We start from the raw sequence: 72,089 nt of genomic DNA on the forward strand, positions 1-72,089 counted from the left end.
CGAGTTTCCGACACTGAAATAAACTTTGAGAGCATCTCTTCAAGGTTTGGATTCTTTTCCTATTGGTAGGGTGGTTGTTGGTAGCTCGGAGGATGTTGTGGTCTTTGATTTCCTTGACCGCCCCACGAGAAATTTGGGTGGTTCCTCCAACCTACATTATAAGTGTTACTATATGGATTGTTTTGAGGTCAAGGATTATTACCTATGTAATTTAATTGCTCGTTATCCATGTTGTGGCCATAAGGTTGGTATTCCGAATGGTTTGTTCCACCGCTACTTGCTTCGCACTGCATTACTGGGTGAACCTATGAAGAATTAAGAAAACCATCAATCTTTTTATTTAAGAGTTCTACCTGATTAGCGAGCATGGTGACCAAATCGACATTATAAACACCGGCTATTTTCGTTGGCTTTGTCCTCATGACTTGCCACTGATAATTATTCAGTGACATCTCCTCTATAAACTCATAGGCATCTTCCGGTGTTTTATTGTTGATGGTTCTACCCGCCGCTGCCTCAACCATTTGCCGAGTCGAAGGGTTCAGACCATTGTGAAATGTTTGTACTTGGAGCCAAAGCGGTAACCCATGGTGAGGGCACCTTCTCAAAAGGTCCTTACATCTCTCCCATGCATCGTAGAGTGTTTCTAAATCCATCTGTACAAAAGAAGAGATATCTTTATGTAATTTAGCCATTTTAGCCGGCGGAAAATATTTTAGTAAAACTTTTTTGGTCATTTGTTCCCAAGTAGTAATTGATCCTCATGGTAACAAGTTCAACCACTGTTTAGCTTTGCTCCTCAATGAAAAGGGAAACAATCGAAGATGAATGGCATCATCAGAAACGCCATTGATTTTAAATGTATCGTAGAATTCCAGAAAGTTTGCTAAGTGAGTGTTGGGATCTTCATCCTTCAAACTATCAAACTGAACAAATTGCTGTATCATCTAAATAGTGTTAGGTTTAAATTCAAAAGTATTTGTAGCTACAGCAGGTCTAACTATACTAGATTCAGTTCCTGTTAAAGAAGGTTTAGCATAATCATACATAGTGCGTGGAGCAGGATTTTGATTAGCCGCAGTTGCAGGAGGTAGCTGATTGCCTTGGTTTTCAGCTATCTCTTCAGTTGGGGGTTGAGTATCGTCTTCTTGCTTGTTCTCCGTGTATCTTAAGCTGTGCCTTATTTCTCTTTGGTTTCTACGGGCTGTACGATTGATTTCTTCATCAAAAAGTAATGGTCCCGAAGGGTTTCTTCTAGTCATAAACTATAAAAACCTGCCAAGAGAAAGAAAGAGTACGTTAATAAATAATAATAATAAAATTAAATTAAATTGCAAGAATAAATAAATGGCTAAAGTAATAAAAATTGAGCATTCCTAATACCTTAGTTCCCCAGCAACGACGCCAAAAACTTGATCGCCTTATTTCATGATAGGTTTTAAATATTTATAATTACTCGTTCTTGAACTAACTATTATCGCGATGTAGGCAAGTGTACCTATCGAACAGTAGTATACTTTTAGCAAGACCAGATTGTCGAGCCCAAAGGAACTAAAAGTACTAGTAATAACTGTCTTTTTATTATCTAGCCTAAGAATAAAGAGGTTTTTGTTTTAACTAACTAATTATCTAAACTAAGAACTCACAGAGAATAGAATTGGAGAATTGCTTTTGGGGAAAATCGATTGACTTAAGACAATACCTAAGGAAAAATCCACATAGACTTTACTTTTTATTCTGGCTCCGAATCCGACGATTTATTCATTCAACTTGTTCCGTACAGATCCCTAAGTTATGTTATTATCCCTATTCAAGACTAATAACGTCTAATCCCTAGATTGAATAGTTGAGACTTTTCTCTAATTAACACTATAGGGTTGCATTAACTCAATCTATGGATCCCCTTATTAGGTTTCACCCTAATCCGGAAAAATCTTGTCACCCTATGTCTAGGCGCGCAATCAACTCCACTTAATTATGACAAATGTACTCTTAAACAGGGTCTATTCCTCCTCTGAATAAGAGCATGTCTTGAATCAGTATCCTGGGATATCAAAACAAGAATTAAGAACAAGTTAAATATTTATTATACGATTCAGAAAATAAAAACAAGATGCGTCTTAGATTTCATTCCCTTTAGGTATTTAGGGGCTTTAGTTAATAACTAAATAAGAAAACATCTCAGAATGATAAAGAATACAAAACATAAAGAAAACCCAAAACTCCTGAAGGGAAATTGAGGAGAGATCTTCAATCTTGATGATGAATCCGGCTTCCGAGATGGATCAATCGACTTCCTTGGAGTAATTCCTTACTCCCCCTTCTCCATCTCCCATTTCCTCCTCCTTTAGGGTGTATTTATAAGCTTTGGAATGCCTAAAAGCCCTCAAAATTGGCCTTTTCCGAATTGGACTCAACTTGGGCTCGGTAGGGACACGCCCGTGGCACACGCCCGTTTTCAATTACTTCAGGCCGTGTTTGAGCCTGCCAAATTGACACGACCGTATGGTCTGCCCGTGTGAGGAGGTCCAGGCCGTGTTGATTTCGTACTTTGGCCTATTTTCTCCATTTTTGGCCCGTTTCTCATTCCTTTCGCTCTCTTATGCTCTCCTAAGTATAAAATATGAAATTAAAGAATTAGGAGCATCAAATTCACCAATTCTAATGAGAAATCATCCATAAAATGCATTAAACATGGGGTAAAAATATGTATAATTTACAGTTTAAAAATATGTATAATTTACGTTTTATCAACCACGTTGGCCTTTCTAGGGTGATACTCTATACTGCAGTCGTAATACTTAAGCAGTTCAACCCATCGTCGCTGCCTAAGATTCAACTCCTTCTGAGTAAGGAGATACTTAAGGCTCTTGTGATCAGTGTAGATGGTACACTTCTCACCGTATAGATAATGCCTTCAGATCTTTAATGCAAAGACAACTGCAGCCAACTCCAAATCATGCATTGTATAATTAGGTTGTGAGTCTTGAGCTGACGAGATGCATAAGAAACTACGTTACCGTCTTGCATCAGAACGTATCCCAAACCCACATGTGACGCGTCGTTGTACACTACGAAGTCCTTACCAGGCTCAGGCTGTACCAGAACTGGAGCCTGGGTTAACACGGTTTTGAGCTTCTCAAAGCTCTCTTGCTGTACATCAGTCCAAACAAAGGCAACTCCCTTACACATTAACTTAGTCAATGGTGCTGCGATCAAAGAGAACCTTTCTACGAAGCATCGATAATATCCTACCAGCCCCAGAAAACTACGAATCCCAAACACATTCTTCGGCTGTTTCCAATCCAACACAGGCTCAATCTTATGAGGATCAACACAAACCGCCACAGCAAACACCACATGTCTCAAAAAAGTTACTTCTTGAAGCCAAAACTCACACTTAGAGAACTTCGCATAGAGTTGTTTCTTATGAAGGATTTGCAAAACAACCTTGAGATGCTCTTCATGCTCGTCTTCAGACTTAGAGTATATCAAGATGTCATCGATGAACACCACCACGAACCGGTCTAAGTATGGCTGAAACACACGGTTCATCAAGTCTATAAACTTCGCTAGTGCATTTGTCAACCCAAAAGGCATAACTAATAACTCGTAATACCCATAATGAGGCCTAAATGCCATCTTATACACATCGGCCTCCTTGACCCTTAACTGATGATAACCTGATTGTAGATCGATCTTTGAGAACACTGATGCCCCTCTAAACTGGTCAAACAAGTCGTCAATTCTCGGAAGTGGGTATTTATTCTTGATCGTCAACCTATTCAACTGACGGTAGTCGATACATATCCTCATCGTACCGTCCTTCTCCTTTACGAATAAAACTCGTGCTCCCCATGGAGACACACTAGGACAAATAAACCTACGATCCAACAGTTCCTGAATTTGAGCCTTAAGTTCTGTCAGCTCCTTTGGCACCATTTGATATGGGGCGATAGACACCCGAGCTGTACCAGGAATCAACTTGATTCCAAATTCTACCTCGTGGCTCGGAGGAAATCCTGGTAACTCCTCTAGAAAAACATCTGGAAAGTCCCTTACAGTACAGATGTCCCTAACTGAAGAGTCCACAGAATCAAAAACACTGATGTAGGCTAAAAACACCTCACATCCTTTCCTCACCAGCTTCTCTACCACTAACGCAGATATCATATTAGACAAATAATTCCATCATTCCCCAATCAAAACTATCTCGCTATCCTCATTGGTCCTCAAAACAACCCTCTTTTCAGCACAATCCAGACTTACATGATGCTTCATCAACCAGTCCATGCCCAGAATTAGGTCAAACTCCCCAAACAGAAGTTCCACCAGATCAGCCAAAAATATCGTCCCTTGGACTTCCAACGGAACATCTCTAAATAATTTATTAACCCTAATAGACTGCCCCAACGGACTCACCACCGAAATCTCATTAGAAGTGCTCTCATGCGGAATTCCCAAAGTCTCAGACATAGAACATGCGACATAGGAATGTGCAGAGCCTATGTCTATCAATGCAACATAAGGTACATCAAGAATTAAAAACATACCTGTGATGACGTCCGGAGTATCTCCACCCTTACGACGACGTATCTCATAGACAAGTACAGGCTGCCTCACCTCAGTCGGCCCAGCAGCTCTGCCTGGTGCTCTCTGGCCTCGACCCATACCGTTACCACCCCTAGCCTGTCCTCGACCCCTAGGTGGCTGTTATACCCCTCTTGGTGGCTGTGCAGTCTCAGCAACCGGAGCTTGCATCTGATTACCCCTCAGTGGACAATCCTTAACTCGATGCTCAGTCGACCCACACCTTAAACAAGCCTTAGTAGCTTTCCAACACTGCCCAGATGGCGTCTATTACAAAGCAAACAGATCGCCACCCCAGTAAGTGCAGTAGTAGGCCCAACTCTTGTGGGCCTATCAGATCTAGCTTTTTTCCTAGGCCTCACCCCAGCATTCGAAGGCTCTGCATCCCTCTTAGCCTTCCCTCGATCACGATTCTAGTGCTCAGCGCGATTAACCTCTTCGACTATCTTAGCCTTCTCGACCAAGGCAGAGAAATCCCGCTCCCTCTGTAGAGCTATCAGAACCCACAGATTATCATGGAGACTATCCTCAAATCGGACACAGCGCTCATACTCGGTCGCCACCATGCCTCTCGTATAACGGCTCAATCTAATGAACTCAGCCTCGTACTCAGCCACTGAACGGTCACCCTGATTGAGATTTAGGAACTCACGTTGCCTAGCATCAGTGTAGCTAGCTCCTATGTACTTACTCTGATAAGTGGTCTTAAAAAGATCCCAAGTCAGTCGGTGGGCTGAGTGCCCTCTTTAACGGTCAGCCACCACTGATCGCCTCATCTCACAGCAATGACACAGCCCTCTTGAGCTTCTGCTCATTAGAAAAGTCCAAATCGTCTATGATACGCTTTGTGGCCTCCATCTAGTACTGGGCCACACTCGAAAAAACTCCAGTGATGCCCTTAAATATCTTAGCCCTATTCGACCGGAGTCATTCCCTAACTGACCCACAGCCTCCAAAGCTAGTATTAGTCCCAACAGCCCTCTCCAAAATTTGCAGCATGGCCTGGGACAGTGCGTCATCCCCGACTGCATGGTCTTGAAACTCAGCAACAGTCTCAATAACAGGTGGCACCGGCGTCTCGCTAGTGTCTGGATTAGGGATCGTATCAAATGCGAAGGACTCAGCTTCAATCTCTCTACGGCCTCTACTTCGGCCTCTAGTACCCCGTCCACGAGTACCACGTACGCTCATCGTAACTATCGACTTAATCTGTATTTGGTATTTTTATGCACATCAGTTTACAGTTCAATAATTATTAGCAAATATTTTATGCAATATAGTTATAGAGTTTCAGAGTCAGTTATCGCGAGAAGCAGTCTCACTACAGTTTCAGTCCATACTACCTATAGTGTTTCAGTAAAGTACCACCTACAGTAGTCCTATAACACACACAGTATTTCAGGCAGATTCAAACAACATTTCAGGATGAACATGCTGTCAGACAGTACATATCAGAATTTCAAAGAACTTACAGGATCAGTGCTGAAGGCTCGGTGTACTACATACTTGTTATCAAAATTATTTCAAATCATTTTAACACCATTTTTTTTGTTTTTTTAAACCCAAATCTACAGCCGAGTTTTGCAACCTGACTCTAATACCACTAAATGTAACATCCCAAACCCGGCCTAGACATTATGGCCGAATCTAGCGAAGTCACATGAGAATGTATTTAAAATCATGTTTACCCAAAAACCATTCCAGTTACCACCTTTTACTTAACTCAAAAACATATATTGATTAATTATTTTGACAACATTTCTTGGTTCGCGAAAGCTTAAGAACAAATAAAGTTGCAGTTCCAAAATCCATAAACAGTATTTCAAAATTCTGAACTTAAACTAAATAGTCTGAAACCAGAAATTACATAATTACTCCCAACTATAGCAATTAAAATAATAAAAACATTAAAAACCTTTAAAACCAAAGTGTAGGTAACAGTGTTCACCGTCGAGTCCTTCTGCTGCATCGATCCAACTACTACTGGGGATTACCTGACAGACAAACAAAATAAGGGGTGAGTTTTCGCAAACTCAGTGTGTACATCCCCTCAGTAAATCATGCATGTAAACGGATAGCAGTCCAACAGTCATAATCGAGCCTGAGCTCTTAACAGGAACAGTGTAAGCCTTAGCCCACTCAAAACAGTATTAGATACATTCGGGCCTTAGCCCATACAGACATACATGCATATCAATCAGAGCAGTAATGCCCACTAACCCTACACATTATCTCCGTCCAACCCAACACACCATGTACGGATAAAATCGACCCACCCAGCCCTACACACTAAGTATGGGGATAAAATCAACCCATCCAACCCTACATGCCAAAAGGTACCATATACAGCACGTATCAGATATATGCAGTATAGCTGCCAGATGACAGGCTAATAGCCTTTCAGTGTTCTTTCTCTTCAACAACATACCCAACCCAATGCAATGCAACATAAATAATAAGGCATGCTCATGTGCAGATATCAAATCATAACATCATCATCAAATCAGAACAGATACACATGTTTTAATTATCATGCTTTTACATACATATTAGTATCAGATCAGAGTATAGGGGACTTGGACGACTTGGACGACCTGTGCAACCTTGCAGAACATTTCAAACAAATCAGGCTCACACACTCGTGTGCCCTGCCCGTATGGGCCCATACACCCGTGTGGCTCACACAGCCCAAATTGGCCTTGCCCGTATGGATCACATGGCCTGGCCCAAGATCCCACACGTCCGTGTGGCCCACACAGCCCAATTGGTCAAGCTCGTGCCTATCACACGACATCGTCAGCCTCACACGGTCGTGGGTCGTGCTCGTGTGGCGCGCGCACGACCTACTTCGTCGACCACATGGCAAAAATAGGGATCAAATTAGAGGATTTCAACAATAATAGGTTATGGGTTAATATTGAGGGTAAATCAATTAATGGCTTGTTAGGCTCAAAAGGGGTTCACTAAGGGTTAATTATGGAGGTAGGCTTTTGCGGGGTGAGTGGGTTAAACCTAAGTGCCTTTATTATCTTGACATATCAAATCAAATGGTGTGGTCTTGACATGCATAATCCAGCAAGTTCTAGAATAACAAATCAAAACTGAAGCACTCATAATGAAAGTGAACATGGAAGGAATAAAATATGCTCTAAAGGCTCAAGGTCTCACAAAAATTATGGCTTTTTGATGTTCAAACTTGTGAATTTCAACTCAAGATAATACCTAAACTTAGGGAAACAACCTAAAAGTTTTTAATTCTTCAAAAATCAACTTATCATGCTTGATTCCATAATATCTTAAAGTTTAAACAATCAATGCATAAATATCTATGTTTTAATTCAAGACATATCAATAAAAATTATAAATTAATCAAAATTCATTCTAATAGTGATATGAGTGATTCACGTGAGAATAAGACAAAATTTAGGGATTTCTAATGATGATATAAAAGACCCCCCACACTTAAGATGTACATTGCCCTCAATGTACAAAGATAGATATATTGAAAAAGATAGATTTATAATCATAAGATAGGGAGAGAAGTGAAACTTCCTAAATGATGAATGAACTCCTTGAATTGGAGTTATAAAGAATAATCGGCCAAAGCAACGATGAGGGTAGAGGAGGATACTCTGGTGGTAGTAGAGGTTCATTAGTCCATAAGTCCTCTACCATTGGAGTTTTTAGTTCCTATTTGATGATGAGCTTTGGAGCTCTTTATGACTGTGATAAAAATCGGGAACTCTTTAGGAAATATAATGGAGCATAATTACTAGTAATGAAATAACCGAAAATAAAAATTTTAAAAACTCAAGATAAAATAGTATTTAAAAGGAAATAAAAAGTAATTTGAAAATATAAAGATAAAAATAAAATAAATAATAGGTGTTTATAGAGAAATTGGGGCACACGGCCGTGCCTTCATTTCAGCCCATGCATTTCGTGGTTTTTAAAATTGGGCGCATTGGTGTACACGGCCATGTTGCACAGCCGTGTCAATCTTTGTTCGCTTCTCCCACATCCGTGTATGCAGGCACACGCTCGTGTTATTTTGACAGGATCGACCACGGTCGGTGGGCACGGTCGTGTCGCTTGCCCGTGTTAATTTGGCAAGATTGTCCACGGCCATGTTGCATGGCCATGGCAGCTTTATCGAATCCCGTGTTGGGGAAATGTTTTTGCTGTGTTTTCACACGATCGTATCGCATGGCTGTGTTGAATCCCGTGGTCTATGCACAGCCTACGGCACGCTCGTGTGCCTGGCCGTGTGGTTCTAAAAATCCTGTATTTAGTGACTCAATTAGTGAATTAAATGTTAAAGACTAAAATTTAAAGAAGTTAACACCGTTAGTGCTCGGGGTGCCTTTCGAGAAGCGTTTGTTTATAGTTTAAGCTCGACTCTACCTTGTGGGTATCTTTAGGTAACTTCGTGGAGCCGTAGCTCCTCTTTATCGTCTTTGAAATTCTTACCGTTATACATTTTGAGACGATGTCCATTTACGTTAAAAGTGCCTTGTGATGGATGACTTACCTCTACTGTGCCATATGGAAACACAGTTTGAACTACGAAAGGACCTGACCATCGTGATTTAAGCTTTCCAGGAAATAATTTGAGCCTCGAGTTATATAATAGGACAAGATCTCCAACTTCAAATTGCCTTCGTTGCTTCAAACAGGCATCGTGGCGGCGCTTCGTCGCTTCCTTGTATAGGCATGAATTTTCATATACATTGGCTCGCCACTCATCTAACTCGTTCAAGTGCATCAACCTATTTTCACCTGCAAGTTTGGGGTCAAGGTTTAGAAATTTTATAGCCTAGAATGCCTTGTGTTCCAACTCAAATGGTAGGTGACAACTTTTCCCATAAACAAGTCTGTAAAGTGATAGTCCTATGGGAGTTCTAAAAGTAGTTGTATAAGCCCATAAAGCATCATCTACTTTCATCGCCCAATCCTTCCTGTTTAATTCTACTGTCTTTTCTAGGATACGTTTAAGCTCTCGGTTCGCTACTTTGACTTGGCCACTAGTTTGAGGGTGATAAGGGGTAGCTGTTCTTTGATGAACTCCATATTTCTTGAGGGTCTTGTCAAATTGAGAGTTACAAAAATGAGTACCCCAATCACTAATAATTGCTCTGGGTGTACCAAATCGAGAGAAAAGTTTCTTAAGGAATCGTACTACTACTCTAGCATCATTAGTAGGTAAAGCTTGGGCTTCAACCCATTTGGACATATAATCAACAGCTACTAAGATGTATTTATTCCCGAATGAACTAGGGAATGGGCCCATGAAGTCGATACCCTAAATGTCAAATATCTCACATGAGAGCATAGATGTCTGAGGCATTTCATCACGTTTAGATATATTACTTGTCCTTTGACATTTGTCACAAGAAGTAACATACCTGTTGGCGTCTTTGAATAGAATGGGCCAATAAAAACCTGATTCGAGGACTTTATGTGCGGTCTTATTTCCACCATAATGTCCTCCAGTCTGTCCTGAGTGACAATGTTCCAAGATTTTCAATGCTTCTGTCCTTGTAACGCAACTCCTAATGATTTGATCTGCACATTTACGAAAAAGAAAAGGGTCTTCCCAGAAGTAGTTTTTCACATCAGTGAAGAATCGCTTCTTTTGCTGATGTTTCAACCCTTTTGGGATAATGTTAGCGGCTAAAATATTTGCAATACTTGCAAACCAAGATACCTCAAAATCAGATATAGCAAAAATTATTCTTCAGGGAATGAACCAGTTATTTCAATGTCAACTAGTTCTTTGGTACTTGCGTTTTCAAGCCTGGAGAGATGGTCAGCCGCAAGATTTTCAGCTCCTTTCTTATCCTTAATCTCCAAGTCAAATTCCTGCAATAATAAGATCCATTGAATGAGTCGAGGTTTTGCATCTGTTTTAGTCAAAAGGTGGCGAAGAGCGGAATGGTCAGTATAAACGAAAACTTTAGACAATATTAAATATGGCCTAAATTTATCGAATGCAAAAACCAAAGCTAGGAACTCTTTCTCCATGGTGGTGTAGTTTTCTTGCGCGACTGTCAAAGTCCTATTTGCATAATAGATAGGTTGAAAATGTTTATCTCTTCACTATCCCAAAACTGTACCTACTGCAAAATCACTCGCATCGCACATTAGTTCAAAAGGTGAATTCCAATCAGGTACAATTATAATTGGAGCTTTAGTCAGTTTATCCTTTAAAGTATTAAATGCTTGTAAACACTCCTGATTGAAATTAAAAGGCACACATTTTTCTAGTAATCTAGTCAAAGGCATAGCTATTTTAGAAAAGTCTTTAATAAATCTTCTATAAAACTCAGCATGTCCTAGGAAGCTTCTAATAGCCTTAACCGAATTAGGGGGAGGTAGTTTTTCAATGGTTTCAATTTTAGATTTATCAACCTCAATCCCTCTACTAGAAATTTTATGTCCTAACACAATACCTTCTTTAATCATAAAGTGAAAATTTTCCCAGTTAAGCACAAGGTTTGTTTCCTCACATCTTATTAACACCCGTTTTAAATTTTTTAGGAAAAGATCGAAAGAGTTACCGAAAACCAAAAAATCATCCATAAATACCTCCATGACATCTTCTACGAGTTCGTCAAAAATGGCCATCATGAGGCGCTGAAAAGTAGCAGGAGCATTACATAATCCAAAAGGCATTCTACGATAAGCAAACGTACCGTATGGACATGTAAATGTCGTATTTTCTTGATCTTCAGGAGCTATTGGGATTTAGAAATAGCCAAAGAGTCAGTCTAAAAAGTAGTAGTACATGTGTCCTGACAATCTTTCCAACATTTGGTCAATGAATGGAAGGGGAAAGTGGTCCTTTCTCGTGGCATCATTTAGCTTCCTATAATCAATGGACACTCTCCAACCTGTAACTGTCCTTGTTGGTATTAATTCATTCTTTTCATTCACTACAACTGTAACACCCCAAACTCAGCCTAGACGCTATGACCGGATCTGATGCGCCACATCGAAGCGTTCAAAACATGGCGTATTACTTAGTTTGGAAAAACTTAGTTGGTGTTGTAAAAGACACTTTTAAAAGTAGGTTAAAGTGAATGGAAGCTGTGCACCAGGTAGGAAACCAGGAAAGAGAGGAGGTGAGTCCGTCGGACTGCTTAAGTACCAAGCTCCCTTCGGATCCAATCCTAGACATGCACACCGCCATTGCCACACTCTAACATCTCGTATAATTTTGAGAAAACCATTTGGTTATGACCATCTTAAGAAAAGGTTGAAAACGTTTGCTTAGCGGAAGGCTTACTTGTATTCGTGTTATTTTGAAATCACTTAGTGTTTTTGAAAACGCGTCCTAGAGCTAATCTATTTTGTTAGTTATCATAGATCAGTTTTATCATAATAGAATTAAATAATAAAGAAACAACCCAAACCATAAAAATAATTAACGGCCTTATTACAAAAAAAAACCCATGACCATAAACGAAAAATATGGAAAATCTAGTTCACCAGAAGAAAATGAATTTGCAGAAAACGTGTGGCCACTCCGAATCCCGCCCAGCTCCAAGTCCGCCACTAGGGCTCACCTGCAAGGATGGAAGAAAAAGGGGTGAGTTTGGGAAAACTCAGTGTATACAGAAACCCATCCAAAGCCCAAATCAGCTCGAGCCCATTGGGCCTAAGCCCTATTCAGATAACAGTACACAGTCGACCGAAGCCCTTTTCAGAATACAGTAGCAAGGCCTTAGCCCCTTTTTACATAACAGTGTGGCCCATAGGCCCAGTTCAGTAACATAGGTAACAATAGTAGTAATCCATGCAAACCCATCTGGGGAGACTACTCAACCCACCAACCGCTACACTGCACCCGTACCAGCCCTACACTCCATGTAGGGAATATCTCAACCCACCCAGCCCTACACTCCACAGTTGCAGCAACGCTGCTCAAATATCAGTAAGTTGAGGTAAAGCCTCTAGTACGTGGATGAACCACCTTCAATACTTCCTCCATCAATACCCCAATCCCATGCAACAGATATTAATAAAAGTATATCATGTAAAATACAGTATTAATCAATCATGCAGTTTAGCCAATTTAAACCCTAGGGGTATATTGGTAATTTTGCTCTTTAGGGGTAATTTTCGTAACTTAGCAACTACACAAGCTACTTCAGTAATTTTCAATAGTTTTATGCAGTTTGGTTCCACCATCTAACTAACAGGCTAATTTGCCCATCTCTTACCCATATTGGTCCGTAAGCCCATTGGGCCCAGTTTTGGCCCATCGAGACCCTTTTTTCGAAGTACGTTAAAATGTCACACAAACTTACTTACCACCTTGCGGTGCTAGATCAAACAATTACTCTATGTCTCGAGAGCATTCGCATACTCACAAGCCCATGAAATGCCGAAATTTCAGTATTTCGGCTTTTGCCGAATTGAACTAAGAAAGGGTGTTCGGTACACACCTGTTTCGCGACGACTGCTACTGAGATCCCTTTCGATGTCCTACAATAGATTAGCATAGTTCTTATTTACAACCATAATCACTAAACCCCAAAACTTACTCATCCATGCTCAAACCATGTCCCTAAAAGCCTTTGAAACCTTACCTTTTTGCGAAAATCGATAGCTAGCTCCGAATCCGATTGCTCCAACAACCCACACCTTCAATCCAACACTTAAGAAGACACTAATCATTGACAGAAAACGTCAGTTAAAAACCCTCAGAGCCACATGCCCAAATCGACAGCCTCCCTAGATTTTAGGGACTTCGGCTTTTCCTAACTTTGTAAAATAGGACCAGATCTGAGATGATGAACACTTACCCTTACTCCTTTTTGATCTCCACGCAATCTGGTGCAGATTTATCTTTCAAACGACAGTAGAACTCGACTCCCGGAGTTTTGAAGTTTCGGCTATAAGCCCCCAAATCTATGGTTTTTCGGCTTTTGGGTGATAAAGGAGATGACAATATGAAACTATAACCTGGATGTAGAATTGCCGACAAGTCTCTAGAGTTTAGAAAGAATAATCGTTGATTAATGGAAACACAATGTTAAAGGGTTTGGCTTTGAAGAAATCGGTAGCAGTAATGTGTGTTCAAATTTCGGCTTTTATGGATTCGGCAAAAGTATTGATGAACAGCAGAATTGATGAATGGTTTTGAAGAAGAAAAATAGAAAAAGAAGAATAGGGGAAGTGGTAGTTTCGGCTAGAGAGGAAAAAGAGAGAAAAGAAAAACCTTGTGATGTCAGAGCAGAAGAGAACGACACCACCCAATACCCTAGGTGCCGAAATACTAACCTCAAACCCCCTACCGATTTTTCCCTCTTCAATTCCCAAAATTTGGCCAACTCCTAGCCTCTCTCCCAATCCCTTAAATCTCTCCCCTTATCCCTCCTTAATCCAAGCGTTTGAACTGATTCAAACTCTCCTCTAGCAGAATCCACCTGGACTCCAACACTTACCCCTCCAGCACTTAAAAATAAATGCATCTATTTGTCAACACAGGGAATCGATCCCATGCCTTCCCTAATGCTCCACACGCCACCTTTTTAGGAGCCTAGTGGCGTCACCCTTGCCACTTTACTAAGGCTCTTTTTGTGATGCAATTTACCCATAACTCTATACAAGGACCACCTAGCCAGAACCCCTAACTCCTAAGTCCAAAATTCAAAAATTCAACCGGGTTTTGGCCAACACATGGGCCTTCTACAAGCCCATTTACCTACTCAAAATATTAATTTCACATCCAAATACAAAATTTTTAAAATCTTTACAAAATATTGAAAACCGCGAATAAATCCGAAAATCAGGATGTTACAACAACAGTCATGCCTCTTTTCTTAGGAACAACCTACACTGGACTCACCCAAGAACTGTCAAAAATAGGATAAATAATTCCAGCATCTAGGAGTTTAATTACCTCAGCTTTAACAACTTCCTTCATGTTGGGGTTCAGTCGTCTTTGGGTTTGAACGTATGGTTTATATTCATCTTCCATTAAAATTTTGTAGGTGCAAAAAGAAGGGTTGATCCCTTTAATGTCAGAAATTTTCCAAGCTATGGCCCTTTTATGCTCTCTTAATACTTGGAGTAATCCCTCTTTCTCCTTGGGTTGCAAGTTGGATGCAATAATTACCGGTAATGTGGAATTATTTCCAATGAATGCATATTCCAAGTGAGTCAGCAATTGTTTAAGTTCCAATTTGAGAGGCTCGTCAATAGAGGGTTTTTACTTAAGTTCATCTTTTACCTTAATTCCCTCATATTCTGCTAGTTTTGGGGAGGTTTCATTGGAGTTTAGTTCGGTTCCTATTTCAGAATCATCATCCATCCCCTCTCCTTGGGCGAGACATAGTCCCATCGTGCCCTTGTGTATAATTTCCTGAAAATAATCTTGAGTAGCATGATCAATAGAGTCGATAAAATAACGTGAGTCATCCTTTTGTCTAAAAAATCTCATGGCATCATAAATTTTAAAAATAATCTCTTCATCACCTACTCTAAGTAACAATTTACCATCACCCACATCAATTACAGCCCTAGCAGTGGCTAAAAATGGCCGACCTAAGATTAAAGGCACCTCAACATCTTCATCCATGTCAAGCACAACGAAATCAACAGGGAATATAAATTTATCTACTTTTACAAGTACGTCCTCTATAATTCCCATAGGATATTTAACAGATCTATCAGCTAATTGAATACTCATCTTAGTGGGTTTAGGTTCCCCTAGACCAAGTTGTTTAAACATTTTATATGGCATCAAATTAATGTTGGTGCCTAAATCAGCTAGTGCTTTATCAATATTAAAACTACCAATTAAGAAGGGAATAGTAAAAATTCCTGGATCTTTCAGTTTGGTTGGCAGTTTATTTTGCAGTATGGCTAAGCACTCCTCATTAAGTTCCACTGTAGATAAGTCTTCAAACTTCTTTTTGTTTTTTAGAAGCTTCTTTAAAAATTTTGCATATGTAGGCATCTGCGATATAGCTTCAACAAAAGGTAAGTTAATATGAAGTTGTTTAAAAAGTTCAAGAAATTTACCGAATTGTGCATCCATGCAGTCTTTCTTTAACTTTGCTGGGTATGGGATTGGTGGTTTATATTCTTTTGGCATTAGATTGTCATTGTTTTCGGGTTCAACCTCCTTTCTATCAGCTTCTTGTGGTGGTTTCTTTTCAGATTCAACTAACACTTTCCCACTCCTTAGTGTAACTGCTTTCACGTGCTCTTTTGGGTTGGGTTCAGTGTTACTCGGTGATAAATCATAATTTATACATATTTTTACCACATGCTTAATGCATTTTATGAATGATTTTTCCTTAGAATTGGTGAATTAGATGCTCCTAATGCCTTAATTTCAAGTTTTATACTTAGGTAAGCATAGGAGAGGGAAAGTAACGAGAAATGAGCCAAAAATGGAGAAACTAGGCCAAAGTACGAAATCAACACGGCCTGGACTTCCTCACACGGGCATACCACACGGCTGTGTCAATCTGTCAAAATCGAAGCACGACTTACATGGGTGTGTCCCTGCTGAGCCCAAGTTGAGTCCAATTTGGAAAAGGCTAATTTTGAAGGTTCCTAGGCATTCCAAAGCATATAAATACACCCTAGAGGAAGAGGAAATGAGGCACAGAGAGAAAGAGGTAGGGAACGCTCAAAGGGAGATGATTGATCCATCTCAGAAGCCGGATTCACTATCAAGACTGAAGATCTCCCCTCAATTTCCCTTCAGGAGTTTTGGGTTTTCTTTATGTTTTGTATTTGTTATTCTTCTAAGATGTTTTCCTTTTTAGTTATGAACTAAATCCCCTAAATACTAAGGGGAATGAAACGTAAGATGAATCTTGTTATTATTTTCTGAATTGTATGATAAATATTTAACTTGTTCTTAATTATGTGTTCTTAATTCTTGTTTTGATATCCCAGGATACTGATTCAAGATAAGCTCTTATTGAGAGGAGGAATACACCCTGTCTAAGAGTACATTTGTCATAATTAAGCGGAGTTGATTCCGCGCCTAGACATAAGGAGACAAGATTTTGCCGGATTAGGGTGAAACCTAATAAGGGGATCCATAGATCGAGTTAATGCAACCCTAGGGTGCTAATTAGAGAAAAGTCTCAATTATTCAATCTAGAGATTAGACGTTATTAGTCCTGACTAGGGATAATAACATAACTTAGGGATCTCTACGGGACAAGTTAAATGAATAAATCGTCCGATTCGGAGCTAGAATAACAAGTAAAGTCTAGGTGGATTTTTTCCTTAGGTATTGTCATAATTCAATCGTTTTCCAAAAGTAATCCCCTAATTCTACTTTCTGTGAATTCTTAGTTTAGATAATTAGTTAGTTAAAATAAAACCCCCTACTTTTAGGCTAGATACTAAAAAGACAGTCATTGCTAGTACTTTTAGTTCCTTTGGGTTCGACAATCCGGTCTTGCTAAAACTATACTACTGTTCGATAGGTACACTTGCCTACATAGTGATAATAGTTAGTTTCAAGAATGATTAATTATAAGTATTTAAAACCTGTCACATGAAAATTGTGATCAAGTTTTTGGCGCCGTTGCCGGGGAACTAAGATATTAGGAACGCTCAATTTTTATTACTTTAGCCATTTATTTTTCTTACAATTTAATTTAATTTAATTTAATTATTAATTTACTTTTTCTTTCTCCTGGCAGGTTTTTATAGTTTATGACTAGAAGAAACCCATCAGGACCACTACTCTTTGACGAAGAAATTGATCACACAGTTCGCAGAAACCAAAGAGAAATAAGGCGAAGCTTAAGATACACAGAGAAAGAGCAAGAGGACGATACTCAATCCCCAACTGAAGAGATGGCTGAAAACCAAGGCAATCAGCTAGCTCCTGCAATTACGGTTAATCAAAATCCTGCTCCACGCACTATGTATGATTATGCTAAAACTTTTTAACAGGAACTGAATCGAGCATAGTTAAACCTGCTATAGCTGCGAATACTTTTGAACTAAAACCTAACACTATTCAAATGATACAGCAATTTGTTCAGTTTGATGGTTTGCAGGATGAGGATCCCAACGCTCACTTAGCAAACTTTTTGGAACTATACGATACATTTAAAATTAATGGTGTTTCTGATGATGCCATTCGACTTCAGTTATTCCCTTTTTCATTGAGGAACAAAGCTAAACAGTGGTTGAACTCGTTACCACGAGGGTCAATTACTACTTGGGAATGAAATTTTTTTACTAAAATATTTTCTATCGGCTAAAACGGCTAAATTACGTAATGATATCTCTTCGTTTGTGTAGATGGACTTAGAAACTCTTTACGATGCATGGGAGAGATACAAGGACTTACTGAAAATGTGCCGTCACCATGGGTTACCGCTTTGGCTTTAGGTTCAAACATTTCATAATGACCTGAATCCTTCGACTCGACAAATGGTTGACGCAGCTGCTAGCGAAACCATCAATAATAAAACACCTGTAGATGCTTACGAGTTTATAGAGGAGATGTCACTGAATAACTATCAAAGGCAAGTCATGAGGACAAAGCCAACAAAAACAGTCGGTGTTTATAACGTCGATTCGGTCACCATGCTCTCTAATCAGGTAGAACTCTTGAATAAGAAAATTGATGGTTTTCTTAGTTCTTCACAGGTTCACCCAATAATGCAGTGCGAAGCAAGTGGAGGTGGATCAAGCAATTCAGAATACCAACCTTATGGCTACAACATGGATAACGAGCAGTTAAATTACATAGGTAATAATTCTCGATCTCAAAACAATCCATATAGTAACACTTACAATGTAAGTTGGAGGAACCACCCAAATTTCTCATGGGGAGGCCAAGGAAATCAGAGACCACCTCCAAGCTACCAACAATCACCCTACCAACAGGAAAATAAGCCAAACCTTGAAGAGATGCTTTCAAAGTTTATATCGGTGTCAAAAACTCATTTCCAAAATGTCGAGACAGCACTTAAGAATCAACAAGCATCGATCCAAGGGCTCGAAACGCAGATAGGCCAGCTGTCCAAACTATTGTCCGAACAACCACAAGGTAGCTTGCCAAGTAATACTGAACCCAACCCAAGGGAATAGCTTAATGGGATTAATGTTCAAGATGAAGAAGAATTCGTTGAGCCTTAGCCAGAACCGAAGCAAGAAACTGTGGTGAGCAGAGACCAAGATGAGGTAGGTCATAATAAAAACAAATCAATGAATGTTGAATATAAACCTAGTGTGCCATACCCCAACGTGACAAGGAAAGACCACTCAGATGAACAATTCAGTAAATTCCTTAAACTCTTAAAAAAGTTACACATTAACTTACCATTTATTGAAGCTCTATCGCAGATGCCAAACGTAATGAAATTTTTAAAGGAGCTTTTAGCAAATAAGTAGAAGTTGGACGAGGCATCGCATGTAGAGCTAAACACAGTTTGCTCAGCTATTCTACAGAATAAACTACCCAACAAACTAAAAGATGCAGGGAGTTTTACAATTCCTTGCTTAATTGGTAGTTTAGATGTTAATAACACATTAGCTGATTTAGGGGCTAGTATTAACGTCATGCCCTACAAAATTTTCAAACAATTAGGTCTTGGGAAACCCCAACAGACTAGGATGAGCATTCAATTAGTAGATAAAACTATAAGATTTCCTAGGGGTATTATTGAAGATGTGCTAGTTAAAATCGATAAATTTATATTTCCCGTTGACTTCATTGTTTTAGACATAGAGGAGGATAACAACACTCCTTAGATTTTAGGAAGGCCCTTTTTGACAAATGCTAAAATGATTATTTATGGTGGCATAGGTGAGCTCACACTCCATGTGGGAGACGAAACAATCACCTTTCAAGCTTGCAATTCTGGCGCCACATCAGAAATTGAAGGTGATCGTCTAAACCATTCTACTAAAACTGACAATATGGTACAACCTACTTTGCAGGAAATGAGTCTGAAGGAAGCACATGAGTCATTCTCAAGTAGTAGCAGAGGACCTATTCATGAAGATCGAAGGCTACAAGTTGAGGAGCTAGATGAATGGCGGACGTATAAACTGAAAACACACGATAAACCAAAACTACGCCAAAATGAGCTCAATACCTTTCCAAATCAACTTAAGGTTGGAGATAGAGTTTTATTAGATGCCGCGGATCCTCACATTGTCACTACCAAACCAAATGAAGACATCCCTCTTATGATGCTTAGTATTTTCCCATTCGATACAATCGAGGTAAGTCATCCCAAGTTCGACACTTTTAAGGTAAACAATACCCGTCTAAAATCTTATTTTGATAAGATGGATAGCAGGAATGAGGAGTATAAACTCCTCGAACCCCTATGTCCATTCAATGGAGAGGTAAGTCGAGCTTAGACTCTAAATAAACGCTTCTCGGGAGGCAACTCGAGCACGAACAAAATTAATTTCTTTAAATTTTAGTATTTAACACCTAACTTACTAACAGAGATCTTGAATACAGGTTTTTCCACACAGACACAGCCAAGCACACGGGTGTACTTAGGGCCGTGTGAAAACAGGGGAAAGATTTCCCTAACACGGGCTACGATAAATCACCACGGCCGTGTAACATGGCCGTGGGCGAACCTGCCAAAACAACACGGGCGTGCGACACGCCCGTGTCTAGAACCCGTGGTCGAACCTGTTAAATGAACACAGGCGTGGGCCTACATACACGGGCGTCGGAGAGTGAACAAAGCTAGGCACAGTCGTGCGAACCGGCCGTGCCACTTGAAAAATTAGATTATCTATCTTATTTTATTTTTCTTTTATTAATTTTTAAAGATTCTTTTGTTTTTAAACACGGCTTATCTTTATGATTACTATCAAATTATTCCCCCAATTCTCCTTTTGTCCTTTAGAATCATGTTTGTCTTCTAGCTTTATTTCCAACAACTCGCTCTCGCTAATCCAGGAATTTCATCCATTTTTAACTCAAGAAGTTTCACTTTTCTCCCTATCTTATGAACTTACACTTACATTTGTCAAAATATCTATCTGTGTACATTGAGGACAATGTACATCTTAAGTGTGGGGGGATATTCATTTCATTATCAGAAAAATCCCTGAATGACTGCCTTGTTCTCTTGAAAAGCACTCATATCATATTTAGGATAAATTTTGATTAATTTATGATTTTGATTGATATATCTTGAATTAAAACACAGGCATTTATGCATTGATTGTTTAAACTTGAAGACGTTAGAAAATTAAGCATGATAAGTTGATTTTTAAGAATTTAAAAATTTAGATTGTTTCCCCAAATTTTAGGTATTACTTTGAGTTGGAATTCACAAGTTTTAAACATCAAAAAGCCATAATTCTTGTGAGATTTTTGAGCCTTTTGAGCATCTTTTAATTCTTTCATACTCACTTTTATTATTGCTTTGAGTGCGTCAGTATTGAACTGTTATTCTAGAAGAACTTGCTTGATTATGCATGTCAGGACCACACTATTTGATTTGATATGTCAAAATGAGAAAGGCACTTAGGATTAACCCACTCATGTCATGAAAAGCCTACCTCCACGATTAACCCTTAGTAGACCCTGTTGAGCTAACAAGCCATTTCTTGTATCACCCTTAATATTAACCCTTGACCTATTATTGTTGAAATCCCCTAAATTAATTTTATCCCTATTTTTGTCGAGATTTGAATTGAAATAGTTGCTTAACTATGTTTTATTTTATTTTGTAATTTAATTTGTTCTTAAAAAAATGTATACATATTAGTAGTAGTAATCCTCTGAGCTAAATAAGTTAAATTCCATATTCTGAGAAAAGCTCTGTTGTATGCAAGTGATGATTTAATCTTTTCTAATTTAGTGATTTTTCAATTCAATCTCGATTCTAACCATTTCTTTCAGCTTGTGACCATACCCCCTAACCAAAGCCACGTTACAACCCTCTAATGACCTTTTGATTGATGGATCATCTTAATTTATAGTGGTGGAGATGTGATTTTCATGCAAGCCTATGGTAATAACTTTTCATATTGACTGATGAGTGCTACTTACATTTTCCTTAAACACTTTGAGTGATTTGAGTGAATCTTTAGTGAGGATGTTAAACTCTATGAGATTTCAAATCGAGGTAACCACTCAGATAAAGGGAGATGCCTAAAGTTTTGCATTATTAAATACTCAACTTGGAATGTTTGAAACTTTGATGTTCTTTCAGTTGAATTTTCAATGTATGATTACCTATGGATTATTTTGAGATATTATCGATAGAAATTATAGGATGAGAAGAATTTATTTTGAATATGAGTTGAGAATTTTGCTTGAGGACAAGCAAATGCTTAAGTGTGGGGGTATTTGATAAATCGTAATTTATACATATTTTTACCCCATGCTTAACGCATTTTATGGATGATTTTTCCTTAGAATTGGTGAATTCGATGATCTTAATGCCTTAATTTCATGTTTTATACTTACGTGAGCATAGGAGAGCGAAAGGAACGAGAAACGAGCCAAAAATGGAGAAAATGGGCCAAAGTACGAAATCAACACGGCCTAGACTTCCTCACACGGGCATACCATACGGCCGTGTCAATCTGGCAGAATCGAAGCACGACTCACACGAGCATGTCCTTGTCGAGCCTAAGTTGAGTCCAATTCGAAAAAGGCTAATTTTGAAGGTTCCTAGGCATTCGAAAGCCTATAAATAGACCCTAAAGGAAGAGGAAATGAGGCACGGAGAGAAGGAGGCAAGGAACTGCTCAAGGGGAGCCGATTGATCCATCTCAGAAGCTGGATTCACTATTAAGACTGAAGATCTCCCCTCAATTTCCCTTCAGGTGTTTTGGGTTTTCTTTATGTTTTGTATTCGTTATTCTGCTGAGATGTTTTCCTTTTTAGTTATGAACTAAATCCCCTAAATACCTAAGGGGAATGAAACCTAAGACGAATCTTGTTATTATTTTCTGAATTGTATGATAAATATTTAACTTGTTCTTAATTATGTGTTCTTAATTCTTGTTTTGATATCCCAGGATACTAATTCAAGATAAGCTCTTATTCAGAGGAGGAATAGACCCTGTCTAAGAGTACATTTGTCATAATTAAGCGGAGTTGATTGCGCGCCTAGACATAGGGTGACAAGATTTTGCCGGATTAGGGTGAAACCTAATAAAGGGATCCATAGATCAAGTTAATGTAACCCTAGGGTGTTAATTAGAGAAAAGTCTCAATTATTCAATCTAGAGATTAGACATTATTAGTCCTGAATAGGGATAATAACATAACTTAGGGATCTCTATGGGACAAGTTAAATGAATAAATCGTCCGATTCGGAGCCAGAATAACAAGTAAAGTCTAGGAGGATTTTTTCCTTAGGTATTGTCTTAATTCAATCATTTTCCAAAAGTAATCCCCCAATTCTACTTTCTGTGAATTCTTAGTTTAGAAAATTAGTTAGTTAAAACAAAACCCCCTACTTTTAGGCTAGATAATAAAAAGACAGTTATTACTAGTACTTTTAATTCCTTTGGGTTCGACAATCCAGTCTTGCTAAAACTATACTACTATTCGATAGGTACACTTCCCTACATCGTGATAATAGTTAGTTTCAAGAACGATTAATTATAAGTATTTAAAACCTATCACACGAAAATCGCGATCACTCGGCAGGCTACCTTGTGGTCGTTCAGATATCAATTTAGCAAGCTGACCTATCTGAGTTTGGAGCCTTTGGATCGATGCTTGTTGATTTTTAAGTGCTGTCTCGGTATTCTAAAAACAAGTTTTTGATACAGATGAATTTTGTTAGCATCTCCTCAAGGTTCGTCTTTTTCTCTTGTTGGTAGGGTGGTTGTTGGAAGCTTGGAAGGGGTGGTGGTCTCTAATTTCCTTGGCCTCCCCATGAAAAATTTGGGTGGTTCCTCCAACTTGCATTGTAAGTATTACTCTAAAGATTGTTTTGAGATCGAGGATTGTTACTCATGTAATTTAATTGCTCGTTCTCCATGTTGTGGCCATAAAATGGGTATTCTGAATTGTTCGATCCACCTCCATTTGCTTCACATTGCATTACTGGGTGTACCTGTGAGGAACCAAGTAAACCAACAATTTTCTTATTCAAGAGTTCTACCTGATTAGAGAGCATGGTGACCGAATCGACGTTATAAACACCTGTTGTTTTTTTGGCTTTGTCCTCATGACTTGCCACTGATAATTATTCAGTGACATCTCTTCTTCAAAGGCATCTTTAGGTGTCTTATTATTGATGGTTCTGCCGATGACTGCGTCAATCATCTGCAGCGTCGAAGGGTTCAGTCCATTATGAAACGTTTGGAACTGTAGCCAGAATGGTAACCCATGGTGAGGGCATCTTCACAAAAGGTCCTTGTATCTCTCCCATGCATCATAGAGTGTTTCTAAATCCATCTGCACAAAATAGGAGATATCATTACGTAATTTGGCTGTTTTTGCTGACGGAAAATATTTTAATAAAAATTTTCAGTCATCTGTTCCTAAGTAGTGATTGATCATCGTGGCAACGAGTTCAACCACTGTTTAGTCTTATTCCTCAATAAAAAGCGAAACAACCGAAGGCGAATAGCGTCATCAGAAACGCCATTAGTTTTAAAAGTGTCGTAAAACTCTAAGAAATTTCCCAAGTGAGCGTTGGGATCCTCGTCCTGCAAACCATCAAACTGAACAAACTATAGATCATTTGAATGGTGTTAGTTTCAGTTCAAAATTATTTGCAGCAACAGCAGACCTAACTATGCTCGATTAAGTTCCTGTTAAATTAGGTTTACAATAATCATACATAGTGCGTGGAGCAGGGTTCTAATTTACTGGATCAGCAACAATTGTAGGAGGTAGTGGATTTTCTTGGTTTTCAGCCATCTCCTTGGTTGTGGTTGAAGTATCGTCCTCTTGCTCTTCTATGTATCATAAGTTTCGCCTTATTTCTCTTTGGTTTCTGCGAACTGTGCGGTCAATCTCACCTTCAAAAAGTAGTGGTCTTGACCGGTTTCTTCTGTTCATAAACTAGAAAAACCTATCAGAAGAAAATAAATGAAAAATTAGAAAAAAAATAAAAATTTAAGTTGCAATAAAAGTTCAATGGCTATAGTAATAAAAATCGAGTGTTCCTAATATTCTAGTTCCCCGACAACGACTCCAAAAACTTGATGCGTGATATTCATAACAGGTTTTAAAAATTTATAAATGAATCGTTCTTGAGACTAACTTATTATCACAATTAAGGCAAGTGTACCTATCAAACAGTATTATAGTTCAGCAAGATCAGATTGTCGAACCCAAAGAAACTATGAGTACTAGTATTTACTTCCTTTTTATTATCTAGCCTAAAAATTAAGAGGTTTGGTTATCTAAACTAATTACTAACTAAGAATGCACAGAAAGAAAATTTGGGAAAATACTTTTGGGAAAATTCTATTGATTAAGACAATACCTAAGGAAAAATCTACCTAGACTTCACTTGTTATTTAACTCTATATCAGATGATTTATTCATTTGACTTGATCCATAGAAATCCCTAAGTTATATTATTATCTCTCTCGAGACTAATAACATCTAACCCAAGGTTGAATAATTGAAATCTCTTTCTAATTAACACCCTAGAATTGCATTAACTCGATCTATGGATTCCCTTATTAGGTTTCACCCTAATCTGGTAAAATCTTATCACCCTATCTCTAGGCGTGCAATCAACTCCGCTTAATTATGACAAATTTACTCTTAGGCAGGGTCTATTCCTCCTCTGAATAAGAGCTTAACTTGAATCAATATCCTGGAATATCAAAACAAGAATTAAGAACACATAATTAAGAACAAGTCAAATATTTATCATACAATTCAGATAATAATAACAAGATCTGTCTTAGGTTTCATTCCCCTTAGGTATTTAGGGGGTTTAGTTCATACTTATGAAAGAAAACATCTCAAAAGCATAAAGATAACAAAACATAAGAAAACCCAAAACTCCTAAAGGAACTTGAAGGGAGATCTTCAGTCTTAATGATGAATCCAGCTTTTGAGATGGATCAATCGGCTTTTCTTAAGTAATTCCTCGCTTCCTACTCTGCATCCCTTTTATTAAGTTCCTCCTCAGGTGTTTAAATAGGCTTTTGGATGCCTAACAGCCCTAAAAATTGGCCTATTCTGAGTAGGACTATAGTTGGGCTCGGCAGGGACACACTCGTGTGACATGTCCGTATGCGATTGCTCCAGCCCGTGGTCAAGGCTGTTGAATAGGCACGGGCGTGTAGTCTCCCCGTGTAAGTCGTGCTTTAATCCTGCCAAATGGACACGGCTGTGTGACACGCCCATGTGACACGCTCGTGTGAGGAAGTCCAGGTCGTGTTGATTTCCTACGTGGGTCTATTTTCTCCGTTTTCGGCCCATTTCTCGCTATTTTTACTCCTCTGCTCTCCTAAGTATAAAACATGAAATTAAAGGATTAGGAGCATCGAATTCACCAAATCTAAGGAGAAACCATTCATAAATGGGCTAAGTATGGGATAAAAATATGTATAAATTACGATTTATCACCTATCGATCCCAAGTATAGTCCTACTCGAAAAAGGCCACTTTTGAGGGCTCTTAGGCATTCTAAAGCCTATTTAAACACCTGATGAGGCACTTAGAAGAGACACAAAGAGTAGAAGGCAAGGAATTACTCAAGGGAAGCCGATTAGTCCATCTCAGAAGCCGGATTCATCGTCAAGATTGAAGATCTCCCTTCAATTTCCATTCAGGTGTTTTTGGTTTTCTTTATGTTTTGTATTCATTATTCTTCTGAGATGTTTTCTTCTATAATTATGAATTAAACTCCCTAAATTCCTAAGGGGAATGAAACATAAGACGGATCTTGTTATTATTATCTGAATTGTATGATAAATATTTGACTTGTTCTTAATTATGTGTTCTTAATTCTTGTTTTAATACTCCAGGATATTGATTCAAGTTAATGCTATTATTCAGAAGAGGAATAGACCCTGTCTAAGAGTAAATTTGTTGTAATTAAGCAGAGTTGATTGCATGCCTATAGATAGAGTGATAAGATTTTACCGGATTAGGGTGAAACCTAATAAGGGGATCCATAGATCGAGTTAATGCAACACTAGGGCATTAATTAGAAAGAGATTTCAATTAATCAACCTAGGGTTAGACGTCATTAGTCTCGAAAGAGATAATAATATAACTTAGGGATTTCTACGGATCAAGTCAAATGAATAAATCAACTAATTCAGAGTCAAATAACAAGTGAATTTTAGGTGGATTTTTCCTTGGGTATTGTCTTAATCAATCGAGTTTTCCCAAAAGCTTTTTCCCAATTTTCTCTCTGTGCACCCTTAGTTTAGTTAATTAGTCTAGATAAACAAATCCCTTAATTTTTAGGTTAGATAATAAAAAGAGAGTAATTACTAGTACTCTTGGTTCCTTTGGGTTCGACAATCCTGTCTTGCTAAAGCTATACTATTGTTCGATAGGTAGACTTGCCTTCATCGTGATAATAGTTAGTTTCAAGAATGATTAATTATAAATTTTTAAAACCTGTCACGAATATCACGTATCAAGTTTTTGGCGCCGTTGCTAGAGAACTAGGAAATTAGGAACACTCGATTTTTATTACTTTAACCATTCTACTTTATTTGCAATTTAAATTTTTTTTCTTTTCTAATTTTTCTTTTATTCATTCCTGGCAGGTTTTTATAGTGTATGACTAGAAGAAACCCGTTGCGACCATTACTGTTTGATAGTGATATCGATCGCACAGTTCGCAGAAACCGAAGAGAAATAAAGCAAAGCTTACGATACAGAAAGGAAGAGTAAGAGGACGATACTTCAACCACAACCGAGGAAATGGCTAAAAACCAAGAAAATTCGCTACCTCCTGCAATTGCTGCTAATCAGAATCCTACTCCACATACTATGTATGATTATGCTAAACCTTCTTTAACAGGAATTGAATTGAGCATATCTAGGCCTGCTCTTGCTGCAAATAATTTTGAACTGAAACCTAACACCATTCAAATAATTCAATAGTTTTTTTCAGTTTGATGGTTTGCAGGACAAGGATCCCAACGCTCACTTGGCAAATTTCTTATAGTTTTGCGACACTTTTAAAATCAATGGCGTTTCTGAGATGCCATTCGCCTTCGATTGTTTCCCTTTTCATTGAGAGATAAGGCTAAACAATGGTTGAACTCGTTACCACGAGGGTCAATCACTACTTGGGAACAAATAACCGAAAAGGTTTCATTCAAATATTTTCCGCTGGCCAAAATAGCCAAATTACGTAATGATATCTCCTCTTTTGTGTAGATGGATTTAAAAACACTCTACGATGCATGGGAGAGATACAAGGATCTGTTGAGAAGGTGCCCTCACCATTGGTTACCATTCTGGCTACAGGTTCAAATGTTTCACAATGGCCTGAATCATTTGACTCGACAGATAATCGACGCAGCCACTAGCAGAACTATCAATAATAAGACACCTGAGGATGCTTATGAATTTATAGAAGAGATGTCACTGAATAATTATCAGCGGCAAGTCATGAGGACAAAGCCAACAAAAATAGTCGACATTTTTAACTTCGATTCAATCCCTATGCTCTCTAATCAGGTAGAACTTTTGAATAGAAAAATTAATGGTTTTCTTGGTTCTTCACAGTTCAACCAGTAATGCAGTGCAAAGCAAGTGGAGGTGGATCAAGCAATTCAGCATACCCACCTTATGGCCATAACATAGAGAACAAGCAGTTAAATTACATGGGTAATAATCTTCGATCTCAAAATAATCCTTATAGTAACACTTACAATGCAGGTTGGAGGAATCACCCAAATTTTTCATGGAGAGGCCAAAGAAATCAGAGACCACCACCACCTCTAGGCTTCCAACAACCACCTTACCAACAAGAGAAAAAGCCAAACCTCGAGGAGATGCTAACAAAATTCATCTCGGTGTCAAAAACTCATTTTTAGAATATCGAGACAGCACTTAAGAATCAACAAGCATCGATCCAAGGGCTCGAAACTCAGATAAGTCAGCTCACTAAATTGACATCTGAACGACCCCATGGTAGCCTACCGAGTAACACTGAATCTAACCCAAGGGAGCAACTCAATGCGATTACCATTCAAGATAAGGAAGGGTTAGTTGCACCTGAACCAAAACAGAGGCAAGAAACTATGGTAAGTAAAGGTAAAGGTGAGGTGGACCACAATGACAAGAAACTGGTAAGTAAAGAGTAAAAACCTCGTGTGCCATATCCTAATACAACAAGGAAAGACCGAACAGATAAACAGTTCGGTAAATTCCTTAAATTATTAAAGTTACATATTAACTTACCATTTATTGATGTTCTTTCGCAGATACCAAACGCAGTCAAATTCTTAAAGGAGCTTTTAACAAATAAGCGGAAGTTGGATGAGGCGTCACATGTGGAGCTAAATGTGGTTTGCTCAGCCATATTGTAGAATAAGCTGGCCAACAAATTAAAAGATCCTGGGAGTTTTACGATTCCCTATTTAATTGGTAGCCTAGATGTTAATAATGCTTTGGCTGATTTAGGGGCTAGTATCAATGTCATGGCTTACAAAATGTTTAAGCAACTAGGTCTTAGGAAACCCAAACAAACTAGGATGAGTATTCAATTAGCCGATAAAATAATCAGATTTCCTAAAAGGATTATTGAAGATGTACTCGTTAAAATTGACAAATTTATATTCCCAGTTGATTTTGTTATTCTAGACATAGAAGAGGATAGTAACGTTCCTTTAATTTTAGGGAGGCCCTTTTTAGCAACCGCTAAAACAATAATTGATGTTGGTACAGGTGAACTCACACTTCGTTTGGGAGACGAAACAATCACCCTTCAAACTCGTAATACGAGTAACACATCAAAACTTAAAGGTGGTTGTATAAATTATTCTACTAAAATAGACCATGTGGTGCAACCTACTTTGCAGGAAATAAGTTTGAAGAACCTACATGAGCCATGTTCAAGCAACAACAAAGGACCTCTTTATGAAGAACGAAGGCTACAAATTGAGGAACTAGATGGATGGTCGACACATAAATCGAGGACACACAATAAACCAAAACCACGCCATGACAATCTCAACGTCGCACCAAATCAACTAAAGGTTGAAGACAAAGTACTACTAGATGCAACAGACCCTCGCATTGCCACTTTTGAACCTAACAGAGCAATCCCTCTTACGGTACTCAGTTTTTTCCCATATGATACAGTCGAGGTAATTCATCCCAAATTCAACAATTTTAAGGTAAGCAGTACTCGTCTTAAACCTTATGTTGATAAAATTGATAGCAGGGATGAGAAGTGTAAACTCCTCACACCACCATGACTATATACCAGAAAGGTAAGTCGAGCTTAGACTATAAATAAGCGCTTCTCGGGAGGCAACCCGAGCACTAACAGTATTGACCTCTTTAAAATTTTAGTTTTTAACATCTAATCACTAACTGAGTCATTGAAACACAGGTTTTCTAATCTACACGGCCGGGCACACGGGGGTGCCTTAGGCCTTGCTCACACCAAGGGAGGAGACACAGCTGTGTGACACGGCTATGCGAAAACAGGGAAAATTTTTTCCTTAACACGAGATGCAATAAGTGGCCACGGCCGTGTGACATGACCGTGGGCGAGTCTGTCAAACCAACACGGGCGTGCGCCACACCTGTGTCTAGAAACCAGGGTTGAAACTGAAAATTTAGCACGGGTGTGCAACACGCCCTGGCCCACCACCCGTGCTTAAGACTAATAAAACAACACGAGCGTGCGGATTAGAACACGGGTGTGAGAGAAGCGAACAAAGTAGGACATGGTCGTGTGACACAACCGTGTACACCAACAAGCCCAAAGAGCACAGACGTGTGCGAGTCTCAAACGCGTCCAAATTTAAACAATTGCGAAACACACGGGCAAAAATTTGGACACACGGGCATGCCCCACGGCCGTGTGCCCCAAAATCTATATAAACCCTTCACTATTCATCATCCCCTTCCTTAAAATCCCTAACCCTAGCCGCTGCAACTTCACACGCCCTCATCCCTACACCCGTGGCCGGCCAACAGCTCTCCTCAGATGACTCAAGCTCCTCCCTCCACCAACATATTGCGTTTGTTTACTCTTTTCTCTCTATTTTCTTCATCTCTTTTACTAATTTTATGATTCTTATGGTGTTATTTGGCTAACTTTTTTTATGAATATTCATAGTTCTCACTATAGAAATATGCTTTTAGTCTTTGCCATTATTAGTCAATGCTTTTTGTTGCATTCATTCTTTCTTGTGTTCCCATAGAGTCTATTTCATTCATTTCATATTAAAAATAATCATGATTTCTTACGTCATTTGCTATATAAACTTCTATCATCTAGATTAAACTATTGAGTATTGTTCAGCTGGCTGGATTGGTTAACTTAACTACATTCATGATCACTTCTTGAATTTGTTAGTTTATGTTATATTCTTCGTTTGTCTTGCAGACACATCATGTCAAATCGTGGTAAGAAAATCGTTGTCCCTGCGTCCAAGAAAAGGAAAGGAGCAGCGTCGTCCTCGGATCCTACCGCGGATATCAGACACCCTTTTCTTCAGTTCCCCTTAGAACCCCAGGAGGAGCTATTTCAAATATTACGGGCCCGACCCCTAGGTGTGGGTTGCTGTATTGACTGGGCTACACTTGAACAAATTCAGATGGCTAACGCGATCCGAGCCCTCCTGACGACTAAACCATGGGGGCTCTTCTTTGAGATCATCGAGCCGACATACCTCGATTTCACAATGAAACTCTGCTCGACCTTCCATCTTCAAGTCCTCATGACAAACTTCAACGATCCTGGAACGGTCCAGTTCCGCCTTGGTGGTCTAGTGTGCCAGTTGAGGGTACCGGAGCTCGGAATTGTAGTTGGGCTATACAGGAGGAGTTCATGGATGACAATGAACTCGACACTCTCCATCGCCACATCCACTACTCTCCCTCAAAATGCTGGAAGGACCTCGTCGCTGCCTCGGCCACCTATGATCCTAGCTGATCTAAGGCATCGACTGTCGCCCCATCCCTGCAATATCTACACGCCATACTCTAACGGGACGGAACACTCACGATGCCTATTTCTTATGGAGCATGGCGAACGGGCACGTCTTCGACCTTGCCTACTTCATTGCCCTCTCCATCAGCCATCAAATGGAGTGATCGTGATTTTCGTGATGGCAGGTTTTAAATATTTATAAAGAATTGTTCTTGAAATTAACTATTATCACGATGTAGGCAAGTGTACCTATCAAACAGTAGTATAGTTTTAGCAAGACCGTATTGTCGAACCCAAAGGAACTAAAAGTACTAGTAATGACTGTCTTTTTATTATCTAGCCTAAGAATAAGGGAGTTTTGTTTTAACTAACTAATTATCTAAACTAAGAATTCACAGAAAGTAGAATTGGGGAATTACTTTTGGAAAAGTGATTGAATTAAGACAATACCTAAGGAAGAATCCACCTAGACTTCACTTGTTATTCTGACTCCGAATCGGACGATTTATTCATTTAACTTGTTTCGTAGAGATCCCTAAGTTATGTTATTATCCCTATTCAAGACTAATAACAGGGTCTATTCCTCCTCTGAATAAGAGCATATCTTGAATCAGTATCCTTGGATATCAAAACAAGAATTAAGAATACATAACTACGAACAAGTTAAATATTTATCATACAATTTAGAAAATAATAACAAGATTCATCTTAGGTTTCATTCCCCTTAGGTATTTAGGGGATTTAGTTCATAACTAAAAAGGAAAACATCTCAGAAGAATAATGAATACAAAACATGAAGAAAACCCAAAACTCTAGAAGGGAAATTGAGGAGAGATCTTCAGTCTTGATGGTGAATCTGGCTCCTAAGATAGATCAATCGGCTTCTCTTGAACAGTTCCCTGCCTCCTTCTCTCTGTGTGTCCCTTTTCCTCTTCCTTTAGGGTGTATTTATAGGCTTTAGAATGCCTAAATGCCCTCAAAATTAGCCTTTTCTGAATTGGACTCAACTTGGGCTCGATAGGGACACGCCCATGTGTGATTACTTCAGGCCGTGCTCAAACCTGTTAGAATGGCACGGGCACATGTTCTACTCGTGTGAGTCGTGCTTCGATTCTTCCAAATTGACACGGCCGTATGGTCTGCCCGTGTGAGGAAGTCCAGGCTGTGTTGATTTCGTACGGTGGCCCATTTTCTCCGTTTTGGCCCTTTTCACGTTCATTTCGCTCTCCTATGCTCACCTAAGTATAAATCATGAAATTAAAGCATTAGGAGCATCGAATTCACCAATTCTAAGGAAAAATCATCCATAAAATATGTTAAGCATGGGGTAAAAATATTTATAAATTACGGTTTATCACGAAGCAACACAAGAGAGGAGTTATCTCTACCGGGTCCTATGTGACTCGATTGGCTCGGCACTTTGGGCTCCTCAACACAGCGGCACAATCATCCTCCCACACTCTCATTAGGCAGATGTCCCCACAAGGCATCTCGAGCATGCTACATATGAGGATGATTAAGAAACGACATGGCACCTACCCTCCTCAATACCGCCTCGTGCAGTCCACCGAGGAGAAAGACCCAGAGGACATTACTGATGATGTCCCTCCACGTCATGAGGACCCACCGTCTCAGCCACCACTCATCCATCATCCAATTCATGTGGTAGCTTTATACTCTGACATCTCTGAGCGCCTTACTCGATTTGAGTAGCAGTGTTTTCAATGTTTTGATCACATTGATGCTACTCTTCATCAGATTTGTCAGCACCTTCACATCTCATTGCCACCACTACCTCGCGAACCATCCGGCGATGATGTTTAAAAACTTTTTATTTATTATTTTTATTCTCACTTTTATCTTTATTTACCTTATTTAAGTACTTTTTATTTCATTTTCCTTTAATATTATTTTAATTTTAGTTTTTATAATTTTTAATGAATAATTTTTTCGGCTATTTCATTACGAGTAATTATGCTTCCTTATATTTCCTAAAGAGTTCCTGATTTTATCACAGTCATAAAGAGCTCCAAATTTCATCATCAGATAGGAACTAAAAACTCCATTGGCAAAGGTTCTCCACGACTGCCATGTCCTGCTCGACTACGACCATAGCTACTACCAGATATAATATTCTTTTGGCGCAGGACTTATAGACTAATGAACCTCTACCACCACCGGAGTATCCTCCTCCACTCTTATCATTGCCTTGGCCGATTATTCTCCATAACTCCAATTCAAGGAGTTCATTCATCATTCAGGAAGTTTCACTTCTCTCCCTATCTTATGATTACATATCTTTATTTTTCAATAAATCTATCTTTGTACATTGAGGGCAATGTACATTTTAAGTATGGGGGTCTTTTATATCATCATTAGAAATCCCAAAATTTTGTCTTATTCTCACGTGAATCACTCATATCACTATTAGAATGAATTTTAATTAATTTATGATTTTTATTGATATGTCTTGAAGTAAAACATAGCATTCATGCATTGATTGTTTAAACTTTAAGACATTAGGGAATCAAGCATGATAAATTGATTTTTGAAGAATTAAAAACTTTTAGGTTACTTCCCTAAGTTTAGTATTATCTTGAATTGAAATTCACTAGTTTAAACATCAAAAAGCCATAATTTTTTTGTGAGATCTTGAGCCATTAGAACATATGTTATTTCTTTTATGCTCACTTTTATTACAAGTGCGTCAATATTGATTTGTTATTCTAGAACTTGCTTGATTATGCATGTCAAGACCACACCATTTGATTTGATATGTCGAGATGATAAAGGCACTTAGGTTTAACCCACTCACTCCATAAAAGCCTACCTTCATAATTAACCCTTAGTGAACCCTTTTGAGCCTAACAAGCCATTAATTGATTTACCCTCAATAGTAACCCATAACCCATTATTGTTGAAATCCCCTAATTTGATCCCTATTTTTGTCGAGATTTGATTTGAATTAATTGCTTAGATATGTTTTATTCTTCCTTGCAATAATTAAGTTCTATGTTATTTGACTTGTTCAAAAAAAAACAATACTTATATACATATTAGTTGTAATTCGTCCTTTTTGAGCTTGAGTGTTAATTCTATACTCTAAGAAGAAGCTCACTTATATTCAACTGATAATTAGTTATTTTCCTAGTTAGGTGATTTCTTCAATTCAATCTCGAATCTAACATTTTCTTTCAGCTTGTGACCATACCCCCAAAACCAAAGCCACGTTACAACCCTCTAAAAACCTTTTTGATTGATGTATCATCTCAATATATAGTGGTGGAGACTTATTTTTCATGCAAGCCTATGGTAATAACTTTCATATTGACTAATAAGTGCTTTATTTGATGTCCTTAAACACCTCGAGTGATTTGAGTGAATCTTTAGTGAGGATGTTAAACTTTGTGATATTTTGATCAAAGGTGATTACTTAGATGAAGGGGGACACCTATGTTTTCATGATAAAATGCTCAACTTGGAATGTTTGAAACTTTGATGTACTTTTTAGTTGAATTCTCAATGTATGAATACTGATGGATTATTTTGAGATATTATTGATAGGGATTATAAATTGAGAAGAATTTATTTTGATTGTGAGTTAAGGATTTTGCTTGAGGACAAGAAAACGCTTAAGTGTGGGGGTATTTGATAAACCGTAATTTATACATATTTTATCCCATGCCTAGCACATTTATGGATGGTTTCTCCTTATATTTGGTGAATTAGATGCTCTTAATCCTTTAATTTCATGTTTTATACTTAGGTGAGCATATGAGAGTAAAAAGAGCGAGAAACAGGCTGAAAAAGGAGAAAATGGACCCACGTGGGAAATCAACACAGCCTGGACTTCCTCACACGGGCGTGGCATACGGCCATGTCCATGTGGAAGGATCGAAGCACGACTTACACGGATAGATTATACGCCCGTGCCTATTCAACAGTCGCACACAGGCATGTCATATGGGTGTGTCCCTACCGAGCCCAAGTATAGTCTTACTCGGAAAAGGCCACTTTTGAGGGCTCTTAGGCATTCTAAAGCCTATTTAAACACCTGAGGAGGCACTTAGAAGAGACACAGAGAGTAGGAAATAAGGAATTACTCAAGGGAAGCTGATTGGTCCATCTCAGAAGCTGGATTCATCGTCAAGACTGAAGATCTCCCTTCAATTCCCATTCAGGGGTTTTGGGTTTTCTTTATGTTTTGTATTCATTATTCTTCTGAGATGTTTTATTTTATAATTTGAACTAAACCCCCTAAATACCTAAGGGGAATGAAACCTAAAACGGAATCTTGTTATTATTATCTAAATTGTATGATAAATATTCGACTTGTTCTTAATTATGTGTTCTTAATTCTTGTTTTAATATTCCAGGATATTGATTCAAGTTAATGCTCTTATTCAGAGGAGGAATAGACCTTGTCTAAGAGTAAATTTTTTGTAATTAAGCGGAGTCAATTACACGCCTAGAGATAGGGTGATAAGATTTTACCAGATTAGGGTGAAACCTAATAAGAGGAACCATAGATCGAGTTAATGCAACACTAGGGCGTTAATTAGAAAGAGATTTCAATTAATCAACCTAGGGTTAGACGTTATTAGTCTCGAGAGAGATAATAATATAACTTAGGGATTTCTATGGATCAAGTCAAATGAGTAAATCGTCTAATTCAGAGTCAAATAACAAGTGAAGTCTAGGTGGATTTTTCCTTGGGTATTGTCTTAATCAATCGAGTTTTCCCAAAAGCTTTTTCCCAATTTTCTCTTTGTGCACCCTTAGTTTAGTTAATTAGTCTAGATAAACAAATCTCTTAATTTTTAGGTTAGATAATAAAAAGAGAGCAATTACTAGTACTCTTGGTTCCTTTGGGTTCGACAATTCGGTCTTGCTAAAGCTATATTACTGTTCGATAGGTACTGTAACAGCCCATTTTTAGGGTTAATCAGAACAGTGGTTTTGGGACCACAATCCGAAGTCAAAATATTTATTTTATTATTTTAATAAGGTTTAGAGTATGATAGAATTATTGTGTGAAAATTTCGTAAAGAAATTTTACTATTTAAGTGCTTAATTCGGTAAACAGGACTAAATCGCGTAAAGTGCAAAAGTACAATTCTATAAGTTAAAGGTGTTTATTAGCTATGGCTTTTTACATGGATATCCTTATAATGTTATTTAACCAAGAATACGGTAAGTGGACATTTATGGACAACCATTGATTAATTGATAAGTTAAATGGTCATGAGTAAAATGGTAAATTATATTTAAATGTTAATAAATTAAATTAAAACAAAAGTTGGTGGATTGTCCTTCTTTTCTATCCGAAAATTGTAGAAGAACAAGAAGGCATTGAGTTCTTCATTCGGCCATGGCTAATCCAAGCATTTAGATCAAGATAAATAAATACCAGAACTAGATTGGAAAAACGAAAAGTGGATGATGATCGCGTGATTTCGCGATAGGTTTTAAATATTTATAATTACTCGTTCTTGAACTAACTATTATCGCTATGTAGGCAAGTGTACCTATCGAACAGTAGTATAGTTTTAGCAAAACCGGATTGTCGAACCCAAAGGAACTAAAAGTACTAGTAATGACTGTCTTTTTATTATCTAGCCTAAGAATAAAGAGGTTTTTGTTTTAACTAACTGATTATCTAAACTAAGAACTCACAGAGAATAGAATTGGGGAATTGCTTTTGGGGAAAATCGATCGACTTAAGACAATACCTAAGGAAAAATCCACCTAGACTTTACTTGTTATTCTGGCTCCGAATCGAATGATTTATTCATTTAACTTTTGTGTAGAGATCCCTAAGTTATGTTATTATCCCTATTCAAGACTAATAACGTATAATCCCTAGATTGAACAATAGAGACCTTTCTCTAATTAACACTCTAGGGTTGCATTAACTTGATCTATGGATCCCCTTATTAGGTTTCACCTTAATCTGGCAAAATCTTGTCACCCTATGTCTAGGCGCGCAATTAACTCCGCTTAATTATGACTAATGTACTCTTAGACAGGGTCTATTCCTCCTCTGAATAAGAGCTTATCTTGAATCAGTATCCTGGGATATCAAAACAAGAATTAAAAACACATAATTAAGAACAAGTTAAATATTTATCATGCAATTCAGAAAATAATAACAAGATTCATCTTAGGTTTCATTCCCCTTAGGTATTTAGGGGTTTTAGTTCATAACTAAATAGGAAAACATCTTAGAATGATAAAGAATACAAAACATAAAGAAAACCCAAAAATCCTGAAGGGAAATTGAGGAGAGATCTTTAGTCTTGATGATATATCCGGCTTCTGAGATGGATCAATCGGCTTCCTTGGAGTAATTCCTTACTCCCTCCTCTCTCTCTCCTTTTTCTTCCTCCTCTAGGGTGTATTTATAGGCTTTGGGATGCCTAACAGCCCTCAAAATTAGCCTTTTCTGAATTGGACTCAACTTGGGCTCGGCACGGACATGTCCGTGTGACATGCCTGTGTTCGATTACTTCAGGCCATGTTCGAGCCTGCCAAATTGACACGGCCGTATGGTCTACCCATGTGAGGAGGTTCAGGCCGTGTTGATTTCGTATTTTGGCACATTTTCTTCGTTTTTGGCCTGTTTCTCGTTCCTTTCACTCTCCTAAGTATAAAACATGAAATTAAAGCATTATGAGCATCGAATTCACCAATTCTAATGGGAAATCATCCATAAAATGCATAAAACATGGGGTAAAAATATGTATAATTTGCGGTTTATCAAATACCCCCACACTTAAGCATTTGCTTGTCCTCAAGCAAAATTTTCAACTCATAATCAAAATAAATTCTTCTCAACTTATAATTTCTATCGATAACATCTCAAAATAATCCATAAGTAATCATACATTGAGAATTCAACTAAAAGAGCATAAAAGTTTCAAACATTCCAAGTTGAGCATTTTCTCCTGAAAACATAGGTGTCTCTCCTCATTTAAGTAATTACCTTTGATTCAAAATATCACAGAGTTTCAAATCATCACTAAAGATTCACTCAAATCACTCGAGGTGTTTTAAGGACAATAAATGAAGCACTCAATAGTCAATAATAAAGAGTCATTACTATAAGCTTGCATGAAAATCAAATCTCCACCACTGATAAGTTGAGATGAAACATCAATCAAAAGGTCTTTAGAGGGTTGTAATGAGGCTTGGTTAGGGGGTGTGGTCACAAGCTGAAAGAAATGGTTAGAATCGAGATTGTATTGAAAAATTGTCTAGCTAGAAAAAGAGTTAATCTTCACTTAATCTTTACTTGCGTACAACAGAGCTTCTTCTCAGAATATGGAATTACTAATATGTATACATATTTTTTTAATAACAAGTTAAATAACATAGACTAACTATTAAGAACAAAACAAAGCTAAGCAATCCATTCAACTCAAATCTCGACAAAAATAGGGATTAATTTAGGGGATTTCAACAATAAGGGGTTAAGGGTTAACATTAAGGGTAATACAAGGAATGGCTTTGTTAGGCTCAATGGGGTTTACTAGGGGTTAATCGTGGAGGTAGGCTTTTTATGGCATGAGTGGGTTAATCCTAAGTGCCTTAATCATTTTGACATATCAAATCAAATGGTGTAGTCTCGACATGCATAATCAAGTAAGTTCTAGAATAACAGTTCAATACTGACTCACTCAAAGGAATAATAAAAGTGAGCATGAAAGAATTAATAGATGCTCAAAAAGCTCAAAAATCTCACAAAAATTATGGCTTTTTGATGTTTAAAAACTTGTGAATTCCAACTCAAAGTAATACCTAAACTTTAGGGAAACAACCTAAGATTTTAAATTCTTAAAAATCAACTCATCATGCTCGATTCTCTAATGTCTTAAATTTTTAACAATCAATGCATAATTGCTTATGTTTTAATTCAAGATATATCAATCAAAATCATAAATCAATTAAAATTTATCCTAAATATAATATGACAGCTTTTCAAGAGAACAAGGCAATAATTCAGGGATTTTTCTGATAATGAAATAAATATCCCCCCACACTTAAGACATACATTGCCCTCAATGTACAAAGAAAGATATTAGAGCATAAGAATAAGAGAGGGAGAGAAGTGAAACTTCCTGTGTGATTAATTCCTCGAACTGGAGTTTTGGAGAGTAATCGGTTCGAGAGTGGAGGTGGATACTCCGGCGGTTGTAGAGGTTCATTAGTCCATAAGTCCTGCACCAAAAGAATATTATATCTAGTGGTAGCTATGGTCGTGGTCGAGCAAGACATGGCAGTTGTGGAGAACCCTTCCCGGTGGAGTTTTAGTTCCTATGTGATGATGAGCTTAAGAGCTCTATATAACTGTGATAAAATCAGGAACTTTTTAGGAGATATAAGGAAAATTAATTACTCATAAAAAAATAACCAAAATTGATAATTAAAAATAAAATTCTAAAATCTACTAAAATTAAAAATAAAAAGTAGTTTTAATAAAAACATAAAATAATAATAAATAAATGTTTTTAAACATCTTCATCGCTAGATGGTTCGCGAGGTCAGACTGACGATGAGATGTGGAGGTGCTGACAAATCTGCTGTAGAGTAGCATCAATGTTGTCAAATCGTTGAAAACACTTCTACTCAAATCGAGTGAGGTGCTCAGAGATGTCAGCATATGAAGTCGCCGCATGAACTGGACGAGAGGGTGGTGGTGGCTGAGTCGGTGGGTCCTCGTGCTGTAGAGGGACATCATCAGGAATGTCCTCGTAGGCCTCCTCTACGGTAGATTTGGTGAGACGATACTGGGGAGGGTAGGTTCCTCAGTGCCTCTCGATCATCCTCATTCTAATCATGCTCGAGATGCCTTGTGGAAACATCTGGCCGATGAGGGTGAGGGATGATTCTTGGGCTACGGTGTTGAGGAGCCCGAAGTGTCGAGCCAACCAAGTAACATAGGGGCCGATGGAGATAACCCCATTCCTATGCCACTCCGTCTGGTGCTGAATCGTGAGAGCAATGAAATAGGCAAGGTCGATTACGTGCCTGTGTGACATGCACCATAAGAAGTAGGCTGTCATGAGTGTTGACGAATCCAGTGCTCTCTCGCCTCCCTGTAATTGTATGAGCCAAAATGGTGTGTAGGTACCTCGGGGATGGTGGAAGAACTGATGCCTTGGAGTGGCTAAGATTGTAGGAGGCTGCGCCAAGGGCTAAAGTGTGCCAGCACTTCGAGGGAGAGAAATATATGTGCGAGTGAGAGTATCTAAGTCATTTTCCTTCTTGAACTCCTCCGTATATAAACCCAGTGCCGTACTGAATTCTGGTACGCTGAGCTGGGGGACTAACCCGCATAGGAAAAACTGGACCATGTCGAGATCATCATAGTTTGTCATTACAGTCTGAAGATGGAACGTTGAGTAGAGTTCCATCGTGAGCTCGAGGTATGTGGGTTCGATGATCCCAAAGAACAGCTCCCAAGGGTCGGTGGTTAGGAGGGCCCAAATCGTATCAGCCAACTAAACTTGTTCTACGACAGCCCAGTTGATACAGTGGCTCGCAATTAAAGATCGGGCCCGAAGTATTTGGAAAAGTTCTTCTTTGGGCCCTCGGGGGAACTGAAGGAATGGGTGACAAATTTTTGTGGTTGGACCCGCGGAAGATGACACTCCTTTCCTCTTCTTTGAAGCAGGTACGGTGGTTTTCTTTCCTCGTGAAAATGACACGGTACCTGCAATCAAAACCATTAATTCATCTTGAGGAATTATCAAAGTAAAATGAAAATAATTTGGAAGTAACAACCATAATTTCAGTAACTACTAAGACTAACAAGTTAATCAAGGCAATCAATTGTATGGCATAAAAATTAGCAACGAATTTCATGGAATGCGACATGTGTGACGGATGAAAAGTGTCAACACTAAAGGCATGAGTATGTATATTGTTCTAATCATGAATATTTACTCCTACTAATTAAATAAAGTAGAGAAATCACATAAAGAGTAAGAATTTGAACATGAAAACAAACTAACTTGTGCTATGAGTAAAATGTAAGTGATAGAGAGATGAAAATAATCATGAAAATTGCATAGTACTGTGATAACTAACATGAAAAATGAGTGCAATTAAAGGGGGAAAACTAAACAAATGCTAGAAGGAGAGAAATCGGGCGTCAAAAATGAAGTGGGAAGCGACGCACGGGCATGGTAGGGAGGTCGTGTAAACCTGCAGTGGCTAGGGTTAGGGTTTTTGAATGGGGAAAAAGTGAATAGTATAGGGTATTTATAAATTTTGGGCCACACGGCCATGGCACACGCCCGTGTTCCCTAATTTTTGCCTGTGTGTTTCGCGGTTTTCCTATTTGGGCGCGTCTAAAATTTGTCCCATGCCCGTGTACCTCGAGCATGTGGGTTCACACGGCTGTGTCAGACGACTGTGTCTAGCTTCGTTCGCTTCTCCCACGCCCGTGTTAATTTGACAGGTTCGACCACAGGTGTTAGACACGGGCGTGTTCGACCACAGGTGTTAGACACGGGTGTGTCGCACGCCCGTGCTAATTTCTCAGTTTCAACCACGGGTCTTCCACACAGGCATGTCGCACGCCCGTGTTGTTTTGGCAGGCTCGACCACAGCCATGTCACATGGCCGTGGCCTTTTATCGTAGCCCGTGTTTGAGAAAATCCTTGCCCTGTTTTCACACGACCATAAGCACGCCCATGTGCTTGGTCATGTCTCTGTGGAAAACTTGTATTCAAGAGCTCCGTTAGTAAGTTAGATGTTGAAGACTAAATTTTTAAAGAAGTTAATACAGTTAGTGCTCAGGTTGCCTCCCGAGAAGCGCTTATTTATAGTCTAAGCTCGACTTACCTCTCCGTTGAATGATCATGGTGGTTCGAGGAGTTTATACTCTTCATTCCTGCTATCAATCTTAAAATAAGGTTTTAAACGAGAGTTGTTTACCTTAAAAGTGCCGAACTTCGGATGACTCACCTCCACCGTACTGAATGGAAAAATGCTGAGTACCGTAAGAGGGATTTCTTCATTCGGTGTGGTAGTGACAATGTGGGGATCTGTGGCATCTAATAAGACTTTATCTCCAACCTTAAGTTGATTTGGAGAGGTATCGAGCTCATTCTGGTGTAGTTTCGATTTATCGTGTGTTCTCAGTTTATGTGTTCTTCATTCATCTAGCTCCACTATTTGCAGGCTTCGTTCTTCATGAATAGATCCTCTACTATTGTTTGAGAGTGGCTCATGTACTTCCTTCAGACTTATCTCCTGCAAAGTGGGTTGTATCATATGGTCAGTTTTAATAGAATGGTTTAGACGATCACCTTCAATTTCCGATGTGTTGTTAGAATTGTGAGCTTGAAGGGTGATTGTTTCGTCTCCTACGCGAAGCATGAGCTCACCGGTGCCAACATCAATAATTGTTTTAGCAGTTGCTAAAAAGGGCCTTCCTAGAATTAAAGGTGTGTTGCTATCCTCCTCTATGTCTAAAATAATGAAGTCAACGGGGAATATAAATTTATCGATTTTTACTAGCACATCTTCAAAAATACCCCTAGGAAATCTTAAAGTTTTATCTGCTAATTGAATGCTTATCCTAGTCTATTTGGGTTTCCCGAGACCTAATTGTTTAAACATTTTGTAGGGTATGACGTTGATACTAGCCCCTAAATCAGCTAATGCATTATTAACATCTAAAATACCGATTAAGCAAGGAATCGTAAAACTCTCTGGATCTTTTAATTTGTTCGGTAGCTTATTTTGCAGAATAGCTGAGCACACTGCGTTTAGTTCCACATGCGACGCCTCGTCCAACTTTCGCTTATTTGCTAAAAGCTGTTTTAGAAATTTCACTACGTTTAGCATCTGCAATAGGGCTTCAATAAATGGTAAGTTAATATGTAGTTTTTTTAAGAGTTTAAGGAATTTACCAAATTGTTCATCTGAGCGGTCTTTCCTAGTCGCGTTGGGGTATGGCACACGAGGCTTATATTCGACGTTCATCGATTTGGTTGTATTTTGATCTACCTCACCTTGACCTCTGCTTACCACAGTTTCTTGCCTCAGTTCTGGTTTAGGCTCCACAAATCCTTCTTCATCTTGAACATTAATTGCGTTGAGCTGTTCCCTTGGGTTGGGTTCAGTATTACTTGGCAAACTACCTTGTGGTCGTTCGAAAATTAGTTTGGAAAGCTGGCCTATCTGAGTTTCGAGCCCTTGGATCGACGCTTGTTGATTTTTAAGTGCTATCTCGGTATTCTGAAAATGGGTTTCTAACACCGATATAAACTTTGAGAGCATCTCTTCAAGGTTTGGCTTCTTTTCCTATTGGTAGGGTGGTTGCTGAAAACCCAGAGGATGTTGTGGTCTTTGATTTCCTTGACCACCCCACGAGAAATTGGGATGGTTCCTCCAACCTTCATTGTAAGTGTTACTATATGGATTGTTTTGAGGTCGAGTATTATTACCCATGTAATTTAAATGCTCGTTATCCATGTTGTGGCCATAAGGTTGGTATTCTGAATGGCTTGTTCCACCTCCATTTGCTTCACACTACATCACTGGGTGAACCTGTGAAGAACTAAGAAAACCATCAATATTTTTTATTTAAAAGTTCTACCTGATTAGAGAGCATGGTGACGGAATCGACGTTATAAATGCCGGCTGTTTTTGTTGGCTTTGTCCTCATGACTTGCCACTGATAATTATTCAGTGACATCTCCTCTATAAACTCATAAGCATCTTCAGGTGTTTTATTATTGATGGTTCCACCAGCAACTGCATCAACCATTTGCCGAGTCGAAGGATTCAAACCATATGGAATGTTTGAACATGGAGCCAAAGCAGTAACCCATGGTGAGGGCACCTTCTCAAAAGATCCTTGTATCTCTCCCATGCATTGTAGAGTGTTTCTAAATCCATCTGCATAAAAGAAGAGATATCATTACGTAATTTAGCCGTTTTAGCCGGTAGAAAATATTTTGGTAAAAATTTGTCGATCATTTCTTCCCAAGTAGTAATTGACCCTCATGGTAATGAGTTCAACCACTGTTTAGCTTTGTTTCTCAATGAAAAAGGGAATAGCCGAAGACGAATGGCATCATCAGAAACACCATTTATTTTAACTGTATCGCATAGTTCCAAGAAGTTGGCTAAATGATTGCCTTTTTTATTATCTAGCCTAAGAATAAGGAGGTTTTGTTTTAACTAACTAATTATCTAAACTAAGAATTCACAGAAAATAGAATTGGGGAATTACTTTTGGAAAAATGATTGAATTAAGACAATACCTAAGGAAGAATCCACCTAGACTTCACTTGTTATTCTGACTCCGAATCGGACGATTTATTCGTTTAACTTGTTCCGTAGAGATCCCTAAGTTATGTTATTATCCCTATTCAAGACTAATAACATCTAATCCCTAGATTGAATAATTGAGACTTTTCTCTAATTAACACCCTAGGGTTGCATTAACTCGATCTATAGATCCCCTTATTAAGTTTCACCCTAATCCGGCAAAATCTTGTCACCCTATGTCTAGGTGCGCAATCAACTCCGCTTAATTATGACAAATGTCCTCTTAGATAAGGTCTATTCCTCCTCTGAATAAGAGCTTATCTTGAATCAGTATCCTGGGATATCAAAACAAGAATTAAGAACACATAATTAAGAACAAGTTAAATATTTATCATACAATTCAGAAAAAAATAACAAGATTCATCTTAGGTTTCATTCCCCTTAGGTATTTAGGGGATTTAGTTCATAACTAAAAAGGAAAACATCTTAGAAGAATAATGAATACAAAACATAAAGAAAACCCAAAACTCCTGAAGGGAAATTGAGGAGAGATCTTCAGTCTCAATGGTGAATCCGGCTTCTGAAATGGATCAATCGGCTTCCCTTGAGCAGTTCCCTGCCTCCTTTTCTCTGCATCCTTTTTCTTCCTCATCTAGGGTGTATTTATAGTCTTTGGAATGCCTAAGAACCCTTGAAATTAGCCTTTTCCGAATTGGAATCAACTTGAGCTCGGTAGAGACACGCCCGTGTGCGATTACTTCAGGCCGTGCTCGATCCTGTTAGAATGGCGCGAGCGTGTGTTCTATCCGTGTAAGTCGTGCTACGATTCTACCAAATTGACACGGTCGTGTGGTCTGCCCGTGTGAGGAGGTCCAAACCGTGTTGATTTCGTACGTTGCCCCATTTTCTCCATTTTTGGCCCGTTTCTTCGTTCCTTTTGCTCTCCTATGCTCACCTAAGTATAAAACATGAAATTAAAGTATTAGGAGCATCAAATTCACCAATTCTAAAGAAAAATTATCCATAAAATGTGTTAAGCATGGGGTTAAAATATGTATAAATTACGGTTTACACAAATACTCAATTTTCTAACTGATATTCAATGCTTTTACAAATCAAGCCCGCATATGTTTTCTGCCAATCTGAAACTGCTTTTAGACTGTCATGAATGACTTTCATTTCTCCTCAGTTTTTCTAATCACATCGACCCAGTATTTCTTTTTTATCAAAATTCGATTCAATACAACGAGGTTCAGTAATTTCAACCATACCATACTTATACAATGCTATCTTAATACTCATCTCATAACTATTATTATACGCAAACTTATCTCACAGTAAATGTCTTTCTCAGTTCCTTTCAAATTTTAAAACACAATAACAAAACATTACCTTGTGTGCAACGCCCGGATTTTTGGGCTTGGAAGTATTAGGCCTTGAGTCTGGGTTCGAGTAGAAGACGGCCCGAATAATTTGGATGTTATCATTATTATTATTTTTATTTTTATTTTATATGTTTAGTGTAGTAATTAAATAAATTACGAAGGGTTTATGGTGTGGGAAAAAGGTCCAGGGCTCGGCCCATAGCTTTAGCAAAATTCTTAAATTTTGCCTCTTAAGGAAATCTGGGTAGTAGGCCTTATTAATAATTTGGGTCTGAGTATGTTGGTGGGCCTTTAAAAGGCCCAAGAGTAAATTTAATTTGAGGCAATTCCTGAATTTTAATTTTGGAGAGAGAGGGTTCTGGCGATATGGGCTTTTAAAATTGAGGTGGTAAAATAGGACACAAAAAGATCTGTGGTAAAGTGGCATGTGGCGCCACCTAGGTGTTTGGGAAGTGACGTGTGGATGTTTAGGGGGATCCAGAGTTCAAGTCTCAAGGTAAGCGTATTGTTACTTTTTTTTTGTGCATGTGCCGGACATGTGATAGAGCTTTAGTGGAAATTCGGCTAGGGCTTTAGGAAGGTTGGGCCGTGGGTCTGAATGGCCATTAGGGCAAGCTTTTTTTCTTTTTGTTTTTCCAAATTAGGGTTAGCCATCTAAAGCCTTCACTTTCATTCTATTCTCTTCTCAGCGTCGCAAAAAGCCGAAAAACGCAAAGTTAGATCTCCTGAGTGCCGAATTCTTCCTTCTCTTCTCCTCTCTTCTTCTATTTTCTTTTTCTCCTTCTTTTCTTCTCTGGCCAAAACATTCCTACCATTCTACTCATCTCCTCTTTCATTCCCATTCTTTTCTAAACCTCTATAGCCGATTGCCATAAAAGCCGAAATCCCGAAAGTTGTTTCTTGTGCCGATTTCTTCTAGTCAAAATCCTCCTATTTTCTTCATCTCTTTTGGCTGATTTTCATATCCTCTAAACCTCAACCCCTGTCGGCAATACCACTACAAAAACCACCATACCAAATCATACTCCTCTTCACAATTCCAAAAGCCGAAAACACCATAGTTTTTAGGGACATATAGCCAAATCTTTAGATCTCTAAGATTCAATTTCTGCTAGTGTTTAAGGGCTGGATCTGCATCACATCTGAGTAGAAACTGAAGTGGAATCATTTTGGTTGAAAGAACCTGAGGTAGGTACTCAGATCTATTCTTTATTTCGGGTTTTAGAAAAGCCAAAATCCCTAAAGGCATAGGGAGGCTGTCGATTGGAGCTTAAGGCTCTAAAGGTTGTAACAATTGATTTGTTTTGGTGTTAGTGTGATCTAGAGGCTGCTGATCGAAGGCTTGGACAAGTGGAACGACTAGATCTAGATCTAGTCTCTAGTTTTGGCAAAGGTAGGATCTCAAGGGCCATAGGTATTGATGGCCGATTATGGTAAGTAAGTTTATGATGGTTGCCATTATATTTTGGATCTGATATGTCTAGTGATGATTGTAGGATATCGTGGGAGATTTAGGTAGCAGTTGTTGTAAATCAGGTGTGTAAACGACACCCACTCATAGACTAGATCGGCAAAAGCCGAAAAGCTGAAATGCCGAAAAGCTGGCATTTTGTGAACTTGCAAGCGTGCGAGCGCTCGTGAGATGGTTTGGTTGTTAATTTTGGTAATCACAAGCGATATGATTGCAGAGTGTGTAATTCCGTGCACTTCAGTGTATTTAGGCTTAATGGGTCGAAATTGGGTTAATGGCCCAACAGGCCCAATTCGGTAAAAATGTTCAGTAAGTGTTTATGTTAATGTGTTAATGGCTGTAATATGCGTGTAAACCCTAAAATAGTTAAATTCACTAAAATACTCCTAAGTATGAAAATTACCATTATACCCCTAGGTGCAAAATTACCATTATACCCCTAGGGTTAATTTTGACTGAAATGCATGATATTCTAATTCTGTTTGTTGTATGCCATGACATGTATATCTGTTGCATGGGATATGGGTTATATTGATGGAGGAAGCGTTCTGGTGGCTCTGCCACAAATATCTAATCTGGTGGCTCTGCCACAAATATCTGTTTCTGGTGGTTCTGCCACAATATCTATATCTGGTGACTCTGTCACAATATCTGTTCTGGCAGCCAAGCTGCAAATTTTGTGATGTGTAACAGATGGGTGGGTCGAGTAGTCTCCCCAAATGGTGTAAGGTTAGCACGGGGGTGTATATAGATGGATATGGGTTGGGTTTTCTGCATACAAGATATATCTGTTCTGTTTCTGTTATGGGCCTATGGGCTTCATTCTGAATTCTATATAGGGCTAAGGCCCAACTTAATCTGTTTTTGTGGTTTGAACTGACCTGGACTATGGTTGGGTTATTTTACACACTGAGTTTTCCAAACTCACCCCTTAATTTTATCCGTGCAGGTAACCTCCAACCATAGTGGACTTGGAGCTGAGAGGGATTCGGAGTGGCCACATGTTTTGCAAGCTCAATTTTCTTCTTATGACTGGATTAGTTTCATTTACTTTAATTGCTTTGGGTTTTAAGTTGTAATAAGGCCGCTTTAATTATTTTTAATTGCTTTAGTATGATTATTAGCTTAGGCATGATATGGATTTAAATGTGTGAAATTGAATAGCTCTAGGGCACGTTTTTAAAAGAGATTACCTGATTTCAAAATATTGTGAAACAAGATAAAGCTTCCGAAATGAAAATGTTTTCAAAAAATTAATAAGTGTTTTCAAAGGCTTAAAATGAAATGGTTTTTCCTGAACAATCATTCAGTTAAAGTGTAGCAATGGTTATGTGCATGTGTAGGAGTGGATCCGTGGAGAGCTTGGTACTTAAGCAGTCTAATAGACTCACCTCCTCTTTTTCCGGCATCCTACCTGGTGCACAGCTTCCATTCACTTTAATCTATAACGAAAATACCCCTTTAAATCACTAAGAAAGATTTTAGATAAGACATGACCTATACAGTAACGTTTCAATGTGACACACTGGATTCGGCCGTAACGTCTGGGCGTGGTTTGGAGTGTTACATTATGAATCTTAATCTCTCTCTTAGATTAGCCATCTGTTGAAGAATTTAATGCAATACTAAATTGAAACAGTTTATCTAAAGCTTACTGTAGTTTTCTATCAAATCAAAATATAGAATTCAGGTCTCTACTCGAAATAATGGAGTCTGGCATGCTGTGTGATCTGAGAATCTCTGATATGTATAATTCAGCTAATCTATCATAAGAGAAATTTGTACGTATAGAGATAAAATATGCAGACTTCTTCTAATAGTCAACAATAGTTCAGATAACATCTATCTTTTACAAACTTCATCGAAATTCTATTTCATTACCACTCAGATAGCAACACATGCTGTAACAGTCTTGAAAATACTTAATGATTAGCATTATCTTGTTGATAGATCAGACATTTGGTTATAAAGTCAGAAATATCACATTTCAAACTCATTTACAAGTATAACTGTCTCTATTATTGTACATCTTAGTACTCCCCAAATGAAACAAATAATTACCACTGTGAGCCATATGTAACAATCGTTGCATAATTTTTGGATTTCTCAGTACACAAACCCTATTTTGATACATCAAATAATCATCAATTATAAACTAAAATTTTGAATCATGAATCAATTTATGTTAAACCCCTTTTTAACTTGCAATTTACTGATGCATTTCTGAACTTCACAAATTCGTTGCATGCTTTTAACACAGCTAATATCTGTCTATCATTCGATTAGATCAATCGCATATTCATCGCTCATAAAACACGTAAAGGTTTCTTGCTCAGAATATCCGTGACTGTAATCATTCTTCCCTGGATGAAAATCAGTTTCTAACTCAAATCCTTTTGACGGTTCAAGCCACCTTTGTTGTCCCAAATTCATATCTCTCTGTAACATTAAATATTTTAAACAGTCTTTCGGTCAACAAATAGGTTACATTACTCACCAAACAATCAATGCCACTGACTATTTAACGTGAATACCTTATCAATCATCTCCAATTCATAAGTCGTAAAACTCTTTTCATACTGCTTTAACTGTGTGTAAGTATAATCTATCATTATACATTCTTGTATTATAACACACTTCAAATCATTTCATGACACAAGAATGAAAATCATAAACTCTTTGCCCAGCGCAAGCTGAACCAGAACTGATGCTTCAGTTGACAATGTCTTCAACTGATTACCACTTTATTAATAATTATCATATCATGACGCATGACTGAAAATCATAAACTCTTTGCCAAGCGCAGGCTGAACCAGAACTGATGCTTCAGTTGACAATGTCTTCAACTGATTACCACTTTATTAATAATTATCATATCATGCAGACTTCACAAGCACGATGATTTTCTCAATCAAAACAACTTTAGTTTACAAAAACATTTCTCAATAAAACTATTCCGATAAATATAATTCAATATCACGTCTTCTGGAATATGAATTCTTCATTCAGACTATTTATCAATTAACCCATGAACATACAAAAATTTATTTACGGATCTGAGGATAACCTCAAACACATATAACTCCTTTAACCTTTCAAGCAAATAGCTCAAATCAGACTAAACCACTGCATTGGTCTCGACTGTCAAACAATAACTTTTCAATTATTAAACAACGGAGCCTTGAACTATACTAAAGCCACAACCATCAGATAGATTAAAATCATAGTGCCATAATAAGGCCGGCATCTCAACTGCACAAATAGGTAATGTCCCAGCTATTAATAATGCATTTGAACACAATAAATTCAAATATGATTTCAATAGTAACCAGTGCAAAATCACAACCTCTATGAATTTGATAACTATACCACTATACTCCCATGATCAAACTAGAAATTTTTGTCATATTAGATATAGCCATCTTCATCAAAAGAACATCTCTTGAGACAATCACATAGAATCATAATAAAACTGAGGTAGAAAAATCTTAAATTGTTGAGCTCTATAGAATTTCTGAAAATTACAACCCATATAGAATGATAAAGGTCTCGATGATATCTCGGAAAATTTCCAGAAGGAAAAACGTCACTCATAAGCACTGAAATCCACAGCAACAGAAGCAATATAATCTTCATGTATATTCAACAGACTAATAACCAGTAGAAACAGAATACTAGCATCATATGGATTTTACCGTCGACTTTCCTATCAACACAAAGGAATAGAATACCAGAGAAAGATAAAGCAATGTCGATCATAGCTCAAGCAGACCAACAATATTTTCATCTAACAGTATGTTTAGCTAACGTTCTTATACGATAAGAATTCCTTATGAAATTAAACAGTCACATATACTTCTGAGAATAAATACGCACATAGAATGCCCAAAAGAAGCCATAGTAACTGCCCGACTATAACCACTACACTCAGCTATCATTTCAATTTAAACATTATTCCACTGTTTATTTCTGACATCAATAATCTCACATTATCTTATCACTAGCAGAAATTAATTCAAAAGAACTTCGAGTTAATACATTCTTTAGACATCATACCTGAATATTTTCGTCTCATCGAATTCAACTTATTCTTTTACAGTGACTTTGCATATTACGAATAGCTTTCAACATGATCCAATATCTTTTCTGTTACTGTATTCACTTGCAGACTCATTCCCTTATCTAATTACAGTACTAATTTTTCAATCACGAAACTCTATAATTCAACACTTGTAAGCTTATTTAATCTATGTAATACGGATTTCATTACAATACTTTACCGATGAGGGGGTAAGGGTTCTAAAGCCTAAAATTTTAACTCTCATGTAAACATGTACATCACACATACTATTATGAATGACCAGTTCATTACTAATTCCTCATTTCAAAACATTTAACAATCATTTACTTATGATCACTTTTGTACTTAACACATAGCTAATACGCTAAATCAAATCATTAATTCACAATCAAAATGTTCACATAGCAATCATAGACCAAACATCACAACTCATATACTCATATAATTATAACATTTATCAAGAGCAGAATATCATGCACTCTGATTCATACCTTTATAAGTTTCAACTCATCACCAACACATTTTCAATCAAACGTTTGAGTGTAACATTCTATACTATCGGAATTAGCTCAGTTGGAAAGTATATCTATCTAATTAAAATAATTCTCATCAGAATCAGAAGATATCACACTATCACAGGTTAAATATGGCACGTATAGCTAGACTCTCACCCGCTACGTTAGTCCTAGAATCGACTAAACTGTAGCTCTGCTACCAATTAAATGCAACATCCCTAACTCGTATCTATCATCAGAATAGGGTTACGAAGCATTACGAGATAACACACCTCATTCACATAAATTTATACATTCATACTCAAAATCCATTCAAATCATTCACAATGTCCCTTATAAGGCTCTACAAGACCTTAAAACATGCTTAGAAGTGGTTCGAGACTAAACCGATAACATTTGCAAACTTTGAGAAATTTAGAAAATTTCCAAACATATCACACGCCCGTGTGAACAGATCGTGTGCCTCACACAGTCACCAGACATGCCCATGTCATAGGTCGTGTGAAAATAAGGCATACCTACTGACTTTCACCATACGATCGGAGAGACGTCCGTGTGCCTTGGCCGTGGGAAATCTAGAGGGGTTACTGACTTAAGTCACATGGCCGGTCACACAGCAGACCACACGCCCATATGCCAGCCCATGTGTCTAGGCCGTGCCAAACCTGTAGGGTATACTGACTTAATTCGAAGGCTTACCCCAAGGGACACACGGCCATGCAGCATGACCATGCGTCGCACACGGCTAAGACACACGCCCATGTCTTTACCCCTGTTGACAAAAATAAGCCATTTGTAAAGCCAATTTGCCACCCTTTTTCTCATGCACATAAAGCAACCAAAATATACCATTTCAATGCATATATAGGTAGCCAAAACATGCCAATTCATACACATATTATGCCATCTATCCTCAACCTCACATAACTTCTAAATGTATTTTCATCACCTTACCATCAACTAAATCATGCCTCTCAAACATATCAATTCATCATCTATAAATCATACCTTACATGCCATTTCTTAAACCACATTATTACCACATTTGCATTCCAAGCCAAAACACAAATACATAACATAAGCCAAATACACATTTTATACCAACCATGCCAAATCGTAAGCCACATTATAACCATCAACCAAAATCATTAATAAGCCATTTCAGATGACCATAGCCTATACATGCCATAAAACCAAGCCACAAGGTGTAAAATACTGAAAATCAATAGCCGGATAGTGTGATGCAATCTCCGTTGACTTCTAATCGGAGCGAACGTCCGAGACAATATAAAATATAAAAAAACACAAAGTAAGCTTCACAACTTAGTCAGTTCATATGTGAACTTAAATTGATCACAACATTCATATAGCAATTCAAAATAGATAAATCATTAACATTTAAAACATCAATTCATGAGCTAACATCAAATTATTCATGTCCTCATTCTCAAATTCTCAACTTTATATAACTCAATACTTGAGCAGTTTTCCATACATACTTGTACTAATACCTTTCTTTTTATCACCTATACTCTTACAAAACCTCTCTGGTTTATAAGTTCTTATAATACAAATTCATAAATTTTTCGTTGCCATAGTCCAACTATGGTCTTACACATACATTGCCAAGGCCCTGTCGTGGTCTTTCTTTCACGTGTCATAACCCGGTTATGGTATTATTAGTCTATTTCCATATGTATATTTAGTTTAAACAACTATTATTCATATCTCACATAACATTCAATATATACTTCATTATAGTCAAATAAACACATTTTGACATGAAACATACTTATACTCAATTCTTTCTTATTTAATATATATAATACAATATGAACTCACCAATTTACTTTCACTCGATTCTCACATAAGTTCTGTACGTACCTGTATTACTTATTCAACTGTAATTTAATTCTCGTCTTAACTATGCCCGTTGAATCATTCGATATTTCGCACACTAAGTGTCATTCTCAATATCTCGTACACTAAATGTCATTCTCAATATTTCGCACACTACGTGCCATATTTGATGTCTCACACACTAAGTGTTGTACATAGTCAAAGCTATCTCAAATTGCACACTAAGTGCCAAATTTAGCCAAAGCTATATCGAACCGCACACTAAGTGCCATATTTAACCGATATGTCATCAAATATAAAAATAGTCACATATATACAATTTATACGTTATCAAAGCATTAAAAGCATAAATATAACAATACTTATTGCATACGAACTTACCTCGATCGTCAAAACGATGGAACAGATCGACCAGTCCGATACTTTGTTTTCTCCCATTCTAGATCCAAATCTCATTTTTCTCAATCTATATAATAACAAAATTTACTTATTTAATCATTAATTCATTCAATTTAACACAATTTACATATTTTGGAAAATTTACACTTTTTCCCCTATTATTCCACATTTTTACAATTTAGTCCTTACCACATAAAATCACAATTTCATGAAATTAAGCACAAACCAAAGCTAGCCGAATTTTAAATATATTACTCTCAACCCATATTTTCAATTTATTTCACATTTCAACCCCTCAATTTACACTTTTCACAATTTAATCCTTATTTGACATTTTTACCAAAAATCACTTAACAAAACATATTAATCTATCAACAATTATTCATTTTCCATCATCAACTCTCAAAAAATCAAGCTATCATCAATAGAAACTCACAATTTCATCAATAAATTCAGAAATTAAGGTATGGGCTAGCTAGAACACGAAGCAACAATCACAAAAACATAAAAATTATCAAAAATCGAGCTCGACACATACCTCAATTAAAGACAACAAGGGTCGAACCCTAAAATACTTAAATAGATGTTTCTTTTATCTACATTCAATGGACGGTGATGGAAATTAACATGATTTTGGCTTTTATTTTAGTTAATTAAGTCATTTTAACCATTCTACCATTTTAACCTTTAATAACATTTAAAATTTCCATTATACCAAGCCATAGAATTCCACTATCAACATTTATGGGATAATTACCACTTAAGGAGTCCCACTATTTAATATCACAGCCATTTAATACCTTTAACTTATAGAATTCAAATTTTATGCTTCACGCGATTTAGTCCTTTTTACCGAATTAACCACTCAAACGGTAAAATTTATTTACGAAAATTTCACACAAATCTAATATGATGCTGTAAATATTAAAATAATAATAAAATAAATTTTTCAATGTCGGATTGTGGTCCCGAAACCACTGTTCCAATTAACCCTAAAAATGGGCTGTTACAAATTTTACCCTTGACAAATAAAAATATTTGGTGCCAAAGTATTCAATTACCAAATCTAACCAAAATGAAATCATGTGTGGCTATTTGGATGTCTTCCTTTAGTTGTTGAGTATTCAAGTTTAATACACCTCAATTTAAGGTTCTCAATATTCCTAACCTGGCTGAGTCTAAAGCCTTAATAAACAAGTCAGAAAATTGATTCTAAGTTGCTATAAACCTTAATTTCTTTGAATCATTTTCAAAAAATTCTCAAATGAAATGATGCCTAATGTCTATGTGTTTAGTCCTTAAGTGCATCATTGGATTCTTAGAGATGTTTTTGCATTTGTGTTATCAGAATATGCAGTGGCCATTGGCAAAGCCATTTTAAAATCCTCTATCATCTGATTCATCCATAGTAATTGAGCACAATAGCTTCCAGCAGCTATGTACTCTACTTCTTTCGTTGAAAGTGAAATTGAAGCTTGCTTCTTACTATACCATGAGACTAGGTCTGATGCCAAGTAAAAGTATCCTACTAATGTGCTCTTTCAATCATCAATTTTCCCAACTCAATCAGTACCATTGTAACCTACAAGGTTCATTGCACTATCTTTAGAAAATCAAACTCCTAAATATGATATTTCATGCATATACCTAATAATCCTTTCGACAACTTTGACATGTTATTCTTTAGGATTTCCTTGGTACCTATCACATACCCCAACACTGGAACGCTAATCTGGTCAATTAGCAGTGAGGTATAATATGCTTCCAATCATGCTTCTATACATGGTATTGGAAGTGGGCACCTTCGTTGCATCTACACATATCTTCTCACTTGTTGACATGGGAGTTTTGGCAGGCTTGGAATTCTTTAAGCCAAACTTTTTCATAAGGTTCTAAGCATACTTCTCTTATGAGTAGAATATACCATCCTTCAGTTGATTAATATGGAACTGATCGCGTTATTTCGTGATAGGTTTTAAATATTTATAATTACTCGTTCTTAAACTAACTATTATCTCGATGTAGGCAAGTGTACCTATCGAACAGTAGTATAGTTTTAGCAAAACCGGATTGTCGAACCCAAAGGAACTAAAAGTACTAGTAATTACTGTCTTTTTATTATCTAGCCTAAGAATAATATGGTTTTGTTTTTAACTAACTAATTATCTAAACTAAGAACTCATAGAGAATAGAATTGGGGAATTGCTTTTGGGAAAATTGATTGAATGAAGACAATACCTAAGGAAAAATCCACCTAGACTTTTCTTGTTATTCTGGCTCCGAATCAGACGATTTATTCATTCAACTTGTTCCATAGAGATCCCTAAGTTATGTTATTATCCCTATTCAAGACTAATAACATCTAATCTATAGATTGAATAACCGAGACTTTTCTCTAATTAACACTCTAGGGTTGCATTAACTTGATCTATGGATTCCCTTATTAGGGTTCACCCCAATACGGCAAAATCTTGTCACCCTATGTCTAGGCGCGCAATCAACTCCGCTTAATTATGATAAATTTACTCTTAGACAGGGTCTATTCCTCCTCTGAATAAGAGCTTATCTTGAATCAGTATCCTGGGATATCAAAATAAGAATTAAGAACACATAATTAAGAACAAGTTAAATATTTATCATACAATTCAGAAAATAATAACAAGATTCATCTTAGGTTTCATTCCTCTTAGGTATTTAGGGGATTTAGTTCATAACTAAGTAAGAAAACATCTCAGAAAAATAAAGAATACAAAACATCAAGAAAACCCAAAACTTCTGAAGGGGAATTGAGGAGAGATCTTCAGTCTTGATGATGAATCCGGCTTCTGAGATGAATCAATCGGCTTCCTTGGAGTAATTCCTTACTCCCTCTTCTGTGTGCCCCCTTTCTTCCTCCTCTAGGGTGTATTTATAGGCTTTGGAATGCTTAAAAGCCCTCAAAATTAGCTTTTTCCGAATTGGACTCAACTTGGGCTCGGCAGGGACACGCCCGTGGGACACGCCCATGTTCGATTACTTCAGTCCATGTTCGAGCTTGCCAAATTGACACGGCCGTGTGGTCTGCCCGTGTGAGGAGGTCCAGGCTGTGTTGATTTCGTAGTTTGGCCCATTTTCTCCGTTTTTGGCCCGTTTCTCGTTCCTTTCCCTCTCCTATGCTCTCCTAAGTATAAAACATGAAATTAAAGCATTAGGAGCATCGAATTCACCAATTCTAATGAGAAATCATCCATAAAATGCATTAAACATGGGGTAAAAATATGTATAATTTACGGTTTATCAAATACCCCCACACTTAAGCATTTGCTTGTCCTCAAGCAAAATCCTCAACTCATAATCAAAATAAATTCTCCTCAACTTATAATTTTTATCGATAATATCTCAAAATAATCCATAGGCAATCATATATTGAGAATTCAACTAAAAGAACATAAAAGTTTCAAACATTCCAAGTTGAGTATTTTAATCATGCAAACATAGGTGTCTCCCCTTATTTATGTAATTACCTTTGATTCAGAATATTACAGAATTTCACATCCTCACTAAAGATTCACTCAAATCACTCGAGTTGTTTAAGGAAAATAAATGAAGCACTCAATAGGCAATAATGAAAAGTCATTACCATAGGCTTGCATGAAAATCAAATCTCCACCACTATAATTTAAGATGATACATCAATAAAAAGGTCTTTAGAGGGTTGTAATGAGGCTTTGTTAGGGGGTGTGGTCACAAGCTAAAAGAAAGGGTTAGAATCGAGATTGAATTGAAAATTTTCCTAACTATAAAAAGAGTTAGTCTTCATTTGCGCACAACAGAGCTTCTCTTAGAATATGAAATTACAGATATGTATACATAGTTTTTTTTTAAGAACAAGTTAAAATAATATAGACTAACTATTAAGAACAAAACATAGCTAAGCAATCCATTCAACTCAAATCTCGACAAAAATAGTGATTAATTTAGGGGATTTCAACAATAATGGGTTAAAGGTTAATATTGAGGTTAATACAAGGAATGGCTTGTTAGCCTCAAATGGGTTTACTAGGGATTAATCGTGGAGGTAGGCTTTCCATGGCATGAGTGGGTTAATCGTAAGTGCCTTAATCATTTTGATATACCAAATCAGATGGTGTGGTCTCGACATGCATAGTCAAGCAAGTTCTAGAATAACAGTTCAATACTGACACGCTCAAAGCAATAATAAAAGTGAGCATGGAAGGATTAATAGATGCTCAAGAGGCTCAAAAATCTCACAAAAATTATGGCTTTTTTATGTTTAGACTCGTGAATTCCAATTCAAAGTAATACCTAGACTTGGGGAAATAACCTATAATTTTAAATTCTTAAAAATCAAGTCATCATGCTTGATTCTCTAATGTCTTAAAGTTTAAACAATCAATGCATAAATGCCTATGTTTTAATTCAAGATATATCAATCAAAATCATAAATCAATTAAAATTTATCCTAAATATAATATGAAAGCTTTTCAAGAGAACAAGGTAATTATTTAAGGATTTTTCTGATAATGAAATAAACCCCCCCACACTTAAGATGTACATTGCCCTCAATGTACAAAGATAGATATTAGAGTATAAAAATAAGATAGGGAGAGAAGTGAAACTTCCTGTATGATGAAATCCTCGAACTGGAGTTCTGGAGAGGAATCGGTTCGAGAGTGGAGGAGGATACTCCGGCGGTCGAAGAGGTTCATTAGGCCATTAGTCCCGGTGGAGTTTTAGTTCCTATGTGACAATGAGCTTAAGAGCTCTATATAACTGTAATAAAATCAGGAACTTTTTAGGGGATATTAGGAAGAATAATTACTCAAAAAGAAATAACCGAGTTTAATAATTAAAAATAAAATTTCTAAAATCTAATAAAAATAAAAAATAGTTTCAATAAAAATTAAAAACATAAAATAAGAAATAAATATTTCTAAACATCTTCATCGCTGGATGATTCGCGAGGTGGGACTAGCGATGAGATGTGGAAGTACTGACAAATCTGCTGAAGAGTAGCATTAATGTTGTTAAATCATTGAAAACACTGCTGCTTGAATCGGGTGAGGCACTCAGAGATGTCAGCATATGAAGCCACCGCATGAACTGGACGAGAGGGTGGTGGTGCCTGAGCCGGTAGGTCTTCGTGCTGCGAAAGGACATCCTCAAGAATGTCCTCGTAGGCCTCCTTCTCGGTAGATTGGGCGAGACGATATTGGGGAGGGTAGGTTCCTCGGCGCCTCTCGATCATCCTCATGCTAAGCATGCTCGAGATGCCTTGTGGAGACATCTGGCCAATGAGGGTGAGGGATGATTCTTGGGCCGCGGTGTTGAGGAAACCGAAGTTTCGCGCCAGTCGAGTCACATAAGGGCCAATGGAGATGACCCCCTTCCTATGCCATTCTGTCTGGTGCTGAATCACGAGGGCGATGAAGTAGGCAAGGTCGATGACGTGCCTTGTGACATACACCATAAGAAATAGACGTTGTGAGTGTTGACGACGTTAGTGCTCTCTAGCCTCCCTGTAATCATTTGAGCTAAAATAGCGTGTAAGTACCTTAGGGATGGTGGGAGAACTACTGCCTTGGAGCGGATAGGATTGTAGGAGGCCGTGCTAAGGGGCAAAGTGTGCCAACACTTCGAAGGAAAGAAATGTATGTGGCGACTGAGAGCATGTAGTTTATTCTCCTCCTTGAACTCCTCCGTATATAAGCCTAATGCAGCACCAAAATCTGGGACGCTTAGCTGGTAGATTAACCCTCCTAAGCAAAACTGGACCGTGCTGGGATCATCGTACCTTGTCATTACGGTCTGAAGATGAAACGTTGAGCAGAGTTCCATTGTGAGCTCAAGGTATGTCAGCTCGATAATCTCGAAGAACAGCTCACAAGGGTCGGTGGTTAAGAGAGCCCGAATCGCGTCAACCATCTGAACTTGTTCTATGGTAGCCCAGTCGATGCAGCGGCCCATAATTAATGGTCAGGGCCAAAGTATTTGGAAAAGCTCTTCTTGGGGCCCTCGGGGAACTGCAGGAAAGGGTGACGAATTTCCGCGGTTGGACCTACGGAAGAGGACGCTTCTTTCCTCTTCTTCGAGGCTGGTACGGTGGTTTTCTTTCCTCTTGAAGATGACATGGTACCTGAGATCAGAATCATCAAGTCATCTTGATGAGTGGTCAAAGTAGAAGGAATATAATTTTCAATTAAAAAGTCAAATTTTGGCCACAACCAAACATAACTAATATAATAATTTCGTGACTTTATCATTGTATGTAGTAATGGCATGTGTAAGACAAAAGAATGAAGCTTTCCCAACAACATGAAATGTATGATAAATAATTGAAAAATGCAAATTACATGAGAGGCATTAGCGTGGAAATGTCATGAGGATGGGCATGGTAAAGTCATGGGATGAAGTTTCCCTAATCACTTGATTTTAACATGCATTGTATAATAACTAACCTAAGAATGCAAACTAAAGGATAAAATAATAAGCAAAATGAAAAATAGTTCAAAAGCAATAAAGATTATGCTAATAATAAGCATTAGTAATGAGTAAAATAGAAGTGAAAGGAGTAAACAAACGCTAAGGGTGAGAGATTGAGCATCAAAAATGAAGTTGGAGGTGGCGCACGAGCGTGGCAGGGAGGCCGTGTGGAGTAGCAGCAGCTAGGGTTAGGATTTTTGAATGGAAAAGAAAGTAAATAGTGTAGGGTATTTATAGATTTTGGGGCACACGGCCATGGCACAAGCCCGTGTCCCCAATTTCAGCCTGTGTGATTCGCGAATTTCAAATTTGGGCGCGTCTAACATTTAGTACACGCCTGTGTTCCTTGGGCATGTGAGTTCACACAGCCGTGTCGCACGATCGTGTCTGACTTCATTCACTTCTCCCATGCCTGTGTATTCAAGCTCCACGCCCGTGTTAATTGGGCAGGTTCGACCACGGGTGTTAGACACGGGCGTGTCGCATGCCCGTGCTGTTTTTGCAGGCTCAACCATGGCCAAATCACACAGCCGTGGCATTTTATCATAGCCCGTGTTGGGGTAATCCTTGCCCTATTTCCACATGGCCTTTAGCATGCCTGTGTGCTAGGCCGTGTCTTTGTGGAAACACCTGTATTCAAGATTTCTATTAGTAAGTTAGGAGTTAAATACCAAAATGTAAAGAAATTAATATTGTTAGTGGTCAGGTTGCCTTCCGAGAAGTGCTTAATTATAGTCTAAGCTCAAATTGCCTCTTCAGTGAATGGTCATGATGGTTTGAGGAGTTTATACTCCTCATTCCTACTATCAATCTCATCAAAAAAAGTTTTAATCGGGTGTTGTTTACCTTAAAAGTGCCGAACTTGGGATGACTCACCTCCACCATACCGAATGAAAAAATACTGAGTACCATAAGAGGGATTTCCTCATTCAGTGTGGTAGTAACAATGTGGGGATCTGCGGCATTTAATAAGACCTTATCACCAACCTTAAGTTGATTTGGAGAGGTATCGGGCTTGTTTTGGCGTAGTTTCGGCTTGTCAGGTGTTCTTAGTTTGTGTGTTCGCCATTCATTGAGTTCCTCGATTTGTAGTCTTCGATCTTCATGAACAGGTCCTCTACTATTGCTTGAGAATGACTCGTGTGCTTCCTTCAGACTCATTTTCTGCAATGTAGGTTGTACCATATTGTTAGTTTTAGTAGGATGGTTTAAATAATTACCTTCAATCCTTGATGTATTGTCAGAATTGCGAGCTTGAAGGGTGATTGTTTCGTCTCCCACCCGGAGTGTGAGTTCACCTGTGCCAACATCAATGATGGTTTTAGCAGTTGCTAAAAAGGGCCTTCCTAGGATTAAGGGAGTGCTGCTATCCTCTTCTATGTCTAGAACAATAAAGTCAAGGGGAAATATAAATTTGCCGATTTTAACTAGCACATCTTCAATAATACCTCTAAGGAATCTTATAGTTTTATCTGCTAATTGAATGCTCATCCTAGTCTATTTGGGTTTCCCGAGACCTAGTTGCTTAAACATTTTGTAAGGCATGATGTTGATACTAGCCCCTAGATCAGCCAATGCATAATTAACGTCTAAACTACCAATTAAGCAAGGAATCATAAAACTCCCTGAATCTTTTAGTTTGTTGGGTAGTTTATTTTGGAGAATAGCCGAGCAAACTGCGTTCAGCTCTACATGCGACGCCTCGTCCAACTTTCACTTATTTGCTAAAAGCTCCTTTAAAAATTTCATTGCATTTGGCATCTACAATAGAGCTTCAATAAACGGTAAGTTAATATGTAATTTTTTTAAGAGTTTAAGGAATTTACCAAATTTTTCATCTAAGGGGTCTTTCCTTGTCGCGTTGGGGTATGGCACATGAGGTTTATATTCGACAATTACTGGTTTGTTTGTATTTTGATCTACCTCACCTTGACTTTTGCTTACCACTGTTTCTTGCCTCGGTTTTGGTTCAGGCTCAATGACTCCTTCGTCATCTTGAATATTAATTGCGTTGAGCTGTTCCCTTAGGTTAGGTTCAGTGTTACTTGGCAAGCTACCTTATGGTCGTTTGAAGATCAGTTTGGAAAGCTGGCCTATCTGAGTTTCGAGCCCTTGGATCAACGTTTGTTTATTTTTAAGTGTTGTATCAGTGTTCTGAAAACGAGTTTCCGACACCAAAATAAACTTTGAGAGTATCTCTTCAAGGTTTGGCTTCTTTTCTGTTGGTAGGGTGGTTGTTGGTAGCCCGAAGGATGTTGTGGTCTTTGATTTCCTTGACCGCCCCACGAAAAATTGGGGCGATTCCTCCAACCTGCATTATAAATGTTACTACATGAATTGTTTTGAGGTCGAGGATTATTACCCATGTAATTTAATTGCTCGTTATCCATGTTGTGGCCATAAGGTTGGTATTCCAAATGGTTTGTTCCACCGCTACTTGATTCTCATTTTATTACTGGGTGAACCTATGAAGAATTAAGAAAACCATCAATCTTTTTATTTAAGAGTTCTACCTGATTAGGGAGCATGGTGACCGAATTGACGTTATAAACGCCGGCTGTTTTCGTTGGCTTTGTCCTCATAACTTGCCACTGATAGTTATTCAGTGACATCTCCTCTATAAACTCATAGGCATCTTCCGGTGTTTTATTGTTGATGGTTCCGCCCGCCGCTGCGTAAACCATTTGCCGAGTCTAAGGATTCAGACCATTGTGAAATGTTTGTACTTGGAGCCAAAGCGGTAACCCATGGTGAGGCATCTTCTCAAAAGGTCCTTGTATCTCTCACATGCATCGTAGAGTGTTTCTAAATCCATTTGCACAAAAGAAGAGATATCATTACGTAATTTAGCCATTTTAGCCGGCGAAAAATATTTTAGTAAAATTTTTTCGGTCATTTGTTCCCAAGTAGTAATTGACCCTCGTGGCAACGAGTTCTACCACTGTTTAGCTTTGTTCCTCAATGAAAAGGGAAACAACCGAAGACGAATGGCATCATCAGAAACACCATTAATTTTAAATGTATCGCATCGTTCTAAGAAGTTGGCTAAATAAGCGTTGGGATCCTCATCCTGCAAACCATCAAACTGAACAAATTGTTGTATCATTTGAATAGTGTTAGGTTTTAATTCAAAAGTATTTGCAGCTACAGCAGGTCTAACTATGCTCGATTCAGTTCCTGTTAAAGAAGGTTTAGCATAATCATACATAGTGCATAGAGCAGGATTTTGATTAACTGCAATTGCAAGAGGTAGCTGATTGCCTTGGTTTTCAGCCATCTCTTCGGTTGGAGGTTGAGTGTCGTCTTCTTGCTCGCTCTCAATGTATCTTAAGCTGCGCTTATTGCTCTTTGGTTTCTACGAACTATACGATCGATTTCTTCGTCAAAAAGTAATGGTTCTGACGGGTTTCTTCTAGTCATAAACTATAAAAACCTGCCATGAGAAAGAAATAGTAGGTTAATAAATAATAATAATAATAAAATTAAATTAAATTGCAAGAAAAATAAATGGCTAAAGTAATAAAAATTGAGCGTTCTTAATATCTTAGTTCCCCAGCAACGGCGCCAAGAACTTGATCGCGTTATTTCGTGATAGGTTTTAAATATTTATAATTACTCGTTCTTAAATTAACTATTATCGCGATGTAGGCAAGTGTACCTATCGAACAGTCGTATAGTTTTAGCAAGACCGGATTGTCAAACCCAAAGGAACTAAAAGTACTAGTAATTACTGTCTTTTTATTATCTAGCCTAAGAATAATGGGGTTTTGTTTTTAACTAACTAATTATCTAAACTAAGAACTCACAGAGAATAGAATTGGGGAATTGTTTTTGGGAAAATCGATTGAATGAAGACAATACCTAAGGAAAAATCCACCTAGACTTTACTTGTTATTCTGGCTCCGAATCGGACGATTTATTCATTCAACTTGTTCCGTAGAGATCCCTAAGTTATGTTATTATCCCTATTCAAGACTAATAACGTCTAATTCCTAGATTGAATAACCGAGACTTTTTTTCTAATTAACATTCTAGGGTTGCATTAACTCGATCGATGGATCCCCTTATTAGGTTTCACCCTAATCCGGCAAAATCTTGTCACCCTATGTCTAGTCGCGCAATCAACTTCGCTTAATTATGATAAATGTACTCTTAGACAGGGTCTATTCCTCTTCTGAATAAGAGCTTATCTTGAATCAGTATCCTGGGATATCAAAATAAGAATTAAGAATACATAATTAAGAACAAGTTAAATATTTATCATACAATTCAAAAAATAATAACAAGATTCATCTTAAGTTTCATTCCCCTTAGGTATTTAGGGGATTTAGTTCATAACTAAATAAGAAAACATCGCAGAAAAATAAAGAATACAAAACATCAAGAAAACCCAAAACTCCTGAAGGGGAATTGAGGAGAGATCTTCAGTCTTGATGATGAATCCGGCTTCTGAGATGAATCAATCGGCTTCCTTGGAGTAATTCCTTACTCCCTCTTCTGTGTGCCCCTTTTCTTCCTCCTCTAGGGTGTATTTATAGGCTTTAGAATGCTTAAAAGCCCTCAAAATTAGCCTTTTCCGAATTGGACTCAACGTGGGCTCGGCAGGGACACGCCCATGTTCGATTACTTCAGGCCATGTTCGAGCTTGCCAAATTGACACGGCCGTGTGGTCTGCCCGTGTGAGGAGGTCCAGGCTGTGTTGATTTCGTACTTTGGCCCATTTTCTCTATTTTTGGCCCGTTTCTCGTTCCTTTCGCTCTCCTATGCTCTCCTAAGTATAAAACATTAAATTAAAGCATTAGGAGCATCGGATTCACCAATTCTAATGAGAAATCATCCATAAAATGCATTAAACATGGGGTAAAAATATGTATAATTTACGGTTTATCAAATACCCCCACACTTAAGCATTTGCTTGTCCTCAAGCAAAACCCTCAACTCATAATCAAAATAAATTCTCCTCAACTTATAATTCTTATCGATAATATCTCAAAATAATCCATAGGTAATTATACAATGAGAATTCAACTAAAAGAACATAAAAGTTTCAAACATTCCAAGTTGAGTATTTTAATCATGCAAACATAGGTGTCTCCCCTTATTTATGTAATTACCTTTGATTCAGAATATTACAGAATTTCACATCCTCACTAAAGATTCACTCAAATCACTCGAGTTGTTTAAGGAAAATAAATGAAGCACTCAATAGTCAATAATGAAAAGTCATTACCATAGACTTGCATGAAAATCAAATCTCCACCACTATAATTTAAGATGATACATCAATCAAAAGGTCTTTAGAGGGTTGTAATGAGGCTTTGTTAGGGGGTGTGGTCACAAGCTGAAAGAAAGGGTTAGAATTGAGATTGAATTGAAAAATTGCCTAACTATAAAAAGAGTTAGTCTTCATTTGCGTACAACAGAGATTCTCTTAGAATATGAAATTACAGATATGTATACATAGTTTTTTTTTTAAGAACAAGTTAAAATAATATAGACTAACTATTAAGAACAAAACATAGCTAAGCAATCCATTCAACTCAAATCTCGACAAAAATAGTGATTAATTTAGGGGATTTCAACAATAATGGGTTAAAGGTTAATATTGAGGTTAATACAAGGAATGGCTTGTTAGGCTTAGATGGGTTTACTAGGGATTAATCGTGGAGGTAGGCTTTTCATGGCATGAGTGGGTTAATCGTAGGTGCCTTAATCATTTTGATATACCAAATCAGATGGTGTGGTCTCGACATGCATAATCAAGCAAGTTCTAGAATAACAGTTCAATACTGACACGCTCAAAGCAATAATAAAAGTGAGCATGAAAGGATTAATAGATGCTCAAGAGGCTCAAAAATCTCACAAAAATTATGGCTTTTTTATGTTTAGACTCGTGAATTCCAATTCAAAGTAATACCTAGACTTGGGGAAATAACCTATAATTTTAAATTCTTAAAAATCAAGTCATCATGTTTGATTCTCTAATGTCTTAAAGTTTAAACAATCAATGCATAAATGCCTATGTTTTAATTCAAGATATATCAATCAAAATCATAAATCAATTAAAATTTATCCTAAATTTGATATGAAAGCTTTTCAAGAGAACAAGGTAATTATTTAGGGATTTTTCTGATGTACATTGCCCTCAATGTACAAAGATAGATATTAGAGTATAAAAATAAGATAGGGAGAGAAGTGAAACTTCCTGTATGATAAAATCCTCGAATTGGAGTTCTGGAGAGGAATCGGTTCGAGAGTGGAGGAGGATACTCCGGCGGTCGAAGAGGTTCATTAGGCCATTAGTCCCGGTGGAGTTTTAGTTCCTATGTGACAATGAGCTTAAGAGCTCTATATAACTGTAATAAAATCAGGAACTTTTTAGGGGATATTAGGAAGAATAATTGCTCAAAAAGAAATAACCGAGTTTAATAATTAAAAATAAAATTTCTAAAATCTAATAAAAATAAAAAATAGTTTCAATAAAAATTAAAAACATAAAATAAGAAATAAATATTTCTAAACATCTTCATCGCTGGATGATTCACGAGGTGGGACTAGCAATGAGATGTGGAAGTACTGACAAATAAGGGTGGGGATGATTCTTGGGCCGCGGTGTTGAGGAAACCGAAGTGTCGCGCCAGTCGAGTCACATAAGGGCCAATGGAGATGACCCCTTCCTATGCCGTTCTGTCTGGTGCTGAATCACGAGGGCGATGAAGTAGACAAGGTCGATGACGTGCCTTGTGACATGCACCATAAGAAATAGACGTCGTGAGTGTTGACGACGTTAGTGCTCTCTAGCCTCCCTGTGATCATTTGAGCTAAAATAGCGTGTAAGTACCTCAGGGATGGTGGGAGAACTAATGCCTTGGAGCGGATAGGATTGTAGGAGGCCGTGCTGGGGGCCAAAGTGCGCCAACACTTCGAGGGAGGGAAATGTATGTGGCGACTGAGAGCATGTAGTTTATTCTCCTCCTTGAACTCCTCCGTATGTAAGCCTAATGCAGCACCAAAATCTGAGACGCTTAGCTGGCAGATTAACCCATCTAAGCAAAACTGGACCGTGCTGGGATCATCGTACCTTGTCATTACGGTCTAAAGATGAAACGTTGAGCAAAGTTCCATTGTGAGCTCAAGGTATGTCAGCTCGATAATCTCGAAGAACAGCTCACAAGGGTCGATGGTTAGGAGAGCCTGAATCGCGTCAACCATGTTAACTTGTTCTATGGCAGCCCAGTCGATGCAGCGGCCCACAATTAATGGTCGGGGCCAAAGTATTTGGAAAAGCTCTTCTTGGGGCCCTCGGGGGAACTGCAGGAAAGGGTGACGAATTTTCGCGGTTGGACCTACGGAAGAGGACGCTTCTTTCCTCTTCTTCGAGGCTGGTACGGTGGTTTTCTTTCCTCTTGAAGATGACATGGTACCTGAGATCAGAATCATCAAGTCATCTTGATGAGTGGTCAAAGTAGAAGGAATACAATTTTCAATTAAAAAGTCAAATTTCGGCCACAACCAAACATAACTAATATAATAATTTCGTGACTTTATCATTGTATGTAGTAATGGCATGTGTAAGACAAAAGAATGAAGCTTTCCCAACAACATGAAATGTATGATAAATAATTGAAAAATGTAAATTACATGAGAGGCATTGGCATAGAAATGTCATGAGGATGGGCATGGTAAAGTCATGGGATGAAGTTTCCCTAATCACTTGATTTTAACATGCATTGTATAATAACTAACCTAAGAATGCAAACTAAAGGATAAAATAATGAGCAAAATGAAAAATAGTTCAAAAGCAATAAAGATTATGCTAATAATAAGCATTAGTAATGAGTAAAATAGAAGTGAAAGGAGTAAACAAACGCTAAGGGAGAGAGATTGAGCATCAAAAATGAAGTTTGAGGTGGCGCATGGGCGTGGCAGGGAGGCCGTGTGGAGTAGCAGCAGGTAGGGTTAGGTTTTTGAATGGAAAAGAAAGTGAATAGTGGAGGGTATTTATAGATTTTGGGGCACACGGCCATGGCACACGCCCATGTTCCCCAATTTCAGCCCGTGTGATTCGCGAATTTCAAATTTGGGCGCGTCTAACATTTAGTACACGTCTGTGTTCCTCGGGCGTGTGAGTTCACACGGCCGTGTCGCACGGTCGTGTCTGACTTCATTCACTTCTCCCACGCCTGTGTGTTCTAGCTCCACGCCCGTGTTAATTGGGCAGGTTTGACCACGGGTGTTAGACACGGGCGTGTTGTATGCCCGTGCTGTTTTTGTAGGCTCAACCATGGCTAAATCACACAGCCGTGGCATTTTATCATAGCCCGTGTTGGGCACACAGCCAAAAACTTGATCGCGTTATTTCGTGATAGGTTTTAAATATTTATAATTGCTCGTTCTTAAATTAACTATTATCGCGATGTAGGCAAGTGTACCTATTGAACAGTGGTATAGTTTTAGCAAGACCGGATTGTCAAACCCAAAGGAACTAAAAGTACTAGTAATTACTTTCTTTTTATTATCTAGCCTAAGAATAATGGGGTTTTGTTTTTAACTAACTAATTACCTAAACTAAGAACTCACAGAGAATAGAATTGTGGAATTGCTTTTGGGAAAATCGATTGAATGAAGACAATACCTAAGGAAAAATCCACCTAGACTTTACTTGTTATTCTGGCTCCGAATCGGACGATTTATTCATTCAACTTGTTCCGTAAATATCCCTAAGTTATGTTATTATCCCTATTCAAGACTAGTAACGTCTAATCTCTAGATTGAATAACCGAGACTTTTTTCTAATTAACATTCTAGGGTTGCATTAACTCGATCTATGGATCCCCTTATTAGGTTTCACCCTAATCCGGCAAAATCTTGTCACCCTATATCTAGGCGCGCAATGAACTTCGCTTAATTATGATAAATGTACTCTTAGACAGGGTCTATTCCTCCTCTGAATAAGATCTTATCTTGAATCAGTATCCTGGGATATCAAAACAAGAATTAAGAACACATGATTAAGAACAAGTTAAATATTTATCATACAATTCAGAAAATAATAACAAGATTTGTCTTAGGTTTCATTCCCCTTAGGTATTTAGGGGATTTAGTTCATAACTAAATAAGAAAACATCTCAGAAAAATAAAGAATACAAAACATCAAGAAAACCCAAAACTCCTGAAGGGGAATTGAGGAGAGATCTTCAGTCTTGATGATGAATCCGTCTTCTGGGATGAATCAATCGGCTTCTTTGGAGTAATTCCTTACTCCCTCTTCTGTGTGCCCCCTTTCTTCCTCCTCTAGGGTGTATTTATAGGCTTTGGAATGCCTAAAAGCCCTCAAAATTAGCCTTTTCTGAATTAAACTCAACTTGGGCTCAGCAGGGACACGCCCGTGGCACACGCCCATGTTCGATTACTTCAGGCCATGTTCAAGCCTACCAAATTGACACGGCAGTGTGGTCTGCTCGTGTGAGGAGGTCCAGGCCGTGTTGATTTCGTACTTTGGCCCATTTTCTCTGTTTTTGGCCCGTTTCTCATTTCTTTCGCTGTCCTATGCTCTCCTAAGTATAAAACATGAAATTAAAGCATTAGGAGCATCAAATTCACCAATTCTAATGAGAAATCATCCATAAAATGCATTAAACATAGGGTAAAAATATGAATAATTTCCGGTTTATCAGGAACCCAAGAAAGTATGTCAATTCACCCACCATGCCCATCTCAATTTCACTTCAAGGAATGGAGCAAATCCATAAGGACGAATAACTCATTATTTTGTTCAGCCATAAGAAGGCATGATATCAATAAAGAATTCTTTTAAAACCCTTTTTACAAGAGTTTTGCATCATCAATTAATTAGTAAGAAATAGATAAGTCATGCATATAGTTTATTGTAAATCAAATGTATGGATAAAACTAAAATCTAAAAGATGAAACCTGATATAATGCTAGTGCTAGAAAAATTTTCATAAATCATTGCAGACATGCATGAAATTTACTTCAAAATCATACATCTCATGTTTACAAAAAAAATTCACTTATAATTGCTCATTGATTGCTAAATGGAATAAAATAAAATGCATAAAATACACTCAACAAGTATACAATAGTCAATGTAGTCAACTAAAATCATTCAAGAGTTGAAAATTTGGTTGTACCTAAACATGAAATTCTACAATAAAATTGGCCCAAAAATCAATTAAGACATTCCTCAAAATTTTTCATTAAAAGGACTTAAAACAGACGTGTTTGATGTGAAATAATATTTGATTGTTTGGTATGAAAGAATCTTGATTAAGTTTATCATTGTTGATTAAGAGAATTTTAAATAGTATCAAAGTCCAAAAACATATGTTACCTAGAATGATGACTATCAAATAAACTCATAAAACAACTAGTTTAATTATGAGTAAGAATCGATGCAAGATCATATATTGTGATGAAGCTTAGTCCTTGATTAATAAAAGTGATCGATAATATTATGGATCATGATTTATAAATCTATCAATTTATAAAATTAAAATTAATCTATCATGGTTCAAACATAATCACCAAGTAATTATCAAATAGCATATATTGAGGAAAAATATTTTTTATGAACAAAAATGTAGGTGCATATAGGCATGTGATGTGATAAGAAAATCTACTTCAAATTTTTATCCTCTACGAAAGTTTCAATAGCAACTGCAAGCAATCTATAAATTTTGACATAAAATTACTTTTGGTCAATATCTATATAGATATCAAATCTTTCACTATCCTTAAAATATAGAAATAAAATAAATTAAACAAAACCATCATAATTAATCAAGAATCTAAAAATAATAATAATTCAATATGAAACATTAAATAAAACTCCATGCAATTTTTTTTTCATTTTGTGTATAAAGCTTCAAATGAAACATCATGGATGGTAAGTCAAATCTTTAATACATAAGAATTTTATTTCTAAGAAAGATTGTGTTGATA

At 37.7% G+C, this 72,089-nt stretch overlaps 6 non-coding genes across 6 annotated transcripts; 4 read left to right on the forward strand and 2 right to left on the reverse strand.

The window, feature by feature from the left end:
• The first annotated feature begins 582 nt into the window (after positions 1-582).
• LOC121205694 (small nucleolar RNA R71) lies at positions 583-688 on the forward strand. Its single transcript, XR_005900770.1, has one exon. It is a non-coding gene; the product is annotated as a small nucleolar RNA R71 (small nucleolar RNA).
• Positions 689-17,850: 17,162 nt separating this feature from the next.
• Positions 17,851-17,957, reverse strand: LOC121205318 (small nucleolar RNA R71). Its single transcript, XR_005900402.1, has one exon. It is a non-coding gene; the product is annotated as a small nucleolar RNA R71 (small nucleolar RNA).
• Positions 17,958-23,915: 5,958 nt separating this feature from the next.
• LOC121205654 (small nucleolar RNA R71) lies at positions 23,916-24,022 on the forward strand. The gene has a single exon (XR_005900730.1). It is a non-coding gene; the product is annotated as a small nucleolar RNA R71 (small nucleolar RNA).
• A 3,849-nt stretch (positions 24,023-27,871) lies between these two features.
• On the reverse strand, positions 27,872-27,978 carry LOC121205189 (small nucleolar RNA R71). The gene has a single exon (XR_005900274.1). It is a non-coding gene; the product is annotated as a small nucleolar RNA R71 (small nucleolar RNA).
• Positions 27,979-44,481: 16,503 nt separating this feature from the next.
• LOC121205816 (small nucleolar RNA R71) lies at positions 44,482-44,588 on the forward strand. Its single transcript, XR_005900889.1, has one exon. It is a non-coding gene; the product is annotated as a small nucleolar RNA R71 (small nucleolar RNA).
• Positions 44,589-63,866: 19,278 nt separating this feature from the next.
• LOC121205435 (small nucleolar RNA R71) lies at positions 63,867-63,972 on the forward strand. Its single transcript, XR_005900513.1, has one exon. It is a non-coding gene; the product is annotated as a small nucleolar RNA R71 (small nucleolar RNA).
• The last annotated feature ends 8,117 nt before the right edge of the window (positions 63,973-72,089 follow it).

The sequence above is a fragment of the Gossypium hirsutum genome, chromosome A08, assembly GCF_007990345.1.
Source record: "Gossypium hirsutum isolate 1008001.06 chromosome A08, Gossypium_hirsutum_v2.1, whole genome shotgun sequence".
In the NCBI taxonomy this organism is placed as follows: Eukaryota; Viridiplantae; Streptophyta; class Magnoliopsida; order Malvales; family Malvaceae; genus Gossypium; species Gossypium hirsutum.